This window comes from Vicugna pacos, chromosome X (genome assembly GCF_048564905.1).
Source record: "Vicugna pacos chromosome X, VicPac4, whole genome shotgun sequence".
Classification (NCBI taxonomy): Eukaryota; Metazoa; Chordata; class Mammalia; order Artiodactyla; family Camelidae; genus Vicugna; species Vicugna pacos.
Window position 1 is genome coordinate 48834326 of NC_133023.1, and position 72089 is coordinate 48906414.

At 42.6% G+C, this 72089-nt stretch overlaps 2 protein-coding genes across 8 annotated transcripts; both read right to left on the reverse strand.

Moving 5' to 3' along the window:
• Positions 1–20389: 20389 nt before the first annotated feature.
• On the reverse strand, positions 20390–40602 carry AMER1 (APC membrane recruitment protein 1). 3 transcript variants are annotated; one of them, XM_031675268.2, is made up of 3 exons: positions 40465–40602; positions 33545–33641; positions 20390–28586 (listed from the first exon to the last, which is right to left on the reverse strand). In XM_031675268.2, exon 3 carries the CDS (start codon positions 28477–28479, stop codon positions 25075–25077), a length of 3405 nt encoding a protein of 1134 aa, XP_031531128.1. In that variant the 5' UTR covers positions 28480–28586; positions 33545–33641; positions 40465–40602; the 3' UTR covers positions 20390–25074. The 3 variants fall into 3 exon arrangements, with proteins under 3 accessions (XP_031531128.1, XP_031531129.1, XP_006217977.1); XM_031675269.2 differs by lacking the exon at positions 40465–40602 and adding an exon at positions 40246–40397; XM_006217915.4 differs by lacking the exon at positions 33545–33641.
• Positions 40603–49802: 9200 nt separating this feature from the next.
• On the reverse strand, positions 49803–52461 carry ASB12 (ankyrin repeat and SOCS box containing 12). 5 transcript variants are annotated; one of them, XM_072956534.1, is made up of 3 exons: positions 52381–52461; positions 50501–51350; positions 49803–50078 (listed from the first exon to the last, which is right to left on the reverse strand). In XM_072956534.1, the coding sequence occupies exons 2-3, from the start codon at positions 51324–51326 to the stop codon at positions 49945–49947; spliced, it is 960 nt and encodes a 319-aa protein (XP_072812635.1). In that variant the 5' UTR covers positions 51327–51350; positions 52381–52461; the 3' UTR covers positions 49803–49944. The 5 variants fall into 5 exon arrangements, with proteins under 5 accessions (XP_072812635.1, XP_072812632.1, XP_072812634.1 ...); XM_072956531.1 differs by having other exon boundaries at positions 52373–52460; XM_072956533.1 differs by lacking the exon at positions 52381–52461 and adding an exon at positions 52076–52123.
• Positions 52462–72089: the final 19628 nt, after the last annotated feature.

Consider the following 72089-nt stretch of genomic DNA (forward strand, 5'->3'; position numbering starts at 1 on the left):
GGAAGAGAAGGAAACATTTCCCTACTCATTTCATGAGACCAGGATTACTCTGATATAAAAATTATATGAAGACATCACAAGAATATAAAACTGCAGACCAATTCCCTTATGAATATAGATATAAAAATCTTGAGCAAAATACCAGCAAATAAAATCTATCAGCTTATAAAAAAGATCACACATCATGACAAAAGTGGGATTTATTCCAGAAATGATAGGTTGGTTCAACATATCAGAATCAGTCAATGCAAATTACCATATAATATAGGACAAAAACTATCAAATGATAATCTCAATAGATAGAGATAAAGCACTTGACAAAATCCAAGACTCTTTCATAATAAAAACATTCAACAAATTAGGAATAGAAAGGAACTTCCTTAATCTGATAAAAGGTGTCTACAAAAATTCCACAGATAATACCATACTCAATGGTGAAATACTGAAATCATTCCCCCTAAGATCAGGAATAAGGCAATGATGTTCATTCTTGCCACCTCTATTCAGCATTGTAGTTGAGATTCTAGTGACAGTAGATAGATAAGAAAAACAAATTGACATTATCCATAACAGAAAGGGAAAAAAGGTATTTCTATTGGCAGATGACATCATCTTGCATATATAAAATCCTAAGAAATATACCTCCATTAAAGTAAATATTAGAGCTGGTAAATTAGTTCAGCAATATTTGAGGATACAAGATTTATATACACAAATCAACTGACTACATTAGCAATGAATGATCTGAAAATTTAAAAATTAATTCCATTTATTTAGATCTAAACAAACAAAAACAAACGAACAAACAAAAACAAACCATAAATACAGGACAGAAATAGACTCATAGACAGAGAATACAGACTTGCCAGGGGGGCGGAGGGTGGGAAGGGATTGACTGGGATTTCAAAATTGTAGAATAGATAAACAAGATTATACTGTATAGCACAGGGAAATATACACAAAATGTTATGGCAGCTCACAGAGAAAAAAATGTAACAATGAGTGTGTATATACCCACGTATGACTGAAAAATTGTGCTGAACACTGGAATTTGACACAACATTGTAAAATGATTATAAACCAATAAAAATGTTTAAAAATTAATTCTATTTATAATGGAATCAAAAATAATAAATACATGGGTATAGATTTAATAAAAGAAGTTCAAGACTTGTACACTGAAACTACAAAACATTGTTGAAAGAAGTTAAATAATACCTAAATAAATGGAAATTAATCCCATGTTTATGGGCAGGAAGACAATATTAAGATTAAAAAAATGAACATAAATACAAAACAGAAACAGACTCACAGACATAGAATACAAATTTGTGGTTACCAAGAGGGAGAGGGGTGGGAAGGGACAGACTGTGAGTTCAAAATTTGTAGATACTGACAGGCATATGTAGAATAGATAAACAAGATTATACTGTATAGCACAGGGAAATATATACAAGATCTTGTGATAGCTCACAGCGAAAAAAAGTGTGACAATGAATATATGTATGTTCATGTATAACTGAAAAATTGTGCTCTACTCTGAAATTTGACACAACATTGTAAAATGACTGTAACTCAATAAAAAATGTTTTAAAAAAAGATTCAGTACTCCCCAATTTGATCTATGGATTGAATGCAGTATCTATGAAAATTCCAACTGTTTTTTTTTAAGAAATTAACAAGTAGGTCCCAAAATTGATATCGAAATTCAAGGGATCCAGAAAAGTCAAGGCAAGCTTTAAATAGAAGAACAAATTTGCAAGACTCATATTCCCAATTTCAAATCTTACTACAAACTTATAATAATCAGAAATTGACACAACGTTATAAACTGACTATACTTCAATAAAGTGTGTGTGTGTATATATATATACACATATATATGTGTGTGTGTGTATGTATTATATATATAATAGATTATGTGGTAGCAGCAAAAAGATAGACACCTAGATCAATAACAGAATTGAAAGTCCAGAAATAAGCCCTGACGTTATTTGCCAACTGATTTTTTTGACAAGGATGTCAAGATATTTCAACGGAAGATAAATTAATCTTTTCAACAAATGGTGCTGAAACAACTGGATATCCACACATAAAAAAGTGAATTTGGATGCTTACCTCATGCCATATACAAAAATTAACTCAAAATGGAACAGAGACCTTTATGTAAGAGCTAAAATTAATTTAAAATTATAGAAATTTTAAAGAAAAACTGTTGAGGGTTGAATTGTGTTTCCCCGAAAAGATATTCTGCATTTCTAAATCCCAGTAGCTCAGCATGTTATCATATTTGAAGATAGGGTCTTTACAGAGGTATTAAATTAAAATGAGGGCATTAGTTTGAGCCCTAATCCAACATGACTGGCTTCCTTATTGAATGGGAAGATTTGAACATGGAGACACACACACACAGATAATGCCATATGAAGATGAAGACTAAGATTGAAGGATGCTTCTACAAGCCAAAGATCACAATTGACTCTTCTTTTCTTTCAGCAGAATATTCTGCCTCTCTCCTTGTCCTCTATGGCTTTTGATGAGAAATCTGCTGTCATTCAAATTCTTGTTCCCCTGGGTATTGATAAAGATGGCAGTGTAGGAGAACATGGAACTTATTTCCCTCCCTGTACACATCAAAGATACACTCACATGTGGAGTAATTCTCACTGGAAACTAACTGGAAAGTGGCAGAAAACTCCTGTACAACCAAGGTTGCAAGAAAGATCCACATGTAATTTCGTAGGAAAGAGGAAAAATTGATCAGGTCAGGATGTGTGCACCTGGAAGGGGACTCAGAGGAAAAGGGACAATACATGGGTGGAAACCCACCTGGGAGAATGAGCAGTTTGAGTCACAGATTGGGCACCCCAGTCCTTGGGTCCTACACAAGGGAGATGAGCCCCCTTGGCTGGTTGGAGGAGGGCTGGGACTAACATGAGGGCTGAGGGAAGCCTGGACTTTCCTTGTGAGAATCACACAAACAATGGCTCAACCCCAAGGCAGGGTGAATCTTCCCTTGATTGAAACTACATGGCTGGCTGACTCCTTTCTCATGACCATGTTGGCCCGTAACCCAGACCAAGCCAAGTGAATTCTCCAGCCTCACTTCTTCCATGACACAGTGTGTCACTGGATCTAAGGCTTCTATGAGTGGGGAGAAAACTCAACTATGGGACAGTGAGGTGACCTGGTCCCAGGGCAGAGCCTGGGTGGGGCAGCATGGGCCGTTGTTGGTGCTTACTCATGCAAGGCATCAGAAACATCCCAGAACTGTGACTGTGGCCACTCCACCATGGTTCACAAGCCAAGATGCACCAAGAGTCCACAGAGGACCTGCCTGACCTGCTATGTGTTTCCACAACAGGGTGGGAGTCAAAGAGGCTGTAAGGAATGATCAACTATGAGGGACAAAGGGGACTTGGAAATGAGGCTGTGTCTCAGCAGAGCAAAGGAAACAATTGCTTGCCCCTGCACAGGCAGCACATCAAAGATAGCTCAGAACTCTGTGACTATAATGAGCTGAGAGCCCAGATGGGCTCCACTTGCTAAAGCATTCTCCCTCTCTGTGGCAAGGGTCTAGTGCTGGGAGAGGAGAAAGCACACTCTGAAGGAAACTGAGCTGGCTCAGGCCCAACCCTCAGGACTTCTGCTCCAACAACTTGGGATCAAACCTCAGTCTCAATAGGGTGGTGATGGCCATTGAGCAGAGGAGAAATCCTATATCACACCTGGCTCCAGCTTTGGCTCATCCATCTCAGCTCCACCATCTACTAAGGTGATAGCTGTGAGCACGCCATGAGGAAAGATGTGACTTGCATTCATGTCAAATTCAGCTGTCTTATCAAAGACAATGGGCACACACAGTCTGTTTAGAGACACTATCACAGAAAAACACACCTTCAAGACCACAAAAGTTAACTGTTTCACCTAAATTACTTGAGGCAGAGGAAATTAAGGAAAAGGAAAAAGTATACCTGGTCTCAATTGACAGAACAAGAGAAAATTCCTGAACAAAATAAATAATAAAACAGAAATAAAAATATATAACCAAATAAAGAATTCAAAACATTGGTAATAAGAATTTAAACTAAATTAGAAAAAAAGAATATATGGACACAGTGAGAATTTTAACAATGAAGTGGAAAAAAATGATCAGAAATGAAGAATTCAATAATTGAAATGGAAAACACACTAAAAGGAATAAGTAACAGACTAAGTGATACTTAAGAACACATAGTGAATAATAAAGAACATATAAGTGATCTGGAGGATATAATAATGGAAATCGCCCATCAGAACGGGAAAAGGAAAACAAATTTTAAACATTAGAACAGTTTAAGAGATCTCTGTGATAAGAATAAGCATACCAACATTCACATCATAGGGGCTCCAGGAGAAGAAGAGAGAGAGAAGGGAATTAAAAATGTATTTGATGAAATTATGGCTGAAAACTTCCCAAACATTATGAAGGAAAGATATTCAGCTACAAGAAGCAAAGAGGGTCCAAAGAAAATGAACTCAAACAGACCCACACCAAGACATAATTAAAATAGCCAAAAGTTAACGATAAAGAGAATTCTATAGGCAGAGAGAAAAATACAAATTGTTCTATACAAAAGAACCCCCATAAGGTTATCATATGATTCCAATGCAGAAACTTTGCAGGACAGAAGGCAGTGGTATGATATATTCAAAGTTCTGAAACAGAAAAATTGCAACCTAGGATATTCTACTCGGCAAGATTATCATTTAGCATTGAAGGAGAGATAAAGAACTTCTCAGACAAGCAAAATTAAGAGTTCATCAATACTAAACCTACCTTAAAAGAAATGTTGAACAGTCTTCTCTAAGTGGGAAAGAAGTAAGAATCTATAAGAAAGGGAAAAACCCACTAGGAAATGCATATATAGTAAGGGCTGAGGATCAACCATTTAAATAAGCCAGTATGAAGAATAAAAGACAAAAAAGTAAAAGCAATTACAATTACAAAAAATAGTTAAGGGATAAACATGAAGATGTAATATATGACATTAACAAAATACAAAATGTGAGGAAGGGGAGAAAAAATGCAGATCTTTTAGAATGTGTTTGAACCTAAATGACTACCAGTTTAAAACAAGTAGATATAGTTCCAGGTCAACACATAACAAACCTATAGTAAACAAAAATCAAAACTACACAAATGATACACAAAAACTAAAAATAAAGGAACACAAGCATACTACCAAAAAAACCCCCCATAAAACCATAAGGGAAGAAACAAAAAGAAGAAGCAATGAACAGAGAAAAACAACTAGAAAACTCATAATAAAATGGCAATAAGTACATACTTGTCAATAATTATTTTAGGGAGAGGGTATAGCTCAATGGTACAGTGCATGCCTAGGATGCACAAGGTCCTGGGTTCATGCCCCAGTACCTCCACTAAATAAATAAACCTAATTACCTCCCCTACCCCCCAAATTACTTTAAATGCCAATGGGATAAGTGCTCCAATGAAAAGACATAGGGTGGCTAATTGGATAAAAAAGATCCATCTATATGTTGCCTACAACAGATTCACTTCAGAGATAAACAAACACACAGTCTAAAAGTGAGGGGATGAAAAAAGACAGTTTATGTAAACAGAAATGATAAGAAAGCAGAGGTAGCAATACTCATATCAGACAAAATAGATTTAAGAACAATAGCTATAACAAAAGACAAATGAGGGCATTATATAATGATGAAGGGATCCATAAAAGAAGAGGATATTACACTTGTTAAGATATATACACTCAATACAGGAGCAGCTAAATATATACAGCTAAGGCTAACAACTACTACTAGCAGACATAAAGTGAGAATTGACAAAAATCCAATAGTATTAGAGGAATTTAACACTTCACTTACATCAATTAACAGATCATCCAGACAGAAAATCAATAATGCAAGTCTCAACACATTTAAGAGGATAGAAATTATATCAAGCATTTTCTCTGATCACATTATGGAACTAGAAATCAATTACTGAAAGAAAAAAATGGGAAAAGAACAAACACGTGGGGACTAAACAACATGCTACTAAAAAACAAAAGGATAAATGAGGAAATCAAAGAGTAAATCATAAAATACCTCAAGACAAATGAAAATGGGACCACAGCTCTTCAAAATCTATGGGATCCAACAATGGAAGTTCTAAGAGGTAAGTTTACAGTGAAATAGGCCTTCTTCAAAAAAAAAAAAACAAGAAAAATCTCAAATAAACAACCTAACCTACCACCTAAATGAATCAGAAAAAGAAAAGAAAATGTCCAAAATCAGAAAAAGGAAGGAAATAATAAAGATAAGAGAGGAAATAAATAAAATAGAGACAAAACAATAAAAAAAGATCAATAAAATCAAGAGTTGTTTTTCAAAAGATAAACAAAATTGATAAAACTTTTGCCAGACTTATCCATAAGAAAAAAGAGGGACATAAATAAATACAATTAGAAATGAAAGAGGAAAATATAACAACCAATACCATAGAGATACAAAAAATCATAAGAGAATACTACAAACTGTGACAACAAATTGGGCAACCTAGAAGAAATGGACAAATTTCAACAAACATACAACCTGCTAAGAATTAATAAAGAAGAAATAGGTAATTTAAACAGATAACTAGAAGTGAAATTGAATCTGTGATTTAAAAGACTTCCAGCAAACAAAAGCCCAGGACTGGATGGCTTCACTTGGGAATTTTAGCAACATACCCATCCTTCTCAAACTATTTCAAAAAATTGAAGAAAATTGAAGAATCTCAAATTCATTCTATGGGATCACCATTACACTTATACCAAAACCAGAGAAAGACACTACAAAAAAGAAAATTACAGGCCAATATATTTGATGAATATAGATGCAAAAATCCTCGACAAAATGTTAACAAACTGTATCCAACAATACATAAAATGATCATACACCATGATCAAGTGGGATTTATTCCAAGGACTCAAGGATGGTTCAATATTCACAAATCAATCAATGTGATACTCAAAGGAAGGATATAACAAAGGATATATATAGGAAGGATGTAACAAAGGAAGGATAAAAAACACACGGTCATCTTAATAGGTGCAGAAAGAGTTTGACACAATTCAACACACATTCATGATAAAACTCTCATCAAAGGTCATATAGAGGGACCATATCTCAACATTAGCAAAACCATTTATGACAAATCCACAGTTCTCATCATACTCAATGGTGAAAATCTTAAAGTCTTTCCTCTAAATTGAGGAACAAGACAAGAATGCCCACTCTCACCAATTTTATTTAACATAGTATTGGAAGTCCTAGCCATAGCATTCAGACAAGAAAAAAAGAAATAAATATCATCCAGATTGGAAAGGAAGTCGTAAACCTGTCACTACTTGCAGATGACATTGTACTGTATAGAAAGCCCTAAAGTCTTCGCCAAATAACTATTATAACTATTAAATGAATTCAGTAAAGTTGCAGGAAAAAAGATTAATATAGAAACTCTGTTTATTTTCTAAACACTAATAGTGGACAATCAGAATGAGAAAGCAAAAAAAATCCTATTTAAAATAACATCAAATAAAATAAAATACCTAAGAATAAACTTAACCAAGGAGGTGAAAGATTTATACTCTGAAAACTATAAAACATTGATGAAAAAATTGAAGATGATACAAAGAAATGGAAAGATATCCAGTGCTCTTGGATTGGAAGAATTAATATTGTTAACATGGCCAAACTTTTCAAAACAATCTACAGATGTAATGCAATTACAATCAAAATGCCCATGTAATTTTTCACAGAACTAGGACAAATAATCCTAAAGTTTATATAGAATGATAAAAGACCACAAATTGCCAAAGCAATCTTGAGAATAAAATACAAACCTGGAAGTATCACTCTCCCCGAATTACAAGGCTACAGTAATCAAAACAGCATGGTATCTGCACAAAAACAGACAAATAGAACAATGCAACAGAATAGAGAGCCCAGAAATAAACCCATACCACTATGGTCAATTAATCTATGACAAAGGAGGGATGAATATAAAATGGGGAAAACCAGTCTCTTCAATAAGTGGTGCTGGGAAAACTGGAAAACTACATGAAGAAGAATGAAATTAGAACATTTCTTCAGACCATCTACAAATGCAAACTCAAAATGGATTAAAGACCTAAATATTAAGACCCAAAACCTTAAAACACCTAGAAGAGAACATAGGCAGAACATTCTTTGACATAAGTAATAGCAATATATTTTTGCATCTGTCTCCTAAGGCAAAAGAAATAAAAGGGCAAAAATAAATGAATGAGGCTTAATTAAGCTTAAAATCTTTTGCATAACAAAGGAAACCATGAACAAAATGAAAAGACAACCTACTGAATGGGAGCAAATATTTGCAAATGATATGCCTGACAAGGGGTTAATATTCAAAAAATATGTACAGTGCATACACCTCAATATAAAAAAACAACCAAAATAATGGGAAGAAGACCTGAATAGGCATTTTTCCAAGGAAGACATACAGGTGACTAAAATGCACAGGAAAAGATGCTCAACATCACTAATTATTGTAGAAATTCAAATCAAAACAACGAGATATCACCTCACACCTGTCAGAATCGCTATCTTCAAAAAGTCTACAAATAACAAATTTTGGCAAGGATGTGTAGAAAATGAAACCCTTATACACTATTGGTGGGAATAAAAATTAGTGCAGCCACTGTGGAAAATAGTATGGAGGTTCCTCAATAAACTAAAATTAGAACTACCACATTATTCAACAATTCTACTCTTGGGTATATACCCTGAAAGAAATGGAAACCATACTTCAAAGTGATACATCAATCCAATGTTCATAGCAGCACTATTTTCAATAACCAAGATATGGAAACAACCCAAGTGCCCATTAACAGATGAATAGATTAAGAAGATGTGATATATATTACTCAGCCATAAAAAAGAATAAAATTCTGCCATTTGCAGCAATGTGGATAGACCTAGAGAATATTATGCTTAGTGATTTAAGTCAGAGAAAGAAAAACACTGATGATATCGTTTATATGTGGAATATAATTTTTTAATAAATGAATGTATATGGTGAAACAGAAACAGACTTATGGATACAGAAAATAATCAAATGGTTCCTAGTAGGGAGGAGGAAGGACAGAGGGATAAGACAGGGGTATAGGATTAAGAAGTACAAACTACTACATATAAAATAGATGAGCAACAAGGATATATTATACAGAATGGAGACTTATCACCATTATTTTATAATCTCTTTTAATGGAGTATAATTTTTAAAATGCTGAATCATTATGCTGTACACTTGAAGCTAATATAATGTAATAATTCAACTATACTTCAGTAAGAAAACTACATGAAGAAGAGTGAAATTAGAACATTTCCTCAGACCATCTACAAAAGTAAACTCAAAATGGATTAAAGGCCTTTTCTGGTTTCACTAGAGAAATACAAGCATATTTCAATGGTTCAGAAATAACCTATTTGGATAATTTCTTGAATACATTTCTTAAATATGTAGGTTTATGTCTTTCACCAAATTTTGGAAGTTTTCAGGTGTCATTACCTCATGTACTCTTTCACCTCCACTCTCTTTTTTATCCTTCTATGACTTCAATTATACGAATGTTACATCTTTGGTTTTGTCCTACTGGTACGTGGCTTTGTTCATTGTTTTCAACCTATTTTCTCACTGTTGTTCAGATTGCATAAAGTCTACTAATTATCCTCTTTACCAATTCTACCCTCTGCCATCTCCATTCTACTATTGAGCCTATCCAGCATTTTTAAAACCCTCAGTTACTGCATTTTTCTTTAGTTTTATAATTTTCATTTGGTTCTTTTTTGTAACTTCAAATTCTGTCTTAAGATTTTCTAATTTTTCATTTGCTTCAGGAGAATTTGTAATTGGTTGTTGAAGCATTTTATTATGGCTACTTTAAAATACTTGTCAGATAATTCCCAACACTGATTTATCTCAGTGTTGACATCTGTTGATTGCCTTTTCTTGTTAAGGTTTGATTTTCCTGGTTCTTGTTTGATGGGTAATTTTTACATTTTAACCTGGATATTTTGCGTAGTATGTTAGGATACTCTGGGTCCTATACAAATGTTCTATTTTAGTAGGTAGCCACCCTATTTAGGTTTAAATGGAGGTCTTGGACTACTTTTGTGGGCTGTAGTTTCAATAGCAATTTAATTTAATTTAATTTAATTTAATTTAATTTAATTTAATTTAAGGCCTTTATGGTAACATTTTAGTCTTATTGGTCTATTTGGTGCTGATGGAACTCCTGTTTTTTTTCTGATGATGCTGCCTAAGGGGTGGCAAGAATCCCCCAGGCAAGGCCACCTGCTGAACATACGTTGGGGAAAAATAGTCATTGTCCTGCAGAGAGGACAAGCACATTTCAGGTAGGGACACTTGTTTTTCTAGGATACCCTTTCCTGGTACCACATAGTTACCTAATATCTCTTAATGGAAGAGAGGAGTCTGAGGCCTATCAGAGAAAGGGAATGATTCCTCTTACTGCTTATTTTCAGCCATGCTCCCAATCAGTTCTCTTTGCTGGTGCTGTTGGGATTACATGATTTTGTCAAAGGGACATCTGTTCTTTCTGGGGAAGGTTGAACCTTCCTTGGCTGCTTTCTGTTTTTAGGTTTGGGAAAATGTCAGGTCTGACTCACCTTTTGTTCATGGGTTGTGAATGCATTATATGCTATATTCCTTCAATTCTATGGTCCTTAACCAGCTCACCTTCTTACCACTTTTCGAGTTTTCCTTTGGTTGTGCCTTATGTTATTTCCAGAATTTGTAGTTGTACTTTAGGGGAAGCACATATGGACCAGAAGACCCTGTAAAACATTTTTAAAATCATTACTAACTGTTCTAAAGATGAGTAATATATTGTTTCTGCCCTCAAGGAACAATTGACTAGTCAGAGAGATGAAACAAGAATATAAATACAATGGCAGTATTTATTATTTGCTGTGTTTGTTTATAGTTAACAAGCATTCAATTTAAATTAATAAATGTTTAACTTTTATAACAACCTCTGAGGGAGGTAATAATATGTTGCCCATTTTAAATATGCATGAGAGAACTTAAGCAACTTCCTCAATGCCACACAGCTAGTAGGTAATAAAGTGAGGACTGGGACCTAAGCAGTTTGGCTTAAAAGCTGCTAGTCTTACCTTTATGTTAAATTGGTTGCCAAAAGAGAGAAGAAATGAATGGTTGTATGGTTCAGAACTACCATAATGTGGAAATAAGGAGGAGGTAACCTTTAAGAGGATGAGGGATAAGTGGGATTTCAATGGGTGAAGGTGGTAGAAGTCTCGTCAGAGGGAAGAACATGTATAAAGGCCCTGTGGTGGTAACAGTGGGGGCCCACTGAGGAAAAAGCTAAAGCATCTAGTATATAGAGTGGTGAAAGTTAGGACTACAAAAACATTTGAAGCTATAAGATAGAAGGCTTTGAATGCCAGAATGAGAAAGTCAGCTTTAATTTCATAGACAATAGTAACATCACAAGAGGCATGGCCTGAGCAGTTGGATGATTTCTAAATAACATTCTGGTGTCAGTAGCTGAGAGTAGACGCATGGAGTTCAGTGGAGGCTAATGATGAAGGTCTGACCTAGGGCCATGGTACCTGAGATGGAGAGGAAGTGATGATCCAAGAGATATTTAAGAGGTAGAATCAACAGAATTCAACAACTAATTAGATATGGAGACTAAGCAAAAGAAAAGAGTCAGTGATGATTCCATTTAGGAACCCGGCTGGCTGGTAATGCCATTAGGTTAAATGTTGAACTCTTCTGGCTTCAGGAAATGGAAAAAGGCAGTATAACACCCTCTGTGTATCAACTTTTTGAGATGTGAAGACTATTCATCTATTGACAGGAAAGTTTCTTTTATCAAGGCAGAATTCCTTTCACCTTTCCTCATGATCCTATTTCCAACTGTTGTAATAATTTTCCTTTGCTCTCCCCTGAACATATTCTAATTTCTAGCACTCTTAGGATGGAAAACACAGGCAGGGTGGTGAGGGTGAGGTGGAGAAAGAGAGAGGAAAAATGAGGGAGAAAGTCTGTGTTAGGGCAATGGGGCTATGGCAAAAGGATATGACCTGAAGGCTGACCTTTAACTTAGAGGGGACAATGAGGCAAAAGACCTGTAGTTATCTTACCCCATCAGTACTGTGGTTCTCATGTCAGAGCTTTGTCTATTTTGACAAGGAATCAGAGGACAATAAAGCAGTAATGGAGTCTTCAGGGTTGAGACAAGGAATTAGGAGTTCTGGGGTTAACTCCAGCTCAGCTTCAGATCATCTGAGTGGCCTTGGGAAATCCTCTTCCATTCCAGGTATTCTACTCCACTAAAGATGACATTCTGTTTGACTGAACTATATAAAATTGCTAGTACTCAGTTAGTTTTGACTTGCACAAAGAGCAACATCACATGGTTCAACCTAGTACTTTCACCGACTATAATCATGTGCCTGCTTACCTTTCCACTTTCCCACAGCATGCATGCATGTGCATAGGTACACACACACACACACACCACTCCTCAATTGGCAGCTCTTTTATGATTGAAACAGTTATAGATCTCTGGGAAAAAAAGTTCCAAATTTGCAGTATTTGCTAATTTCCATAGTGGAAATTACTCTCACCATTGCCAACTCCATCTACCAATGTGACATCATTGAACGTGGAGTTAGGAAGAGATGTGCATGATTGGTTCTTGAAAGCTGGTATAAGCTGGCTGTAGCACACCACTGCTTATCTCTACATTCCTTTATAACACTTACCACAGGATCTCAGACTTGGTATGAGAACAGTAATTGTTTGTCAGCTTGAAGATGTAGCCTCCTCTTGAAGAATCCAAGCTGCACAAATAATGCCAGTGATAAAGACAACCATTTTGACATCTTGCTTTACAGTTTTCCAAATAATTTGTATACCCATTTCAGGAGGAAGACAGGACAAGAATTCCATATTCTTACCTGATGGATGAGGAAGCTGGGGCCCAGAGAAGTGAGGAGGAGGGTTCAATGTCACATAGTCATAGGTGGGGCAGGACCAGAAAGGCAGGTCTCTGATACAACTCCCAGGAGGGCAGGCAGACACTCCTACTACTGCTAAACTCTACCCACTGGAACTCAGCTCCATCTTGTGCTATGGAGAAGATACTCCCTGATTCTTGAGGCAGGAGCTGGAAGACTGAAGACTATTTCCACTAGCTGTCCACAATTATCGCAAATCTCTGAATACTGACTGCCATGAACACAACCAGCTAAAGAGGAAGCCACATGAGGCCATCTGTACTCTGTATGCCCAGGAACATGCTCAGCCCTGGTATTGAGAATGAGAAAGACAGAGAGAGGGAAAGACATAGAAACAGGGAGACATTAAAAGATAGAGAGAAGGACAGATAGATAGAAACTGAGCATCAAGAAAGTGAATTATTTTAGCCATGGTAATTAAAAAAAAAAGACTTACTATATGATCCAGCAATCCCACTCCTGGGCATATATCCAGAAGGAACTTTAATTTGAAAAGATACATGCACCCCGATGTTCACAGCAACACTATTTACAGTAGCCAAGACATGGAAACAACCTAAATGTCCATCAACAGATGACTGGATGAAGTTGTGGTATATTTATACAAAGAAATACTACTCAGTCATAAAAAATAATAAAATAATGCCATTTGCAGCAACATGGATGGACCTGGAGATTGTCATTCTAAGTGAAGCAAGCCAGAAAGAGAAAGAAAAATACCATATGATATCACTTATATGTGGAATCTAAAAGAAAAAAAAACAAATGAACTTATTTACAAAACAGAAACAGACTCAGACACAGAAAAGAAACCTATGGTTATGGAGAGGGTAGGGGTGGGAAGGGATAAACTGGGAGTTCGAGATTTTCAGATACTAACTACTACATATAAAATAGAACAAGTTTATACTGTATAGCACAGGGAACTACATTCAATATCTTATAGTAACCTATAACAAAAAAGAATATGAAAACGAATATGCACGTGTGTATGTATGACTGAACTATTTTGCTATACACCAGAAATTGACACAACATTGTAAACTGATTATACTTCAATTTTAAAAAAGCTTAAAAAAATACACACACATCCATCAAAAATAAAACACTAAAGTTACTGTATCCGATGACTGGGCTGTCAGAGTATAGGATCTGGCTACTGGCAGGTGCAAATAGCTTTTTGCAGTGCCCTGGCTTTGTGAGAGATATGAGCTCACAGAGGGCAGGCAACCAGTGCCAAAGTATTTGAATAATACTACCACCTTACCATCTACTGCATTTTCCAATAGGAAAAATGAAGATATTCTCTGCTGGAGCACAGGATTGGTGGGAGGGAGACACAGTAGGAATTACTGGCCCCATTTAGCAAATGAGAAAACATGCTCAGGGCTGGTGACAGACCTATTCAGAATATCAAAGACTAGCCTCTTACACACTCTGGCTGCTCCCAGCACAGGCTTTCCCCAAGCCATGTTTTCAGCTTCCAGGTGAAGAGTCCTTTTTCAAACTGGCCTACCACTAAGCCCAGTCCCAGAAGTGGCATTATACATATCCTATGAATGCTTGGCTCTAAGGCCTGAAAGCAACCCTCAAAGTGGAGACCCTGAAGAAAGCACTCTGTTAAGTCCTTGGTTTGCACCTTGTATGTGAAATCAGCTCACTCACCTACAAAAAAATTGTTGGAAACTCATAAAAGCCAAGCCATGACACCAAGCATCAGCCCCTGTTGCCTCCTTCCCGCTCACCTGTTTGGTCCCACTGTTCCTCACTTTCATCCTCCCTTTGCACCTGGGCTTCTCATGCCCTCTTTATGGTCCTTGCTTGGATGATGGCTTTAATCCTGATTATACAGCTCAGATCTTAGAATGCTCTTCTAGGTACAGCCTCCTGCAGGTCTTCTTGCTCCAGGGACTTCCAATTTCTGGTAAAAGAAACACTTGACAGCCATTCTTCTTGGAGTCTCCAGTCCTGCCTTCCCTTGATGTGGGACATCAGACCTTGATTCTGGATGCTGACAGGTCCAGCCATCAACAGGCACTCACAGAACTCAATGGAAGAAACATGAGGGGCCAATACTTTTACTTCCCCAGCAGCTTAGGCCTTCACAGAGGGTGACCATATTGGCTAGATTATCTCCCACTACAGGGTTCACGCCTACCAAGGATCCAAAGTGAGGCTGCCTATGTGCCAAGGATACAAGCCACAGTGACAGCTAAGATTGACAATCATCTGAGTAGGGCCTGCATGGGCCAGTCACTGAGCAGGGAAGCTTTATACATATCATTGCTAATCTCCACAAGGCACAGACTACTTCTCCCATTTTACAGTTGTAGATGCTGAGGCTTGGAGAAGGTCTCAGTTATTCAAGATCATATAGCTGGTCGTGGAGTCAAGAATAGGATACAGGTTTGTTTGACTCCAAAGCTCATACCACTTAGCCTCTTGCAGGTTTCTAGGCATAATGACAAAGGACCTAGGTGAATTTGTCTAAAGTGTCTTGTTCTGGGACCCATACTTGAAGAGAGCCACAAACATTGGAGTGGAGTATGTCCAGGAGGGATTGAGAAGGCTGGGGATTGGGGCTTAGACCAAGGACACATGAGGAAGGGTTGGAAGATGCTGTAACTGTTTAGCCTGGAAAAGAGACAACTCCAAGTAACATGAATCAGGTGATGCCATTTTCTGCTCCATCAAACTCAGGACAAGAATTAAAATCTTTGCAATGGTCTACCTGCTTCCCTCACTTTAACATTTTATCTCCATGATCTCATCTTCTATTACTATCCCCTTCACTCACTCCAATTTAGCTATACTGGACTCCTGGTTGTTTCTGGTATATATTATCTGCTCTCACTTCAGGGCTTTAGTTCTTCTCTCAAATGTGACCTGTTCAGACTCCTCTCTTGACCACTATTTTAAATTGTAGCCTCCTGTCTCTCTTCTACTTTATTTTTCTCCATTGTACTGATAATGATCTGACATACTCTATCTTTTGTTTATTTATTTTATTATCTGCCCACCTGTGGAAAAAAGTAAATCCCACAAAGGTAAAGCTTTTTAAAATCTAATTTATTCACTGCTGCACCTTCAGCACCTAGAAAAGAACCTGGCATAAAATAGGTACTCAATATTTGTTGAACCAAAGAACACCATCTCTCCCTGCAGATCTGGAAGAACTGTTATAGGGCAAAGGGAGTAGATAGCAAACAGAGCCTGTGTGTCTCCCAGGGACTAAGCTAGGCTGATTCCAGCTCAATATGAGAAGGGACATCTTAAGCATTAAAACTGTCCCAGGAACTTATGCCAGTGGAGGTGAGCAGGGACAAGACAGATGGTGTAGGAGGAAGTGAAGGATCAAAAGGGAAAGGGTAACAAAAGGACTGCAGCCTGAGACTCTGTGTTTCCCAACCCCACCATTTACAGATGAAGAAACTGAGGCTCTAAGAAATCACCAAGTTTCCATCAGTTGCAAGCAGAGCAGGGACTAAAATCTTTGTGTTCTAAATTCTATGACAGTGAAATATTTATTTTCAATAAGGCAGTACTTTTTGGCAGGGTAATTTCTGGAAATACTCATGTTTGTTTGTGTCTGTTGTCCCTCTATGTCCCTACTCCCCATTCCTCTGCTCCATGGAGGTAACTAGGCCTTTGAAAGATCTCTTCCAAGAGGGATTTCACAGTGTAGAAAACAGAAGCAGGCTGAAGTCACTCAATCTATCATTCTTTTATAAAAATCTGAAAACTCTATTGAGGATATATAGTCATAAAAAAAGAAGCAGAGAGTACAAAAGAAGAAGAGAGATCCCTACCACTCCCAGCCCCACTTGGAAAGGGAGAGCTCCTAAGTCTGGGGCAGTAGAAACACAAGCACTGTTTAGGACAGTGCCTCAAAGATGGGGAGGAGATGGCTCTAAGGCACCCAAAAAGAGGCAGAACCTAAACCCCCAGGGTTTCAACTTCCCCTCCTTCACTGCTGGCATGGAAAATGAGGATGTTGGTGGTAAATAGAATAGATGTAGAGATTAGGTGCCCTTGCCCTATTTTTGTGTAATACAAGTACTCCTTGGATTTCAGGGCCACCCTTGAGGGGGCCCCCAGTCATAACTGGCATGGGATTTTCTGCTTCACTGTTAGGATGGGAGACATGGATTCAGAATTCAGTTGTTGTTGTTGTTGTTGTTGTTATTATTATTATTATTATATTATTTTATTATTATTATTTTTTAGAATTCAGTTACTTTAAAGAAAACAAACAAAAACTATTTCTTGCCCACCCACATCTGATTTTGTGGACAGAGATGGATGCCCAATTCATTTTTGGCCTCTTGAAGGACATAACATTACTTTTAATCACTGCATTTGTGGATAGGCAGAGCATCCACTTCCTGTTGGCACTGCATTGTGCTGCATAGGAGCCCTCAGGGATATTTCATGAGTTTCTCTATGGGCTGGGACAACCACACAGAAAATGTGCTCAGGCATCCAGAGGGAGGAAGTGGAAAAGCAGGAGAGAAACTGAAGAAGTAGAGGAAAGCAGCCTTCAAGAGCCCATCAGACAGAAATTATTCTTCCAGAGAATGAGACTGTTTCCCATTGTGGCTATTAAGTGATTTGCAATTAAGGCAATGCTCCAATTGATGGTGAAGTTCTGAGTGGCCGCAGGCCAGTTCTCCAGGCATCTAAGTGCTCACGTCTATTGACTCACTCTGCTATTCATCATTTCTCCCAGGCTGCTTATTAGCAGGTTAAGTGGGAGGACAGTTGGGCCCACCTTGCTGGGAACAATTCTCAAAGATCCAGGGCTGGAGTTCGGAGAGGGAAAAACGAGTTTCTCCTTGGGCCCACAAGGGCCTCTGACTTGGTCTTGGAGCTGAGAGGCTAGGCTGGGCCCAGGGGGATAAGGAGTCAGCTATAAGTCCCTTTTAGCTTTAAGAAGCTCTGGCTTTGGGCCTGCTGCTGGGGGCATTACTAAGATTCACCCCTATCACCCCTAAAGTACATCAAACCAAGCAGCTTCACTATAAGTGCAAGAGAAAAAGCAGGAGATTTGAAGCCCAGCGATCTGGGTGTGTGGAGTTTGGCAAGGGTCTAAAACATTCTGAGGCTCTGTCTTCTTATCTGAAAACACAGATAACAACAACGTTAATCTCACACAGTTTAGGTAAGGATTACACAAGATAAGGTAGTTAAAGTGTCTAGTGCCTGACACATATCAATAGTATTATTCATTCTGTGCATGGAAAATTATTAATAATCTTTCTCTTCTACCACATCTTCCACCCCAGCCTACCCATCCTCTTTCCCACCCTGACTTGCAGTCAATATTCTATATTGCCATGAGCAAGTCATTTCACTTCTATATGCCTCCATTTCCTCATCTATAAAGTGGGTATGGAATTACCTGTTCTGCCCACCTGCTTCAGGGTCCTTTTAGAAGATAATGGAGATGGAAGCTTTTGAGACTAGAAAGTGCTACCCTCAGGTCAGTTGCTCCTAATGGGTAGGTCTGGCTCCCAAAAGCCATGCAGCCATGCAAAGTCTAGGAATTATCTAGAGAGAAGAGGAACACTATCAGTAGGGCACAGAATCAGGGTGGGGGCAGTGGGGAGCTAGCAGCTTGCCCACAGCATCCTTCAAAAAGCTTCCTTACACAAAGGTCTCTTATCTATTGGGTTTCAATTTGTTCTAAACAGTAACTCGAAACAAAGCCCATTCACTAGGCACAACCCAAGTCCTCAAGCACATAAGAGAAAAGCACTAGAGCTGACCAAGGTGGTTTTCTTGATGGTCTAAGGAAGGTCTTAGGAGGTTCTCTCCACCAATGGCCCTCTCCAGTATTGCAAAAGACTCCCCAGGGAGCCACAGGAAGGTAGCCATCAGTCACTGCAGAACAGGAGGTGGTCCAATACATCAGTCATGTAGGGTACTACAAAAAAGAACTCCCCACCAGGCCAACTGAGTCAGAATCAGGATGGGGAGTGCTGGACTTAGGTCATTGACAAAGTTCCATGGGTCACTCAGAGGCAGCCCAATCTTCCGTCTTACACGTGGAAACTAGTCTAGTCAAATCTATGCCATGCCACCCACGTTATCATTAGGAAAACTGAAACTCAGAAGGAGAAAGGATTTGCCTAGTCTAGTTGATTAATGAGGGGCAAAAATTAAGGCAGAAACCCAGGCTTCCCTGGCCCCTATGAACTTCCAATGGATGTAATAAGGCCTTCTCAGAATGTCTTGCTCCTAAAGCTCCCTGAGAAACCACAACATTCGTCTTCCTTTCATGACCAGCCCAGGGCAGAGAATTCCATTTCTATGAATTATCAGATTCCCTCCCAGTACATTCCCTCTCTTTTCTCTCTTGCTAATTTGCTTTTATTTTAACTTTGCTTTATTCATGAAGTCCTGGTGGCCAACAAGCTTCTTTGCTCATCTGAGAAGGGGCCCCAGGGAACCTAGAAGCACTATCCACAGCACTTTCAAGCAGCTGCAATTTTAGGCCTTCTGAGTTGGATGCAGCAATTGGGCAGAACTCAAGGAAGCCCACCATCAGGTGTCAGATGCCCTTCCTTGCTGGTGGCCAAGGGTAAGAGTTTGGATTAGAGAAACCTAAGCCATTAGCACAATCACCTTCTCCTGGTTGATGGTGGGTAATAGAAAAGGGCAGGTGATTCCCGCCTAGGCTAGGACAAGCCTGGAAATCAGATATGACCCAGGTGACCGGGTTGTTGATGTGGTATATCTCTCATGCCTACTGGATGAGATGCTCTGAAAAAATGGGAGTAAGCCATATGCTCCTCACTCAGCCCCACAGCTGAATAGGTGAAGCAGGCAGCTCTCCAGCCAGCAGCTCTGCCCATAGGCCTAGGTAAAGGATACCATTCCTTTCAGGTTGGCCTGAGAGTCCCACCATTAGATGACACATCCTTTTGATGGAGCCATTGGTAGGAGGTCCACACCTCCGCCTCCTGGTTGGTGGGGAAGCCAGCACACTTACATGAACTGAGGTTAATCTCAGAAGTGCTAGTCAGCCCCATGGTAGGTCTCAGGGCATGGAAGGTGTGATGGAGAGTTTACCAACACATCATCAGACTGAGATGCAGGGCATGGCTTGGATGAAGAAATGACATTTCTTCTACTTTCAGGCTTCTGTTACCCCTGCTGGGTGACACCTCCCCACACATACACATATCTCCTTGCTTTCTCCATTTCCCTTCAAAGGAAAAACAAATAACCATGGATCACAGGTATGCTGCTGTGGAACAAACCACAAGAATATACTTTAGTGACTGAGGGGGGGTCCCTCTTGAACCCAGTTTATTAGCATTCAGCAAAAGAAATATTTGTTGTTACAAACAGGCAGTGCATCAAGATATCCAGATGTCAGTGAGAACTAAGATTGGGCAGGTCACAATCCAGGCAATTCCATGATGTCTCAAGGATAGGTAAGGGGAAGATAGGGCACATCCAGGGGCCATGCTTCCCCTTCTGCAATGGGAGAGAAAGTACTCTTACACCTGGGGTGCAGATGTACTGCAGCTTCCAATTTCTTCTTTCTGTCCCCCAGCCATTTTATTTAACATGACCTAAATATACATTCCTGGTTTCTTCCCCCCACCCACCCCATATACATCAGGGAAAATAAGCACCAATAGTAACAGGAATAATAATTAAAGCCCCGCCTCTCAGTAGGCCCAACCCTCACACATATACATGCTATGTGGATTTTCTTCTTTGGAGTGCCTATAGGATGGAAAAGTGGGGATCAGGCCATCAAGCCATCACCCTAATAGTCACTGTCCCCCAAAGTTCCATCCATGTGTGAGCTGGAGCAGGGCAGGGAAGTGGGTATGATGGTAGGGGAAGACATTCCCCCAAAGCAGCAAGAGGGGTCAAGGAATTCCCCAATGTGTCTTCTGGGTGAATGTCACAATCAATTGAGCTCCTGGAAAGTCCCACGCAAGGGTTTCTTCAATGAGATGGCCATTTCCTGATGGTTCAAGCATCACTTCCATCTGTTTTCTCCAGCTTCTTGGGGAGAGGGGGAATGGTCGAAACCCCCACACTCCCCACTGGTTAGAGAATGTCCCCAAAATGCTCCTTTGGAGAAACTCATCATGACAAATAGCAAAATATGGACACTCTGGTTTCAAAACTAGAGCACAAAACATAAAGAGGAGAGAGAGAGAGAAAGAAACAAAGAGAAAGAGACAGAGACAGACATATGAGTATTTCCAGAAGGTCTACACATGGGAAAGGGCAAAGTCCAAAAGAAAAAATAAAACCACAAAACGACACACTGTTTGCCAGGTTCCACATGCCTGAGTCACCTGGCATTTGTCTTAGTACTTGGGCACCTTCTGCTATCCCTATCATGGAGGGAGGGAAATGGACAGTGTGATACATCAGGGATGGGGAGGGGGAAAGAGCGAGGGCCCTGGGCAGTTGAGACGCCAGCCCTCTGCACAAGCAGCAGCAATTTTTGTGTCATCTTCGTTTTGTTTAAAACTGTAAACAGCACCGCTTAAAAATAAAATATATCAGAAAAGAACAATTGATAAACATTGTTTTCCATGAATATAAAATGCAAACAATACAAAAATAGATAATTGACTTTTGATATATATATATATATATATATATATTAAAAACAACTTGGATGTAACATACACATGGGTAAACTTGAAGTCTCCCTGCTGAACCCCCATGCCTCCCTCCAGCAATTGGGCCCAGAGGCCGAGGGCAGGTGGGGTGGTAGCAGTGGCAAGGGTGGGTAAGTTGTTGGCAGCATGATGAGGGGAATGCACCCTGGGTGTGGGAAGCTACTTCCCTCCCTGGTACAGTAGTTAAGGAGAAAGCCTGGTGTTGACTGAAGCCTTTGGCCTAAGGAGGCTTATGGACCGGTGCCCAAGCTGAGCCAAGGTGGTCTCGACAAGCCCTAACTGAGCCCCAAGGCAGGGCTTCCTTGAAGGTGCTAAAGCACTGAGAAACTGATAGCCCTCGGAGAGGCCTTCTAGGTGGCCTTCTCTATCCAGTCATTGATCCCCCAAGGACCAGTCTCATCTGGGAATTCTCGGGATCAGACCTATCTGACACTATATAAACCTGCTGGTCAGCAAGATAAGAGCAGCTACCTTCTCGCAAGTCATATCGTCCCTTGAAGTCACATCCAAAAGCATTATCCCATGACCTTGCAATGCAGATAGGGTGTTCATCTGTGGACTTGACATCTACACCCTTAGTAGTCCTGGACATATTTGGTGTTAGCCAGGCAAGCACTGGCATATGTTTGGGGAAAGGCCTGGAGTTTGGCTGGCTCTCCGGTGTCACTCTGTGCTGCCATCATGTGTCCCCAGCTGGTCTTCCTTCGTCTTCTAGGCTGAAGCTGAGACTCAGCCATCAACTGCTTGGATCTGGAGTGAGACTTAAAGGAGACTGTTTCTACAGCGAGGTACCCTGACTGCCTCACTTGTGGTGAGTATCCCATCCCTGGCTGGCCAGGACAGTGAAAGGACTTGCAGGCAGAAGTGTCCAAACCAGGAGTTGTCACTCAGTCCCAGGCCTTACTCTGTGATACTTGACCTTCCAAAGCCCAGCAAAGTGTGTCAGGGGTATGACTGCTCTCCTCTTGCTGCCCTCTTGTTCTGGAGGGCAGCTCTCAGCCCTTGGCCAAAGGCTGACCACCTATGTTTTCTCTTCTCAAATAGGCTGGTGGCCCAGCAGGCTCTGGAGTTTGGTGCTGGCTCTACTACCTCCTGTGGCTGGTACAGTCCACATACAAACAGGAGCTTGAACTGCCCTGAAGGACAAGCAGAGGCAGAAGAGGCAAGAGGCAAGTGGTGGGTTTTCCCCTGTTGTAAAGGCATTTGGTGAGTGTTTACTTCCTGCCAAACAGCCAGGCCAATTTCAGCCCCACCCCCCAGGGCAGCTTTGGTGAAAGGCCAGAATTTGGACACTTCTCTCCTGGAATGCTGTGCTTCAGGTGAGGAGGGCCTTCCTCACCCTCTTTGATTCTCCAGCTCCATGACTGATGCATTTCTTCACAATGCAGATAAAAGTCAGCCTGAAGAGCTGGTCTGGGTCCCTTGAGTGTTGGTGTTGGTGCCATGAAAATTCATGTGGTGCTTCCAGGAGTGTAGCTTCTACCAACTAAGTTTGCTTTTTGTGGGGAGGGGCACTGGGCCAACCTCAATCTAAGAAACAGTGACAAAGACCAGCAGACACATCGCTTGGTCAAGTGACATTTTGCCCACAAGGCACCTTAACTTGAGGGGCCAACAGCATTTGTTCCTAAACTAAGTTGCCAGACCTTGGGGATGCCAAGAGCCCTGTTTACCTCTTCTTTTAAGAGGCATAGAAATGGGTGGGAGATGGAGACAGGGATGAGCAAGGATCATAATCTGAGTCAATATCCAGGCAAAAAATGTTCCATATACTATTTCCAATAAAGACATTTAAAAGGAACCATCTCATATTGGTGATTAATGAGAGGTAGAGCCTGGTTAGATTAGCCTGTTGCAATGTCTTCCTGACAGCAACTCTTCCCTACCGGTATTTCCAAGCTAGTTCAGCATGAGAACTGTGTGGATGCAGGAGAAGGGAGGGTGCCATTCATTCTATAAAGGAGTGCAACTACCATGCAAATCAGAATCCTTCAGCTTGGCAGAGTGAGGGCAGGTCACAGTCTTTCCTCTCAAGAAGCCCAGTCCTTTGATGATGCTAAGAACTTGGCTAATTGGAAAATGAAAGCTCTTTAGAGAGCCTGGAACAGCAGCCTAGATGTCTTTGGTGAACTGTGTCTTGGGAGTGCTAGCATGAGGTCTCTTTACAGCATCCAATGAAGGGGTGGGCAATGCTTAAGGAACTTCATGTCTTTGGGGATGGGGAAAAGCAATTTTCCCTTTTAAGAAGCTGGGTTGCCTCGGGGTCTACAATGTTTGAAATCCTCTCTCCTGATGCCTGGGACAAATGAACCTCCTTTTCCTATCCTTCCCCTGTAACCTGCAAAAAACCCCAGCCTCTATAGACAAGCCTAATTAGGCTGCTTCTCTTCTTGTATCTCAATTAAAAGAATATTTTCCTTGTGATGAGACTATAAAAATTTTCCTTTGGAGGAAGAAAGAACCAAAATTCAAAAGCATCTGCAATTCAAGCAGTCACAAGCTTAAGAAACGAAGAAGGAAAAAACCCTATCATTCTGGAGCTCAAGACTTATGGCATTGTCTACAATACAACTCTATTTTGTCTTCTGTTTGCAACAGGATGAATTTGATCACTCCATTAAGGGAATTAGCATTTTTGTCTTCAACCCAAGCTTTGGCAGGCCAGGTTAAAAGACCCTGATCTAGTTATGATGCCAAAGTCCTCAGCAATAAGCAGTGAGACATACGCTACTTGATCCTCTCTAAAGGCAGCTAGCTGGGGCTCATAGATTATCTCATCTGATGTAATGGTGGCACCTATGCCAAGACCAAAGGAAGTGGGGGCAGGGAGGATCTGTACCATAATTTCACATTGCTAACAGCAAACAAGTTCCCTGTCCCCAAGTGGGAGGCAGTGCAGACCTGGCTGCTCATCAGTGGTTCATCATTCACTGGGTAGAGAAGTGGCAGGGGGTGCTAAGGGTTCAGTCTGTGTCAAGGATGCATGCTATATATATAATCACTAACTCAGCAACTGGAATAGGCACAAAATTACAGCATCCCAAACCCTACGTGGGTCACAAGAAAAAACCCTGAAAGCAAAAACTGGAGCACAGCAGCAGCAGTCTCCCAGGGCAGATGTACTAGAGCTGAATGTGGCCACAGATGTCAGACATGGGAAGTGGGAAAACAAAGATGAAAGCTCATAGGAGCTTTCCTTGGCCAAAAGGATTTTCAAGTTAAACAGCAACCCCCACCCCCCACCCCTCTGCCCAACCCTGATCCCCATTCACATGCTCAGGCCCCATGCCCCCAATTCCAGAACTGATGATGGCTACTCAGCTAGGTTCCCATTCATGACAGTGGAGGAATAGCTGGTAGGGAGAGAGGCACCTTGCTCGGCCCTCTCCTTTGACAGATCAACGCTAGAAGCCCCATAGTGAATGGGATGAGACTCTGGGGGCTCAGGCCGGAACCTGGGCAGCTGAGGAATGCCATGGGTAATGCCCACAGGCTTGGCCTGGGGCAGAGGGCTGGGGCTGAAGCCTCCAGGACTGGAGGAGCAACTGGGCTCGTCAACAGGCAGTGGCACATCTCTAGGCCTGGCCCTCACACCCTGGGAGGCCTTTGGCTGAAGGTTATAACAAGGGCCCATGGGCAGGGGTAGGTGTGAAGGTCGAGCTAGCTGAGGCCTGGATTCTCCAGGTGCCCTTGACTCTGGCCCTGATACCGACAGCAACATTGACACGGCAATGGGAGATATGCAACAGGCTGTCTGCCCATATGGTGACTGGCTGGAAGGCCCATCCAACTGGCTGGGACTTATCCAGGCAGGGCCTGGCCCCACTGGGAGAGGACAGGGAGCCCAGGCAGGCCAGTCGTAGGTCCCTGGAGGTTCAGTATAGAGGGACAGGGGACTGTCTCGGCCCCATTCCTCCTCCTCCTCTTCTTCATCTGAGTCTTCTTGCTGAGCAGGAAGCTCATCAGACTCCATATAGCCCTGGGCCAGGTGAGAACTGGAGAGCTCCAGCTCCAGGGTCTCTGCAGTGTCAAGGGAGCGGCTCCGCCTGTTGAGGGCCATGGCAGCAGGTGGAGGTCGAGGGTGCATGCCAGGCAGTCCCAAATATCGAGGGAGACTGCTCACACCCCAGGGTAGGCCCTGGTAGAATCGGCTGCGGTAGTTGTTGAAGGCATGTTTCTGGTAGTAGCCTAGCTCAAAAGCTTCCAAGGAGGCTGCAAGGTCTTCATCATTGTGGAACTCAGGATTTTCTTCACACTTGCCTTCCCCATCCCGTTCCACATCAGCGATGTCAAAGGTCACCATGGGGGGCAGCTCAGGGAGGTTTTGAGTGAAGGATGAGTCGGAATCAGAGCTGCAGGACATGCTAGAGAATAAGTTACCATTGCTGGTGAACTCCACAAGGGCCTGAGAAAAACTCACAGTGGCATTCCCTTCATTTTCAAGTTCCTCCTCCTCTGGCTCCTCAGGGGGTGAATAAGTAGGGTAGGCCCTCCTGGGGGATCCTCCAAAATTTGCTTCTTGCATGTCTGGCTCAAACATTGCATCACTCTGGAAGAGCTGCATTAGGCAGGTGCTTTGATCTTTCTTGGAGCAGGTTCCCTCAAAACGCTTCTCCAAAGGACGGAAGTCCCTCCAGTCTGGTTCGCTGCTTGCAGTAGCAGGAAAAGCTGAGGTGGTTCCTCTGTGGGAAGTCTGAGAGGCTCCTGATGCCCCTTCCACCAGGCCCATCACTGATGGGCCTAAAGGCCTCATCTGATACTCCATGATGGGCTTTTCCTGCCGGGCCTGTACCCCTCGGATTTGAGCCTCTTGAGCACGAACCTCTTGGGCCTGAGCCTCCCTGGCATAAGCCTCTCGAGTTCGGGCCTCTCTGACGTGGGCTTCCCGGGTGTTGGCCTCTCGAGCATTGGCCTCCCTGGCGTGAGTTTCTTGGGTACGGGCTTCTCTGGTATGAGCCTCCCAAGTACGTGCCTCCTGGGCTTCTCGGGCCTCAAGCTGCTCCCGCCGAAGCTCCCAATACAGCAACTGTTTCTGGATGGTCACTAGCCTTTCTTCCTCAGTCTCCATTGCCCCAGGTGGCCGAGAGGAAGAAAAGTGCTCAAAGTTCAAGAATGGGTCAAATATCTCAGAGTTGTGACCATGGAGGTCATAAAGGCAGTCATCTCCAGGTGGGGAGTTCTCAAGACTATCATCTGGCTCAAAGAACTCATACAGGGCATCTCCACTATAGCTGTCCCGGGGCAAGCAATCCCTGTGTATAAGCCCCAGGGCCTCACCTGAATCATCCTCAAGTCCAGGCGTGGTGGAGTCATAATAACCCTCATCACTATTGGGGGCAGACTCTTGCTGGTCACTCTGAGGAGTCAAAAGGTCCCCAGGGGCTAGGCCAGGATAAGACCTAACTGGGTCAAGAAGCATATAGCTGTGGTGGCCTGGGGATGTGGTGGGATGGTAGCTTGGATTCATATTGGACCTTGGGTACATCTGGGTACTGGCCCACAAATATTCTAAGTCATCATCTTCTTCCTTGACTTCCTCTTCTTCCTCCTCTAATTCCACCTCCTCTTCCTCCTCTTCTTCCTCATCATCATCATCAGGCAAGGCCATCTCCTCGCCCCCTCCTTGGTAGGTCACCAGGCAGGAACTTCGCTTGGTCCCATCTCGGTTGGCCCTCTGGCCTCCAGAGGCCATGCTGTCTGTCATACTATCCATGTCCTGCTCTGCTATGATATCACCACAACCTGTCAGTGAGTCAAAACTTTTCAAGGATGTGACATCCCCAAAGAGGAGGCTCAGCTGGTCACCCACAGGGGCATTTGGTGGATTTACCTCTCCTGTCTCCACTTTCTCCCCTGTTTCTGGGCTATGGGGCTCCTCTGGGCCACTGGCTTCAGGGGCAGATTTGGGCTGCAGGAGTGCTGAGGCACAGGCTTCTATAGTATTTTCTGGATCTTTACAGGCTGTCTTCTCAGGGGCTAGTGTAGAAGGCTCTGATACTGAAGAAACTTTTGGTCCAGGGGCATCTTGGGGCTTGGCATTTTCCTTTCTTAGGGCTTGGAGGGTCTCCTCAGTGTGGGGCAGAAGGGCTGAGTCCACATGCTCATGAGGCCTGGCTCTGGCCTCCTCAGGCTCTTTGGCCGCCGGATCACTTTGCTCAGCTATAGAGACCTTGCTCTTCCGGTGACGGCGGATACTGCTGAAAAAACCTTTCAGGCCTTTTTTTGGCTTGGGCACAAAGGGAGCCTTCTCAGCCCCAGCTTTCTCTGTGGCTCCAGTCACAGACATCTTGTGTCTAGAGCCTGTCTCCAAAGCCCCGTGGGCACTCTGGGAGCTAGGAAGTCGGCAGGATGACTCAGGCAAAGGTAAGGGGATGCCAGTTCCTTCACTGACAATGTCCTCAGGGCCATCAACTGCTTCACTCAGGCCATCGTAGGTCTTGCTCTTGCTAATACCCTTCTTAGAGCTGCCTTTCCCAGAACTTTTGCTTCGTCCCCCTCCAAATAAACTAGGCAGGGTACAAATGCCTTTCTTGCCACCAAAGAGCTTCAGAGCAGTTTTTTTCAGCCTACCTGGGCCAGATGAGGGTGTCTCTGATGCTAGCCCTTCTGTCGCCTCAGCTGCCTTGTTCTTGGCTCCTTTCTCTGCCCCTTGGTCCTGAGTGTCCACAGAGACTGCTGCTCCCTTGGCCTGAGCAGCTTTATCCTTTCGGGTCTCCATGATGATGGGGACAACTCAGGTATATTCAGGTGAAAAATGCAGCCTTTTGGCTTCTGGGCACTGTTATAACATCATCAGTCAGGAAACAGGAAACATTACAGTTGGATCTGAAGATGAGAGAGTCAAAAACAGAGAGACAGTACTGGTGAGCAAGCATCCAGGCTGGGTTTGTTTTCACAGGTGTCTGTGCTTTCAGGCTTGAATGGAACCAGAAAGAAAGAGAAAATGTAGGGAAAATCTTAATGCACTCCATATGCTTGGCTTGCCAGGTCAACCTCCTCTGGGCCCCAAGGCAGCGAAACCCTACACTGAGCAGCAGGCAGCCAATACCCCTAACCCCCTTACCAGGTCCAGTCACTTCGGGCCACCCTAAGCTCGAGGGAGCATAGGGCAGGGGGATCTGCAGATGTGAGAAAGGCCCACAGTACTACTGGCCACAGGAGGGATTCTCAAAGTGGGTGAGGTAGAGAGGCAGGAAAGGCAGAAGGGAGGTCAGCTCTGACAACACAGAATTTTTGAAAAGCATCTGGCAAAACAGCCCACTGGACTCTGCAAGTCCAGGCCTCAATTTCACATTAGCTTGGGCTCTCACTGACATTTTGCCTCTGGCTGGGTAGAAAAGTAGACCTGAAATTTTACCTCCTTCCCCTAGGTTCCCTAAATTGCCTGCAGGACCATGCTCAGACTTTCAGAAGCCCAGAGTAGGAGCCTTGCAGACCCACATTCCAGAGCTGCAATCCAGGATCAGCTAAGATGGCATGGTGGCCTTGAGGCAAGGCATTCTCTGGAATTCCATAACCTCAGTCCAAGAGGCCTAGAAATACCTCCCCCTTATAGTGGTTATGTGAGGGGTAGGTCTAGGTCAGACTCCCTGTTGACTGTCCTCCTGGGAACAGAGTTTAACCTGAGACCTATAAGTTTCACTTTAGAACCATGAGGCAGACTGTTTTTTTCCCACTCCTTTCATTATGCTGGCCCCCATTTAGCTCCCTATCTAGAAAGGGAGCTCCCTGAAGGCACAAATCTGTATGATTTGTGTTCCTGGCCTGGAAGGTAGGCTCTCAGCAGTTATTTAAATAAATAAACCTTATACAAGGCACATCCTTTTGATCTAGGCTCCCAATCCTCTAAATATCCAAATAACACAGAGATGGAATAAAAAGAAGGGCTAGCCACTATCCACCCCAACATATCTCCCCTCACCCCATGGTCTGATGTATTCATTCCAGTGACTACAGCTGACTGACACCTGGTTCAGTGACCAGTCTGCTAAAACCCAATGACCCCTCCCTGGAAAGCCCCTCACCACTGTCCCCTTTGTAAGGTAGGCACCAGCAGATGAGGAGCTTGGGTAGGGGAGAGAGGCAGAACAGCTGCTGGGAGCCAGAGAGAGAGAAAGAGAAGAAAGCACCACTGTTGTCCTAGGAGCAGCTGGTTAGCACATCAGCCCTGTGATTGGTTGTCATGGTAACAAGACTCACATTCACCTGCAGTGGGAGACATGGACCAGCCTGGAGGGTGGAGAGAGCCTGGCAGCTACACTCTAGCCTCTGACCTCATTAGAGGAATCCTCCTGGAGTCCCTGATCTTGTCTTGCAAACATTAATTTTGTGCCTTATGCCTTGCTTGGCCTGACATTTGAATCATCAGTGTGACTCCAGGCTTCAATCAAGAGCACTCTGCAGAACTTAATATTAAATCTGGAGCTAGATAATGGCTGGTTATCCAGAAAATAAAAGAGAAAAAAAATCATTTGATCTCTCTGTAGAAATCTGTACTGCCATTTGCTCAAGTTAGGTTTTTTTTTTTTAAATTCCATGTGACATATTTTTACATGGTATTGTTCCAGTTCAGCCCTGCAACTGATAGGCCCACAATAGATAGGGTCACCTCCCACCAAGTACACAATCTCACACACACACACACAAACACACTCACAATCTATTCAGAGTCCTCTGTCCCGGAGTCTAATGGGAATAGGGGCCCTATCATCTATCTGAATCCCCTACTTCTCAAAGATCAGATGTTTTTACCTCAGCCCTGAAATTATTGACAGTGTTGTCCTTATGGTGCTGAGCACTGGGGAGATGGGGTGGCAATAGTGGAGTTATTTGTGAAACTGTATTCTCTTCTGTGGAATTCATGAAACATACCTCACCAGAACATTTGGTAAAAGATAGATGTTGAGCTCAGTGCTGCCAGAAGGGGAAACCCTAGTCCTTGCTTTTGGGGAGCTCCTAGGCTAACAGGGAGAGAGTCCTATATGTAACAGTCTGAAGGCACAATATAATGCAGGCCTTAAAGAATAACCCCCATTATTGCTTAAACTGAGTGGTATAGTATTATTTTTCATACCTTGTTAATCATATCCCAGGATAAACTTGAAAGGCAGAAAGATAGCCTCTGGGCTCAGAAAAGCTGCCTTGAGAAGGAAGCATTCAATCTGGTCCTTGTTAGATAGGAGTGAGCAAAAACGGCAGTTATTTAGGGGAAAGGATGGGTAAGACTAGTAAGTATGGCTGGGCATCAAGGAAGACCAAGGTCTAAATGAAAAACCACATGGGCCTTCCCATCCTTATGAATCAAAAGCTTAATTATCCTACGGGTTTGGGGCTAGAATTCCTGGGAACAGAGGGATTAGGCAAACTGAATCTCCAAGAGAGCTGCTTTCCACAACCTTGGTGCCCTGCCTGGAGGGCAGTCCCTTTGAGCCTTCTCTTGCCCTTGCTTCTGTGCTCTGTTGGAGCAGAGGCCAGCCCACTGCTCTCTACATTGCCCTCTTCTGTGTCACAGGGATCTGTAATATGTTGTAGAAGAAGCCATGGGCCACAGTGCGGGGTTCCAGACCATGCCAAGGGACCCCAAACAGGCCAACGCATTACTCTGAGCCTTGGGTACTTGTGAAATAGAGATCAAAATAGCTCCTCTATCTCTCCCCTCCATCTCCCCAGTCCACTGCAGTGGTGTGAGGATTAGATGGGACAATGGATACCAAAAGCACTTTGTAAACTTTAAAGTGAAAAGCAAATGAGAAAGGTTGGCATTACTGTTATTATTACCACCTTCCAGGTCAGATGCCAGTTTCTTAAGAAGTAGCAGACCATGTGTAAAAGGTCACTCATTTGAGAAAGCTACTCACTGCAGGAAGTGTGAGGGACCAGATGCCTTGGCCCATGTGAGGAGGAGCCAGGTATGAGGGAATTTTAAAGGCATGTGTGTGGATTTATACAAAGTCCTCCGCTGAGGGCAGTTTAAAAATCCCTCTGTGTATGTGGTGGGAGTGGGTGAACTAGGCAGGGTTGTGTTCCTGGGAATGAGATTCTCTTCTCCCAGCTTCAGGCCCTCCTCCTAGCTAGGCCCAGGGTCATCTCTGCTGGCAAGGACCAGCCTTGAAACTGTTGTCTCCTACCTCCCTGTCTTTCCCCTCCCAGAGTCATGTACCCCATTCACAGTGTCTCTGTGTCTCCCCAAGACAGTACGGGAGGAGGTGGCAGGAACTGCCCATAGATAGTAGCCCTCTAGCCCAGCCTCACCTTGCCACCTCTGGCCTAAGCCCCTTGTCCATACTCCTTGCTACCTCACCAGGTCCTAATGTTGTCCTTCTCCAGTGAGCTATGCTGCCTTTACTCAGGACCACAAAGTACACTGGTCAGGAGAATGAGGTGGGGCAGAAAGTAAAGGGGACAGAAAGGGACAGATTCTGCAGCTCCCCTAGGCTGAAGCAGGCTCCCTTCATGGTTCCTGCCAAGAAAGTGGTCCTGCAAAATCAAAGCCCCTCCACCCTTAGGTTTCTTAGCCTGTGTGGTTAAGTTTCAGGTGGACTGGCAGGTAAGGGAACTTCTAAGGCTATTCTGTGGTCCCTGGCAGGGACCATTTGCTGCAGCCATTGCTAGCAAGGCAGGAAGTGGGATATGTCCATTCCTGCTCCAGAGGCCAGCCTCAGGCCATTCTGGGACCAGTGGAAGGCTAGGGCAGAGCTTCTTCCTTCTTCCCTCCTCTCAAAATACAGGCAGGAGACCAGCCACAAACCTGCCCCAGAGATCCTTCTCAGTAAGGAGGAAACAGCTGCAGCCTGAGCCTTGCACATTCTGCTCTGGGCCCAATTTCCTGGGCCAGCTCAACCAACTTAGAGAGGGCTGAGTTCAGGGAAGAAGTGTGTGGATTAGGTAGTTGCTCCAGAGGCATGCCCTCAACCAGTCATAGTTTCCTAGACCTCCTCCCAAGAAGTCTTCCTGGGGGCAGGTCCACTTTGGGCTCACCCTGCCCTTGCATATGAGTGGGGAGTGTGGGCTAAGGAAGAAGCAGTAAGGATGAGGAGCCCAGCCCCTCAACTCCTGAGATTCATCCAGTTCTGTTCTGTAATCAGCTCTGCCTACCTGGAGGAAATCCAACAATTTCTTTCAGTCTCCTCAACTAGAAAATAAGGCTATTGAGAATGCCTAACTCTTAAAGCTATTGTAAGAAACAAAACCGATGTACATAAAGTAGCAAATAAAATTCATTATATAGCAAAAGCTCAAAAACATAGCAACTAGTTACATATATATATGTGTATATATAGATAGATAGGTATACCTGTATATATGTTAAACTATAGTTGGATAATTTCTCAGTTGAGGTTGTGTAAGGTGCTCCCCACGGCTTTATGGTTATGTCACCAAACCTCCTTGGGCCTGTTTTCCCAAATAAGGGTGACTATGTAGTTATCTCACAGGGGGCTTGAATTGCTCTTTTAGCCAAACTTTGATATTCACGGATGCAAAATGCTGCCTCAAGTCAGCTACTGGCTAACAGCTCTGGATTATTTGGGAATTTCAGTTAGCCAGGTTCTCTAGCCCAAGCCAGATAGGTTAACAATTCAAACTCAGCTAAAGTACCAGCACCAAAGGAAGTGCAAATCAACAGACTTCCTTCACGCACTCATGGTACTCACCAGTTTACAAAGTACTGCCCACTCCCTCACCCTCCATTTCTCCTTCCCAGCAACCCATTAATCAGGCCTGGCAGGGGATGGTAACTCCTTGTCACAGAAAAGGAAACTGTCTAAGCTTGGGAAAAGACTTGCCTAATAAGGTCACACAGTCGGATGATGATAGAGCCACACCAGCTTCCAGGTCTCTTGAGTCCCAGTTCTATACCATTCTGCTGCACTGTGCCAGCCCCTAATCAAAGGAAGAAGACTGAGAGTGAGAACTGTGGAGGTTCCCTTCACACCTCTGAGAGCTATCATCTCCCACTCCCATCACACTCCTGTCCTGGCCCAAATGAGCCTTCTCTGAAGCATTTCCAGTCCTCACTGGCTGCCACTGTTTTGGCCCTACCTAGCACATTCCAGAAAGCCTTATGACTTCAGCATCCAAGAGCTGCCAACCCAGCCTGTGGCTGCTCTCCTCATCAGTAAACCCACCACGACCACTCCCAAACTGTAGAACATGTTCCTCTACTCTCTCTTTTCTTGGAAGATAAGTTTGAGGGGCCAAAAAAAAAAGGTCCAAATAGGAACCTGTCAATGAGGACAAAGATAAAGATAAAACGGGAACAAAGAACTTTAAGGAAAATGATCTATGAAATGATCTGGAACTTGAATCAATCATTTCTAAAGCCCACAGCCAAGGTCTACTCTCAAAATCATTTTTTCAGGTCCTGAAGCAGGGATCTGGCTTGGTACCCTCTGGTGGAGCTGTAGAGGCTATTGGCAGAGCCCCAGCTAAGCTATCCCTGCAATCACCACTTTCCTAATGTTCAGCCTGTCAGAGGGGCACCTCTTCTCAGAGGGGCATCCCACCAACTCTAGATGCAGCACAGACCCCAAACTGGATCCTCTAGTTCCTGCTCTGATTCCCCAGCAACCAGCCCCTCAACTGAGTTGTTAACATACTCAGCCTTTGGTAATTCATTCTGGGAGGCCTCTGTCTGTCTGGTCATCTCTCTCGAATGGACCCCTCTTCATCTTACAGTCAATACATCTAGCACAGAGCAGGAGCTCAAACAACATTGGTTTAACAGAATTCTAATTCAGCTGGAGTTTATCAGCCCAGAATTAAAATGCCAGCTTTACCCTTTTCAGGCTGTGGGGCTTGAGAAAGTAGCCTAACCTTTCTGAGACTCAAATGCTTTATCTAAAATGAAGAAAATGCTACCTACCATGTGGGATATCAGTAAGGATTAGCAATAATGAATGTAAAGACAGATTACTCATTAGGTACCAAGCAGATATTCAATAAAGTGCCCTTGTGATGGGGCCTCTTGCAGCCACCTTTTCCACTCCAGCTCCTCAGCTGCCCCACTCCCTCCCTGTGTCCTCTGAGGATGACACAAGCCTCTTAGCAGAGCTTCCTCTGGTCCCTCCCTGCCATAATACTGAAATCCCGCCCTCTGCCTCTCCACTTCCATCTCATCCATCCTGCACACTCTTGCCAGATTCATTTTCTTACAACCCAGATTTCAGGGCATCTCTCCTCTACTTACCAAATTATTCTGCATTGCTTACAGGATCGAGGCCAAACCCCTTTGCCTGACCTTCAAGATTTGCTCTCTGCATGCCCTTTGCAGGTTTCCTAGGCTCACTTCTCTGCCCCTTAGCCCCAGCCCCAAATACACAAGGGCTTCTCTAGTCTGAGAGATTGGTCACCCAGACACTGCTTCTCCCTGCAAATGGGCTTTCCTGGTGAATTGTCTTCATGCTCCAGCTTTCTCCTCAGGCAGCTGAGGCTGCCTACCCAGCTTGCCTGAAACAATGGTGGCTCTGGGAGTCATCTATCTGCCTCTACCCTCTCAGGCTCCAAAACCTCCTTAGAGAGGAATGTATCCAAGGCAGATGCCATGCCAGCATAATAAGGCTTCCATTGTGTTAGTACTAACCCAGCAAGGGTGAGATGAGAGATGGCCACCACCTACCCCCACCCCAGTTCAGATGAAGAACAAGAGAGGAGCTAATCCTAGGGAAACAGATGTGACAAGGCAGCTGAGGAAAGCCTGCAGGGGAGTAGCTGGACCAAGTGAATAATGGAGACTTTTGACTTTCCTAGGTATCCACTCCCCTATATGTACCATATCCTATATGAGAGACCAGGTAAAAAAACTGAGGTTTGGGAGGGGATCAGGATCAATGTGCTTGGAGGAAGAAGCCTTGAATTGGGGGCCAAGAGTTCTGTGCTCTTGTATAACCCTGGGCAAATCTCTTCCCTGTTCTGGACCTCAGTTTCCCCATCTAGAAATGGGTGATTGGACCAGAGGACTGGGTTTTCCTCATGTTGCATGAGAAGCTAGGGGAAGGGTGATCCTGTGCCCAGTATTCTAGTGGCTGCTGAGTCAGGAGGTATGTTGAGGGAATGTGATTTTGAAGGGCTTAGATTTCACTGGGAGGCCTGGAGGCCTAGATGCTTGGGCCCACTGCAGAACAGAGGTTCAGTGTGGTCTTGCCTCACTCCTCATTTCACTCACTCATCCTTACCCCCTGTAAACCTGCCCATCATTTCACTCTTTCTGAATGTACTAGGCCCAGCCTATTAATATTTCCTTATGTCCAGAGAGGAGAGGCCCAGAACTGGCCAGACCTAGCCCTCTCAAGAAGAGCTGCAGACCCCAGCAGGGAGGGTTGGGAGTACTGGCTAGAGAAGAGGGGTTAGCATCTGCTTGGAAGCCCAGCGGTGGGGAAAAAAAAACCTGTAGGAGATGAAAGCATTGAAGGCTCTGCAACAAGAAATGCAGATCAAAGGGTCACAAAGCTCTGTCTTCCAACCCCCTGCAGCACCAGTATGCCTGCAGTATCCACCAAGCCCCTTCAAGCCATCTTCTCCATTGTTCATAGTATCCCCTAATCCCCAAAGGGGAGGTGCAGGAGAGCAATGCACCCTCACTCAGCTGGCACCTGCACCTCTGCAGTGGTTCTGGTTTCTCTGCCTGCCTTGCCAGAGATATACTTACACATGCATAAGTTTGAAAAATAAGACCAAGGCAAGGAGATGAAAGGCTCTGTGATTATTTAATTCAGAGAACAGAAGTTGGGGGTGGAAGAGATGGTTTTATGACTGTGAAATCTCCAATGAATTGTTAAGCAGAAGAGCAATGGTGGCCAGCTACTCTCAACCCCACCACCTCCCCAAACACAGACAGACACACACACACACACATACACACACTGTTGGTTTGTTAAGTATAGCATGAGAGGCTCAGATTAGATCTGAGAAAGAACTTCCTGGCAGTGAGATGGATAACCCAGGAATGAGTGACACAGGAAGTTTATGAAATGCCTCCTTCAGGGGCTTTATTTTTATCATCTAGTGTATCTGACTAGACAGGATTTGACGCAGGGGAACTGACAAAATAACACTGGGCATGCCCTCTTCTAGCCTCAAGTAGCTTATCTTTAAGTAAAGGGGTCCGGAAGCCCCTTCTCCCTCTTTGGTTCCACAGGCAAGCCAGTAACCTGCCAGACTTGCTATTTTTCTCATTCCCTTCTTCCCCTGGACCAGCAGAGCAAGGCTGTTCATCCCCACCCACCCCCTCCCCAACTCCTCGCCACCTACACTTTCAGAAAGTGTAAATGTAACAGTTCTTGAGGAATTTTTAACACCTCCACTATATTAGGAGAGAAGCTGGACTGCCAACTTCTTTCAACTACCTCCTTTCCTGAAACGTTCAGCCCCTGACAGACTGTAGACCAAGAGCAAAAAGCAAAAGAGACATGAAATGGGAGGAGTCCCTAGCAAGCTAACCTAGCATCCCTTCACTCTTGATGAATGCGTGAGTGAGATGAGGGGTTGTTTAATGTGATTTCTGTTGAATGGAGGCCACTGGAGACAGTGGGAGACAGTGGAAAGAGCCAGTGCTCATGAGGCAGTAGCCTATCCCTAAATGCTATGTGATCTTAAGCAAGTACCTGTTGCTTTCCAAGGCTCACGGCTAGGAGTCCAAACTGGTACTCCCTGAAGGCCTGTCCAGCTGGGAGGAAGGAGACCAGCAGAGGCCTGGGGAACACTCAGCCTCCATCACATTGGGCTGTAGGCTCCAGGCTCCCTCCTTTCCCCTCCACTCCCCTCTAGGCTGAAGGGAGGCTGACACAATACAACTTTCCTCTAGAGATAGCCTGTCCCTCAGTTCTTCCAGATCTAAAAAAATCTTCCAGCTCCAGATCCCCTTTGCATCTAGTTCTTGGGCCTCTTACCCGCCCAACTTATGGCATGCTTCTAATTCCTTTCTAAGACCCCATTCTAAAATGTTTTCTAAAATCCTGTTTTATTGTGGCATATCTGTAAATAAAAAATATCAAAACCTCTCAATTCCTCATTCTTTGATGTGCCCTTCCTCCATTTCCCAAAGCTCAGATCCCCATTCTACAACCTGGCATTTGGGAACCCCACCACCACTGGGCCCCAACCTCCTTTCTATCTTAGAGTCACACAATCTCAACCAGACAAGACTCAGTCACCTCACTTGATCTGCTTTCCAGCCACCGCCTCCCATTCCTCCTTTTGCTTATATCACTAACTTTTGCCTAGCCAAACCCCTCTAATTTCTGGAGGCTTCCCAGGATGATCCCCCTGTATATACAAATCTCTCATCTCTCTCCATGGTAGTTTGCCTCTAGACTCATGAATAAGCAACAACAGGTATATGTAGTCTGGGGACTGGGTAGTCCAGATTCTGAGCTTATTTTTGAAGGGAGACACCATGAGTTATATTTTTTATTGTAGATGCAACGTCTCCATCTTCATTAAGTATACTCAATAAATATCCAAACCTTGAGTATAATTTTTCTAGTCACTTTCATATGAATCAGGACAAATGCCCCTTGGAGAGGTAAGGGTCTTCTCAACATCTCTACAAACACAGCAAGTCCTTCTGGAGCATTCATTAACTGCTATGCATTGCTAGGTTTTGAGGGGATTGTGGCTGAGATCCAGGTTTCATTTACCCCTCTGAGAGGTTCTGAGAGAACCCAGACATCCATGATATCAGGGAGACAAAGTAGAGGCAAAGAAACTTAATTATAGTTTGTCTCCTATTATAATTTAAGCCCCCAAATGCCCAAGGGATGCAGGCAGCCTGGAAGAATTCTGAGTTCTGAGAAATAAGAGGTCATCATGCATTGCAAGAGACAGGCAGGAAAGGCACTGACAAGAAGGTGGGCCCAGAGCTGGTGCCTGAGAGGGAAGTGAATTTGGACAGTGTAGGGTGAATGGGTTTGGGTGTGGGGAGGGGAGTTATATAGGGCAGATATGTTAGGTGGTTGTTGGTTTGAGGCAGGGCAGAGGACAAATCCAGCTCTTGGCTGGATATGTACAGCTGCAAGTAGAGGGACTGCACTGGTGCCTGGTTATAGTGAGAGGGAGTGACTTTATTGTAGTATCTGCAGTCCAGGCTGGTGTCACAAAGGTCCCCAGCTAGCCTTCCCCCAAGTGAGGAATTTACTCGGTCTTACCGCCTCCTCTAAAAAGTGGCAAGCTTTGCCTGGGCCCTGCAGCCCTCAGAGGTTGGTCAAAGGTCCAAGAGGAGCCTGCCAAGCCCCTTGGTAGCTCCCTCCCTCTTGTTCCTCAGAAAGGCCTAGAGTCCATTGCCAGAGGCACACAGCAGTGCAGACTGAGCGGTGGGTGGGACCAAATGAGGGGAGCTACACTGGGAGAGGGGGCTCAGCCAGAATCCCCAGGGGTGGGGCAGGGAGTACAAAAGCACAGTACCCTACACCCAGCCCAGACCCACGCCAATACAGCAGGCAGATAGAGCTGCAGAGGGAGGTGTCTGTGCGAGGGACAAGGCTCACCTCGACCCCGTGGCCCACGCCAAGACAAGCCTGGCCAAACCAGGGCAGGCTCTGCAGGGCCAGTGCAGCTGCTGCCTGGGCTGTGGCACGCCTGCCTGCTGGGCACAGCCCCTCACCACCCGAGAGCCTAGGCAAAGTCCGGTGGTCGAGTGGTCACCAGTGTCAGAGGTGTCTGCAGCAGACAATGACAGACTAGGTATTTTAAGTAACTGCGAAGTTGAAGGGTTTGGCTGCCTCTCTCGCTCTCTCATACACACCCAAACGGTTCGTTCCCTACTACAATAATTGCTTCCTCAGCCTCTGGCACAGAACACCCCGCCCCCCACACACACACACTCACACACACACACCACCGTGCTATCGCTATTTTTAAACGGGAGACTGAAGAGAAAAACGCGGCCAATGCCCTCAGAGGCTAGAGGAGGCGAGGCGACGTGGGGAGACAAAGCGGCCTTGCAGCTCTAACCCAAGGACTAGCTTGAGCTGCTGCCCTAACCCAAGATCCAGGGAGAGCAGGGTTGCCAGCCCGCCTGTCCGCGGGGGCGGGCGCCAGATGCGCCTGGAGGCCCAGGAGCAGGGGGCGCGGCTGTTTGGGGCCTCAAGGCCGAGGTTCTGAAGGGAAGTGAGCAGCCCATAGGCCCAACTGAGTTCCCCTAGGGAGGAGGCAAACAATGTAGATATCCCAATCCATGCCAAACCTAGTATCTGTCGGGCCCAGGCCAACGTGTTGGCTTCGTCCCCAGAGGAGAGGGAGAAGCAGGAGATGCGCAGGGGAGGGGAGGGGCGGCTGCCGGGCCGCTGGGGTGAGCGATACCCGCGTAACACAGCTGTTCCAGCTAATGTGCTACAACAAAGCTGCGGAGCTCCTGGCCTAGAAATGCACCGCTGGGGGTGCTGGTTGGCTGCTCCCCTCCCGGGACCTCACGTTAACACGTGCGGGCCCCATCTCCGCCTCCCCCGAGAGCCCAGAGGCATAGCCCAAGCTAGCCCGCCGGCCTGCCCACCTCTTCGCCGCTTCTAGCCGCGGTCGCTCGCGTCCAGGGGGACACATCTCTGGCCCTCACCGGACAGTCCCCAAAGCGGGTTCCAAAGGGGAGGGCAGAGCGGTCCGGACGCCGACCGGCCCAGCCCTTAGAACTCCTTTCCAGGCGGCCAGAGCGGAACACGCGGGACTCCACTGGACGGCGGGCAGGCGGAGGCTCCTGGTTGCGCGTAACGCTTACCCGGCCGGGTCCCGTTTCCAGCCTGGTTATTGTCTGCTGCGCCGCTCCAGTCCAGGCTGGAGCCTTGGCTGACAGTGCTGAGAGCACCGCAAGCGCCGCCGCCGCCGCGGCCCCAGTCACCTCCTGCACTGGCTCCCCTTCCCCAGGCTCTGGGCAGCTCCCCCATACCCCTCCCCCCGGACTCCACAGGCACAGGGTGGGGCATCGGCGCCCTGACTGGCAGGCGTGTGGCCCAATCGCCACGCTGAGAAGGCGTTCCACGACTCACACACTGTTATCCTTGGTGCATTTCTCTTTAAATGCAAATAAGCGCGGGTGTGGTGTTGGTAAGGGGCGGAGAGCTGCAGAACCCTTCGCTGAGGCTCCCCACTCCCCCAACCCCCTACACCGGGGCGGGTCGCTGCATGGCGACACTGCAAGCTCGCGGGGCCGGTCCCGCCCGGTTGGGGCTCGCCGGAGCCCTGGAGCTCGGTTTCGATTTTGTGTGCGCTCCCATTTCCGTGGCCGCCGTGCAATCACGGTGCAGCGCCCTGGCCGCCACCCGGCAGTTTATTCCAGAACGAGAGGCGGGCAGGGAGGGGCGAGGATGGAGAGGTTGGGGAGCCTGGGGGACTACAAAGCCCCTTAGCACCTCGCCGGGCCCAACCTTAGGCATAGAGACAGGGCCCTGCGGCCCGCGTCCCCGGGCCCCGCAGAGGGACTCACCTGCCAGGAAAGCCAATTGCAGCGCCCGGGCCCCAGCTTCCTTCACTTCTTCGGCACACCGGACGGAGCCTTTAGGGAACGTTGAATCCAAGAATCCAACTTCCACCAGTTACCCAAGGGCTTCCTGCTGCCCAGAGAAGAATACTTCCCCAAGGTCACTCACCCTGCCAGCGACAGAGGCAAATTTAGAATTCAGAACCCCAGGCTCCTGGCCTGGGGCTGTTTTCACTTTTCTTCTCTATAGGGACCGGTTTCTGTGATTGACCCTCACCCAAATGTCCCACCATTTACGAAACTTGAGGGTCTCTCTAAGGTCTCTGGAGGCCCCCTCAACCTTCTAATGGTGAGCTAGGCTTTGTGCAGTTTCCTGTCTTTGGAAAGTCTAGATATTGAGAGAAAAATCTTGTCTGGGCCCAGACTGGAGGTCAAGGCTGAGGGTGGAGTGAGGTCTTGCGGCTTCTGTGTCTGGGTTGTGGCAGGGGGCCAGCCTGAACTTGGGTCTCTAACTAGCCTGAGGGCATTAAGTGGCATTAGTGGCTGCCAGGGTCAGGTGAGCTGAGGCAACAAAGAATCCAGTTTTACCACTAACTCAAGAATATCCAGAAGTCCCAGCCCTAAAACTGTGAGTGTCTGAAACGGGGTGGGGGAGGGGATGGTAAAGTTGAGGAGAGGGGAGGGATTAGAGAACAATGCCTGCAATTTTTGCATTGCAGGAGGAGTATTCCCTGTTGCACTATTGAGTTCTGTCTGCCTTGAAAAGATCCAGCTGCTAAACTGGTAGAGGAGGACTGCTGCCCCTGCATGTGTGGATACAGGAAGTGACATGGCTGTAGGACTGGGATCTGGCTCCAGCTCTGCCTCAGACTTGCTGTATGACCTTGGCCAGTCCATTTTGCTCTCTGAGCTAGTCCATTACCCCACCTCCACAAAAAGGGGGAAGACCAGTCAATCTCATTGACCTCTTCCAGCTCTGACAGTTCAACTCAATTATTTCTGTATTACATAACCATGACATTCTATACATCGTCAACAAAAATCAGCAATTGAACATCAGACCTCCTATCCTAGTCCTGGGTCCAAACAGATGTCAGGGAAGACAGGCCTGCCGCTGGCTCATTGTGAGACATTCTTGGGCAAGTACCTTCTCCCTAGTCTCAGTTTCTCCATCTGGACAGCGGAACTATAATATTTCCCTGGAGCTGTGCTTTTCTGCTTTGAAAAGTCCTGATTCTCATTTTTTGGACCTGATTTGGAGGTGTCTTTTTTCCAGCGCTTCCTTCATAGGCTTTCTCACTGCATTGTGCCTCTGGTTGTCTGCCACCTGTTCCCATTTCGCCCAGAATCATGATTCTCTGGAGTAGACCAAAGATTACAATTTGGAGATGATGGTTTTAAACCTGGAGCCCAGGGCAACACAGGACCAGGACAGTCTCAGCTATGGGAATAGAGAGAGGAGATGTACAAAGCAGTCAAGTGGTGGGCTCTAAATAACTCTGAGGTGAGGGGGCACTGTTGCATTGCTCCTGTCAACAGGAGCTAGTCCTCCATATCCCCTACCCAGCTACCAGACATTCTGCCACACTTGTCAGATTTGGGACTGATAGATATTTGACATTGAGTTGGGCTCAAAAGAAACAGAGATTGAGAATAATGAAAGTAGTCTTTGACATGCTAAAGAGGTCTCAACTGGGTGCCCTTCCTCTTAATCCTGATGTTTCTATGTCTCAGGAGGAGATTGTGTATGTGTGCATTAAGCGAGAAGGAATGTGTGTGAAGAGGGGAGTGGTACAGTTCCTTGTTTGTATGGCCCACTCCTCTCTGGAGACATTGTTTGGCAAGACCAAGTATGGACATAAACTTGTACCTCAAAATGCCTCCTTGAAGAGGGTGCCCTCCAGGCCCCCATTCTACATGCTGACTGACTCATGGTTAACTTGTTTGGTCACTACAGGGGCTAGTGGTGGACAGCAAGAATACTTTGTTGTCTTAAGTTTCTTCACCTACAAAATGGAGATGATACCTCTGCTGTCCAGTATTTTGTGGCTGGAGTGAAAAGCCCATGAGAACAGATGTCCAGGCTGTGTGGAGGCAACTTTATAATCTCAAGTAGACAGACTGATTCACGTGAGTGCAATACTCATTTCTTTCTTCACCAAATGTTCCATGGATACCTCCTCTATGCCAGGCCTGGTGATAAGCATTGGGAGGAGGGGGTACAGTGGTAAAACTCTGGGAAAATGGAGCCTCTTAGGATGGAATTCTGAGAGGAGATGAAAGCTAAACTTAGAGGTCTGGCAGAGGTGATCTGGGTCATTGCAGGTGAAGAGATTCCTTCTCTTCAAGGTGGGGAGTGGCATCAGAGAAAAGTTCCACAGAGGATGGCCTTGATATGCCAAGTTAGAAAAGTAGAGAAAGGATTTTTACCCAATCCAAAGCCCATCAGTGTGAGAGGATATGATGGGTTAAACAAAAGTTAGGATTTTGGATCTGAGTAGTCACTGGTGATGTGGTCAAGGCCAGTTTGGAGCAGAGGTGAGAGTGTACACCAGACTGCAGTGAAGTGTCAAGAGAATGGTCTGCAAGAAAAGAGACTATGTATGCAGCCTCCTTGCTCTAGAAGTTTGACTGCAAAGAAATGGTGGTGAGAGGAGGCCCTGGAGTTCAGGTTTGTTTTTACAAGATGGAAAGATGTGAGCTTGTTTATATGCTGAAGGGGAAAAATCAATCCAGTTGAGGATACAGAAGTCAGGATAATTGGTGGGTGGGAAGCCCTGGATGGGGTTGGGAATGGGATCCACAACCCCTTAGAGATGAGTTGGCCTTAGCTGGGATGAAAGACCAAGACAAGAGGGAAGGATGTGCATATGCAGTAGAATCTGTTGTTACGGAAGGTTGACGATATGATACCTAATGACCTCTACGTGTTCTGGGAAGTGGGAGGAAAAGTCCCCACAGTGAAAGGAAAAGTAGTAGTTTAGGAGGTTCAAGAAAGCTTGCTAATATTGGACAAGGTTTGAAATAGTTACTGCAGAGATTGTGCAGGTTGATAAAGGCCTGGCTGATTTGTTACCCAAGAATGTACAGCTATCCCACTCAATTTTGTGATATCCTGCTTCTTAGCTGTGAGACCGTGAGCAAGTTACTTAACTTCTCTGCACCTCAGTTTCCTCATCTGAAAAATGGGCATGATTAAAACCAGGCCATTGAATTAAATGAGTTAATTCATGCTCAGAGATTACTGAGCACATTTCCTGGCATATAATAAGTGTTCAATGTATATTAAGTCTTTAGATTTCTATGATGATTAGTTTTTTTATTTCTTCTGTAGTGTTCATAAGTCCAGGTTTAGGAGAGGACAGTGGCTTGTTCCAACGTTAATGTGTTACTCGGTGAGAGATTAAAGTTATTGAATGAACACAAGGTCAAAGATGGACAGGAAAGGAAGTGAAGACAAGGTAAGGGGGCAAATGGAGAGAAGGCAGGGAATCACATGGTGCCTGAAACACAGAGCCTGGCACAGAGTAGATCTCAATAAATATTTGTTGAGTGAAAGAATGGGAAATTCTCTGAGGTCAAACCATAGGTTTCCAGGAATGTCATTTCTGGAAGCAGGCAACTGGCCAGAAAGGGTGGCCTGCATTTCCAGGTGAAGCCAAGGGAGCAAGTGGTAGAATGGAAGGTAGATGTTGTGAGAGCCAAAAAGGTGAAGGAACTGCAGGTGAAGGCATTGGAGGACTCACTGGAGCAGACCCAGGCATCAGCCCAGCCTCCACTTTTCTACTGGGAGGAGATAGCCTGCATTGGGAGAAGACTGGCAAAGTAGGAGCTAGCAAGTATACTAGTGTCTAGAAGCTAATGTCTTCTATGCCTGTAGGTGGACAGAGCTCAAAAGGTACCAAGATGAAGCAGATGGTTTTTCATCTTGCATCTTAGTCAAGGAGATGGCTTGACTGTGTAGGAGCAGGGTTTCCCTGGGGCTGGGGGAACAACGAAGGCCCTTTAGAGTTTGGAAATTACCAGCAAAAGTAGAGCAGAGAGAGTGAGAGCTCTGCCTCTCCCATATGCCCAGCCCCTCACTTTGGACTTGACCCAAACCCTTTAGTCTATCCTCAGTGCCAAGGGCTGCCACCTTTCCTTGCCTTGCTGCGTCACTCCTTAGTGCCAGCTCTATCATGGGGGCCAGGGCTGGGCCCTCTGAAAACTAAGGGGCTGCAACCCTTCTCAGTGAGAGAGAGCCCTGTGCACATACTGCCCAGGCCCATGAAATGAAGTCAGGGCTTGCCCTCACTCTTCCTCAGTGCTCGCACTCACACATAAGGCAGAACATGGCATCCTGGGAGGAGCCCTGGCCTATGCAACAAGGAACCTCATGGATTCTAGTTCTGGTTCTACCTTGCCTCACTGTGTGGCCTTAGGCAAGTTTCTTCCTTTCTCTGGGCCTTAGTTTCCACATCTGTACAAAAACTTTTCTGACTACCTCAGAGTTGTTCTAGAAGTAAGCGAAATGATGGGTGTGCAAATGTTTTGTAAGAGGTCAAATGCTCTGGGCCTGCAAGAGAGAGATTAAATTAATGCTGCCAGAATAAACCCAAGCATACATGGTCAATTAATTTATGACAAAGGATCTAAGATATACAATGAGGAAAGGACAGTCTCTTCAATAAATGGTGCTGGGCAGGGAAATATATACAAGATCTTGTGGTAGCTCACAGCAAAAAAAAATGTGACAATGAATATATGTATGTTCATGTATAATTGAAAAATCATGCTCTACACTGGAATTTGACACAACATTGTAAAATGACTATAACTCAATAAAATTGTTATAAAAAATAAATAAATGATTCTGGGAAAACTGGACAGCCACATGCAAAAAAAAAAAGAAAACCCATGAAACTGAACCACTATCATATACCATACAAAAAATTAACAGAAAGTAGATTAAAGACTTTAATATAAAATCTGAAACCATGAAACTCCTAGAAGAAAATATTAGCAGTAAGCTCCTTGACATCAGTTTTGGCAGTGATTTTTTTTGTCTTTGACACCAAGAGCAAAGGCAATAAAAGCAAAAATAAACAAGTGGGACTGCACAGCAAGAGAGACTATCCACAAAATGAAAAAGTAACCTATTAAATGGGAGGAGGTACTTGTGAATTATATATCCTACAAGGGGTCAATATCCGAAACATAGAGAGAACTCATACAATTCAACATCAAAAACAACAACAACAATAACAATAACAACAACAAAAACAACAACAACAACCACCACCTGATTTAACAAAGGACAGAAGACCTGAATAGACATTTTTTTCAAAGAAGATACACAGATGACCAACAGATACATGAAAAGGTGTTCAGTATCACTAACCATCAGGGAAATGAAAATCAAAATCACAATAAGATCTCACCTCACCCCTGTTAAAATGGCTGTTATCAAAAAGATAAGACATAACAAGTGCTGGCAAGGATTTAGAGAGAAGGGAATCCTTGTGAACTGTTGGTGGGAATGTAAATTGGTACGTCCACTATGGAAAACATTATGGAGGTGTCTCAAAAATTGAAATAAAACTACCATATTATCCAGCAACCCCACTTCTGGGTATTTATCCAAGGAAAACAAAAACACTATATATATGCACCCCCATGTTTACTGTAGCATTATTTACAATAGCCAAGACATGGAAGCAACCCACGTGTTCATCAATGGATAAAGAAAATGGAATATTATTCAGCCATAAAAAGAATGAAATCTTGCCATTTGCAACAACATGGATGGACCTGGAAGGCATTATGCTAAGTGAAAAAAGTCAGACAGAGAAAGACAAATACAATATCATCTCACTTATATGTGGAATCTAAAATTAAGAGAAAAAAATGAGCTTATAGGTACAGAGAACAGATTGGTAATTGCCAGAGGCAGGGGTTGGGGGTGGACAAAATGGGTGAAGGGCATCAAAAAGTACAAACTTCCAGTTACAAAATAAGTAAGTCATGGGGATGTAATGTACAGCATGGTGGATATGGTTAACAATACTGTATTGCCTATTTGAAAGTTGCTAAGAGAGTAGATCTTAAATGTTCTCACAAGGAAAAAAATGTAACTATGCATGGTGATGAATGTTAACTAGACTTGTTGTGATTATTTCACAATATACACAAATACTGAATCATTATGTTCTACACCTGGAACAAATACAATTTTATATGTCAATTACATCTCACTAGTCCAGTTTATAGTCAAGATCTAACAGGGAAAACAAATTACCTGGAAGCTGGTGGTTGTAGTAGTGGGGAATAGGAAGACTAGGTTATCATCTGCATCCAATGCCAACAAGAGACTAAAGGCAAGGGGTGAGATTTCATTCCAGGAACCTCCTCCTCACAACTCCTAGGGAAAGTTACCTCAGAAAGTTCATCGTAAGAATTTGAGATGATCCATTTTAACTCCTGGCCTGTTGTCTGGTTAGGGAAGAGACTAAGGCACCAGGCCTTAAAGTCGTTTCTGTCCACAGCAGCACAGGCAACTGGGAAAACAGCTGAGAGATGTTTGGAAAGCTGGGCTGCCAATAACATGGGAACTTAATTTAGAAAGGTTCCCAGTCTGCTCATCTGTGAAATAGGGCAAAGAGTTGCAGCCATTTCTCTCTGCCTAGAATTTGGTATGCTCCTACATCCTCATAAAATGCAAGTCACTTGAAATGTGCAGAGTATCCATGTGCTTTCAGGGGTCAACCAAAGAATCTGTGTTCCAGATGACACAGGGGAGGCCACCCTGGCCAGGCCCCATTTGAATGGTGTACTTTCCCGGGGTCCTATAGCAGATGGGGCTGCTGAAGTTGACTCCTAATTCCCAAGGGCCCTGACTAAGGGTATAGGGGGCAGAGCCCAGGGTGGGGTCCTGGACAATTCACCTTTCAGGAACCTAGAATGAAAAAAAGGTGGAAGAGACCTACAGCCTACCCTGAAGCCCTTTGTCTGCACTTACAGCCCAGTCTTTCAGTTATCTTTGCTCCTTGGAGATAAACAGCTGCACTACTCTCCAAGATGGAAAAGAATGAAAGTCTGGAAGCTGAGTTGGGCAGGACCATGAGGATAGATGTCCTGTTTTCTTGCCTCCTTTCCTAGTCTCTCAGGCACTAGGAGCTAGGGAGAGGGGGAGAGGTAAGAAGAGGGAGAAGCAAGTCAGATCAAGACCACATTTCCTGCCTTCCTTTCCATATGAGGGAGATCATTATGTAGGGGCAGGAGTCTGTACAGGCAGCTCCCAGGAAAAGCTCTAAACACCTAAAGTACTTCCCACATACAGGTAATCTGGGCTCTCTTCCTCTATCGCTTCATCTTGTGTCTCTTTCACTGCTCATCCACATCCCCACCCACAGTTGTACATACAAGAAGGTACTGTGAAAGGATAAAGATTTAACAAAATTGAAGGTGACTGGATCTGGATTTGGGTGGTTATCTGTGCTTGTCCAGGCCCCATTTGCCTCCTTCCCCTGCTCTTCTCCACATCAGAGGGGGACAGACCACTGCAGGCTGCATTTCCCAGGCTTTTTCATCAATAATCTTCTGGCTGATTCAAGCAATGGGGGGCATTGATGGGAGGGTAAGAAAAACAGGGAAGCCAGGGTACTTAGCCTCCCCTTTTTGTGCCTCTGGTGGTATCTGTGCTGTGTCTCTTCAATGGCTCCCACTGTCAATACACTTCCAATTCTGCTCTGTGATCCCAGTTGCTGGCTCAGGTCATACCACCTTTTCCCACTGTCCTTCCGTTTTTCATCTTCCCCTGTTCTGCCCTATATTGCAAGGGGGTGAGGGCTGACCCATGTAGTCTGTGTTTTTCAGGCTCTCATATTAGTTGACTTCTAGTTTCCCCCAGTGAGAGAGACATTGGAATCAGATTGAAGGGCAAGAATGAGGGAAAGGAGAGGGTATTTCTTCCTTTCCTCTGGTTTGGGCACCCACGTTAGATAGATCTGTGATTCCACTTTCCATCAGCAGACCCCTGTACCTGGACTCTGGACATACCTTCTTCCTCACCCCTCCAGCCTAAGGGTGGTATTGGCCTCCTGCTGTCACTGATCTCTGGGTTAGTTTCCCATCCTTATAGCTTCTCAGCCTATTACCTATGTAATCAATATTTTTTCTATATTAAATTCACTGTCATAAATATTTGGTAACTTGTTTTCCTAGTTAGGTCTTGACTATAAACTGGACTCGTGGGCATGCAGCCTATGATTCAAGGTGAGTGAATGGGAGGCTCCTTGGTCACTTGAGGGAGTTGGGTAACAGCCCCTGAAAAGGTGACCTATACCAGCCAGAGAGGTAAATGGAGATACAGAGCTGAGCAAGCTGATGCTACCTTTCTACTTGAATTCTCTAAGACCTTGCTTCTAGGTCATTATAGCTCCACATCCTCTCAAGGATCTTGGTGGGGAGGTATGGGCCATAGGATTAGTTTTCTCTTTTTTACTCTTTCAATGGCCAGGCTCTTATGCCTATCAAATTCCCGACCACTATAATACTTCCCCATGGCCAACCAGATCCCTTCCCCCAGTGAACCAACCCCCACCCCCCAACATACACACATATATACACAGATACACCCCCAGACACAACAGCCCACAGGATTTATTTTGTTGAGGATTTTATTGTGGAGGATAGTACAGGAGAGCAGCTTCAGGTGGGTGGGTAGAGCTGTAATGCCCTTCAGCTACCTGGATCCCCAGGTGGTTTCTGGAGGCATTGTGTGTTTCTGGACAGGCTGTGAGATTACAGTTGGTGTTTGAGGTAGCTAATAAGCATGGGGGGAATATCCAGCTGGTCGATGGCTTGTGGCTGGCTGGCCTGGCGCAGTGCTCTGTGGATAACTAAACGGGCCTGTGATAGTAGTGACCGTGGAGTGGCTACAGCAAGGAGAAATAGGTCATGAGCAGCAATTCTCAGTGTAATTCTCCCACCCAAGCCTACATCCATTCTGCCCTGGCTACTGTAAGCCTAATTGCTCTCTCCCTTCTAACAAATATCCCCCTCCCTGCACTCAGTGCATGGTACCAATGGGGCACACTGAAGCCTAGAGAGGGCATGTTCAAGGCTACAAAATAGTCATTGGCAAAGCAAGAACCAGAAATTGGGCTAGTGCTACCCCCTCCTCATCTTAGTGATCCCTTCCCTAAAAAGGAATCTGTAACTTCTTCTCCACTGGGGCCCCTGAAGAGGGAAGATGGTGTTTTCTCCAGTTCATCCCCAAATTGGCTTGGGGGGTGATTTGGGGCCCTGAGACCTCCAAACTAGGAGATGTATTAGAACTGGTCTGCTTGACACTCACCTCGGGCCTGTAGCAGCAATGCAGTGCCTTTATCACATCGAGAGTTCAGGTCCAGGGAGAGAGTTGGAAGGTAGATATTAGCACCAAAATCAATTAACAGCCGAATGTACTCGGGCTCACAATTATGGTGGAGACATATTTCAAGGAGGGTGCGGGGCCGTGGGACTCGAGCCAACAGGTGCTGGTCAGTGCAGTTGTAGTCGGGGTCAGCTCCATGGAGCAAAAGAAGGCGGAAACAGTCAAGGTGACCATAGACTGCAGCCATATAGAGGGGACCAGAACATGAAGCTATGTTCGACGCCCAGACTGGTAGTTTCGCCTTCACATTGGCCTCTGCACCATGACCCAGGAGCTCCTGCAGTATGGCAACAGCACCATCACGGGCAGCTGTGAGCACAGGAGAGCAGTTGTTGTAGATGCTACCACCAGGACAGGCACCAGCTTCCAGAAGCACACGCACACAGTCTAGATGGCCATGACTGACAGCAGTAAAAAGTGGTGTCTGTGCCTTGACGTCCAAGCTGTCAACATCAGCACCATGTGCCAGGAGGACCTGCAAGCAGCTAAGGTGACCATAAGAAGCAGCCAAGCGCAAGGGTGTCCCAGGGACTCCCCAGCCACTCCTACTGTTGATGAATCGTTTGTAACGCTCCTGGCACAAAAGCTGGTCCAAGGTATAGGAGTCATTGTTGTACACTGCTTGATTGAGAGCCTGTTTCTCCCCTGTGTCAGTGTCCTCCTCCTCCTTGTCGGGCTGCAGGAGGGAGAAGATCTTGGTGATGTCCATGAGATTGACTTTGACTGATTTCAGCAGAACTATTCTCATTATGAGCAGGAGGATATGCCAGATCTGTGGGTGACAAAAACATGAGAGAGAGTGAGGGCACCCATCAAAAGCCTGGATGCCAGCCCTTGGCCCCTATCCTTCACTTCACCATCAGGCTCTCCACTCATGGGTCCCCTGCTTCTAACTCCTAATCCATCTTATTTCAGGCCCGAGAGATGGTTGTCCAAACAGATCAGGCCATTTCATAGCTTAGTGCCTTTGCATATGCTGTTCTGTCAGCCCTTCAAACTCCTACTTCTGGGATGTCTTCCCTAATCTCCTCCTCCACCTGCTCAGGGCTTCCAAAGGATCACAACTAGACTTTAACTATGAGCTTTCACACCACATTTCCACTTATCTATGCTTCGTTAGTGTGTAAACTCCAAGATGAGGACTCCTGTATCCATCTTATTATTCCTCCACTCCCAGTAGGGCCTACATCATGGCTGGGGATTTGGTAGATGCATCTCCCTTAGTTCAGAATGTATGGACTAATAAAGTGGTTCTGGTCTGGCAGTTGCTAGGCCAACAGAATGGTGCTCTGTGGTGTCAAGCTGTCTTCCCTGAGCATTCTGACATTAATCTCATGGGGCAGGCCTTTTAGATGAGATTCGACCTCTTCACTGTCCCTCATAGCTGACCTCCTCTCAGACTCAGGCCCCATGTTTCAGGCAACAAAGTTGCTGAGGAAATGAATGGTGAATGTTATTTACTGATTAAATAAAGAAGTGACATTACACAGAACACACTTCAAGTAAAATGAAGTCAAAGAGATGGTAGGAAATACTCGAGGTTTCCAGAGCAAGTCCTCCTCTCTGGTGACAACTGGTTTTTCCATCACGACCACTTCAGTCCAGGAGTCCCTTGGATTTACAGCCCCTTTTTGAAATCCATGGCTTCCCCTTCTCTCTGGGTCAAGCCTTTTCCCATCCTCTCTGCTCCACCCAATTTGGAACCTTGCCTCAATCCTCACTTATCTCCCCATCATCCCCAGGCCCTATGAAAACACCCATGGCCCAATATCCCAGTGACTGACTCAAACTAACCCCTTGACCTTTCCAGTCCTGTTCCTAATGCTCCAACATCAGTTTGTAATGTCATCAGGGTAAGTTGGTAGGTTTTTCAGAGATTTAGTTCCCTCCTCCCATATACCCTGCAGCCATGGGCTCAGGGCCACACACCTCTTTTTATTCACTGTCCACCTCCACCCCTCTTTGTTAGTTTGGGACCTCAGGTACACACCTCATAGAAAAAATTGTGACGTGAGTAGGTGGGGTCTCCCTCAACTTTAGGTCCCTCCTCACCAGTCAACATCAACTCCATATTCAGTCTTATTATTTATTCATTTTGGGGTGCAATTACAAGAAGAGGATTTCAGAAATCAGGCAGACCTGTTTGCAACTCAACACCCTCATTTCCTATCTGAGTAACCTTGGGCATACCTCTTCCCTTCTTTGGGAATCATTTTCCTCATTGTTAAGACAGAAATGATAGTCCCTGCCTCATGGGGTTGTTAAAAGAAAGAGCCCTATCCCCATATATCAGATCTTCAAAGGTGAGCTTCCTCTGCACCTTCAACCTCTTCACTGGCTCCTTCCCCTCAATCATCTTAAAAAACAAAACAAAATATTTCTATTGTCCTTTGTCCCACACTAGTTACCTTTCTCTACGTCTCTCTTCTTCACCAAACGTATCCAAAGAGTTGTCTACCATCTACTTCTACACCTCCCATTCACTTTTCCACCCTCTGCAGTCTGGCTCCACCTGCCCTCAATCACACACTGAGATAGATCTTTAAAACTCTTCCTTGTGGTTAAATCTACTGGCCGCTTCTCAGATCTTTCCTTCTCTGACTTTTCTGGGACATATGTCTCTACTGATAACTTCCTCCTATGTAGTCCTACCATGGCTTCCTGGCCAGCCCACACTTCTAATTTTTCTCCCCTCTGTTCTACCCTGAAATAGTTATCTTCCCCTTGTTCTCTCTTTCATCTTCTTCTTTCCAGTTCCAGATCTGTAGCTCTCACTTTTATATTGATGATTTCAAGCCTATCACTTTAAGCCACCAGCAGCCTCTTCAGCAAAAGGTATGTATTCAGTGAGTTTCTTCAGGTACTTCAAAGTCAGCAGTATCACACCATCACTACCACCATCACTATCACCAAAATTGATCCATAACTCAGTTCCTCATCATCCACCTGGTCAACCAAACACTGAAGGCTCTAGTCAGTCCTCCTATCTCTTTGTCTCATTCTCATTTAATTGATCAAGTCCTGTGAATTTTACTTCCTACAGACCTCTATAGGCTACCCCTCAGGCCCATCCCCATTGCCAGTGTTTTAATCTGGGACCTCATCAATTTTTGCCTCAACTGTTGTATTAGTCTCCTAGCTAGTTTTCCTTTTCAATAATTCCTCCCCATTGTGGCTAAAGTGATCGTTTAAATACACAAATCTTGTTTGTGCCATTCCCCTACTTTAAATCTCTTCATGGCTCCCCTTTCTTTCAGAATATAGCCCAGATGCCTTGCCTGGCTCACAGGTCACTCAGGAGCAAATCTTGGCCAATATCTTCAGCCTCACTTCCTACTACTCTACCTTTACCCCAAGATTCAGCAATAAGGGAAGAGAAATAGTGGCTCTCGATATACATCATGCTTCCTTCTGTCACATGCAACTCCTGATGGGTTAGTTCCTTGAATCTTTGTTCTTATAGCACTATAGCAATCATCGCATTGCATTGTAACTCCTATATGGGTATGTTTTGCCCCCACTGCAGATTAAGAGGCCATATATAGTAGTGATAAAATATGGTCTTGAATTTTGCTTCAATCCAAGCTCTGCCACTTAGTAGCTGTGTGACCTAGGGTGGATCATTTAATCTCTCTGTGTCTATTTCTTCATCTGTAAAGATAGGATGATATTAGTATCTGCCTCAGAGGGCTATTGTTAGGATTAAATGAGTTAGTGCATCTTAAACGTTTTGACTAGCACCTGAATGTACTACTCAGTAACTATTTTTACTATAAAGATTGTTATTACTTAGGTCTCCGATTTATATGACTGTTTCTCCCTCCTGAGGCTAAAGCTCTATAATGTCAGAGCTGGAATGCACAGAATAAGCCATTTAACTTAATTTTCTCAATTTAGAGATGGGAAAACCAAGGCTCGAGGGAGAGCAGGGACTTTTTCCTAAGGTCACATGGCTGTTATTGACAGCTATCTACTTAGCGAGAATTCAGAGCATGTCTATAATCTTGTGCATTTCAAAGCTATTTCACATAATGGAATAGATAATATTATCCCTGTTTTGTGGATGGAGGAAACTGAGGTCCAGATGGGTAAGGGATTTGCAGGTACGTTACATTAGGGCAAAGCAGAGCCAGAAATAGAACCCAGGTTTCCCTATTCTCCATCCTGTTCTTTTTGTTACCACCTGAAAAACAAACACATACTCCTTCCCCTCGTCTCAAGCAGAGTCATACTGCAGCTCCCAGAATCCTCAGCTTTGAGGATCATGCTGAATTCCAGAACTTAAATCATAGATTTCTTTAAAAATCATTTCTTCTAACAGCCAGTTAGGGATTCCCTTCTTACTATTTTACTTTGGGAAGTGATATTCAGGGAGATGAAGGGAGTATGAAGAAAAATGCTGACGCTTTTACCAAGTGATACCATGAACACACAGCAAGGCCCATATAATGAGCCTCCAGAGGGAGAACAAGCCATGGGCCCCAGCTAACTTGGGCACTTGAGTGAATTGCGCCTTATTAGATAGGATAAGAAAATCTAACTCATTTATTGTCTAACCTAACCTTACTGTGGTTTATTAATCAAAGAGTTATTATGTTACCATTCTGTGCAAGGATCCTCCTCCTGATCCCCAAAGTACAAGGGTTTTAAACCTTTTTTTGTGTGACATTGGCTCTTGTGGCAATATAGTTAAGTCTCTGGTCTCCTCTCAGAATGGTTTTTAATACATAAAATAACATAGAATTAAAAGAAACTGATTATATTGAAATACAGCTATCAACATATTTTTAAAACTGCATGATATAGTAATAGAAGTTCTTTTAGCACATTACATAACAAAGTCTACTAATAATTTCTAAGCGATGATGAGCATAAAAAATGACATTTCTAGATCCCTGCCAAAACTGTAGTATGACATGAAATCTCTGTGATTTCTTCTGGTGACCGAGTTACAGGAACTAGTAATACTACTGCCATTTGCTGCTTACATTCATTCTTTAGGAAATGGTAAATTTCAGTATAGAGATTAGGGGGAAATAAAGGTGTTTGTTTGCCTCATCCATATTTTTGGACCCTTTGGATTCTAAGGCTTTCCTGGGGAGTCTGTGAATTTAGGTTAAGAACTCCTATGGGAGAGTGGCTGGTTTCAGCGGGCCCTTAAATAGTCTTCTAGACATTACTAGACTATTTTTAATACTCACCTTCCTCCCCCCACCCTAAGGAGCTTTGCCCTTCTGTCCTTGAGCCCACCCCACTGCACTGACACACACAGACTCACAAATATCACACAGGGACACAAAGACAAACCTTCATCCTCCCTGTATTGCACAACCACAATTTCCCTTAGGAAGCAGGCCCATTTGGACCCCAGAACCTAGGCATACACACCTTCCTGGGACAGAAGTGGCAGGAAGCCATCATAGAATCTCCTCTTTCCTCTGTGGGCAGGTTTCCTCACTTACCTCCCAAGTGTCCCCCTTCTGAAACCAGACCCAGTGGAAACAGCCTATGAAGGGTGGTGGTCACAGGTCCATGGGCCCTCAGCTCTAAGGATTCACTCCTCTCTGGCGGCATCATTAGTCCTAGGCTCCAGGTACTCACCAGGCTTTGGCCTGAAGCCACATGACCCAGGGTCGCTGCCCCTACCTCTCTGTGAAGCACTGGACCCTGGTGGCCCCTCCGAGAGGAACCCCCTACTGCCCCAGGCTCGGAGCAAGCAGAGGCCTCAGTTCCCACTGTTAACAACACTGCCTAAAGGCTGGCTGAATAGGTCCAGGGGGTTAATTTTAGACTATCTTCCACCCGCCCTCCCAGGGCCGTGTTATCTTACTAATGCCATTCTGGGAGAGATCCCAGTGAGAGGAGGGCCATCCACGGGGAAGTCCTGGAAGGACTGACTGATGGACAGGTGCCTGGCTGGGCCAAGGCTCAGGCTCCTAATATGCCCCAGGGTTCCACTTCCCATTATTCAAATGGGCTGCGAGTCTAGGCTTCTGCACTGTAAGTCTTCCATCCTTTTACTAAAGGACCTGAGAAGGCCCAGCCTCCCCTAGCATACCTTACTCTGGGCCCAGGACTCCTCTTTTTTTCCTCTCTCTAACTTAGCTTCTCTGGATTTCATTTTTCCTATTTTGAAGGTCCAGCAGCATATTGCCCTCTCCTTTTTCTATTCTACTTGCAACTCCCAAGAGTGAGAAGGACGGTGGGAAGCAGACCTCCATACTGGAACATACATAAGTAAGTCTTCTAGAGTTTGAGAAGGCCCTGTTCATTTAAAAAGGCTTCCCCAGCCCACCAACCCATCAGGTTCAGTCTGAAGAAAATGCCAATAGCCTCCCCACTCTTCTCACGTCTAAGGAACGAAGCCAGCCAGACTTGTCCAGCACTGGGAACTTTGTCAAAAGCTCAGCTCTTAAAAGTATAATTTTAGCTACCTGGTTGCCACTAAATTAAGGGAGTTACCTTTAAAAATAATCACATCATCTACTTTAGGTGTCACCCCCCAAAAAAGTGGAAGCCATCTCTCTCTTCTCTCTGAGAGGAAATGCCAGCCTAGCATTGGTATATAAACTACACCACAAACAATCTATCATGTCTGAGAAATGCTTTTTGGAGAAACTATCAAGCAGCCACTATGTGAAAATGTTCTAGTTGCAGGAAGAACACAAAGAAATGTAAGACATGGTAAAAGAAAAAAGAGTTCACAGTTTCTTAGGAAAAACAGACACGGAAACAATTCTATTTTACATAAGGGAAAAATGCCTGAACTAAAAGCTGCCTACAGTTATCCCATGTCCATATCAATCTCCCAAATTAGTTCAGGGGGTTACTGCAGGGTTCTATGTCCCTATATGCTGCCCAAAACAATAAAAACCTGAATTTTCCTGGAGAGAGTTTCGTCTATACAAAATACTGATCCCAAGACCTCAGAGTCCTTCTCCTTCCCTTCCAATCATCAAGAGAAGTTTCCAGTCAGGAGAAAAGAAAAGCCAGTGAGGGAACAAGAGATGTGTTCAGATAAAGTACTAGTGGCCCTGTTTCACATAATTACTTTGGTGTTAGAATCTGCACATTGAAAGGAAATTTATACATTTCTGAGAGATGTTTAATGACTTCTTAAATGCTTCCAGTAATTGGATGCTCTCTACATCAGAAGTAGCACATCTCATTATTGAGCAGCTCAGTTAGTCCTTCTTTCTACTAAGCCTATATCTGCATCTATTAAGCACCCCTGAGGTACTGATCTTCACTTACCCTTAGGACTTCAGAGAACATTGTCATTTTCTTTGCCACAAATCAGCCCTCTAGGGGTCTGAACCCAGGTATCTTATCCTTCATGTCACCTTATCTTAAGTGAAAGCAGCCCAGCTCCTTCAGTTATTTTTTACAAGCTGATATCTATCCCGTACCTTCCCAAGTCTACTACACTCATGAAGTGGTCATGCAGCCTGTTTACACATTAACACCAGAGAGTTCACAGGAGGTCATATGACACCTTAGGAAAGTGTCAGGTGTGTCCCAGTGTGATCGATAACTCTGAAGATCAGAAACATCATGAAGCATATCAGCTTCAGCTTAGTTTGAGCCAGTGGTCTATAGCTGTTTATTATCCGAGGCATCATGCAAGCCTGATTAGCCAGGACTGGAGAACTATCCCAAGTTGCCAGCCCAGCCCAGAGCATGGACAGGCATAAGAGAGAGATGTTGGAAACAGTCAGAAGCCCAAACTCCCTGTTTAAGAGAGTGCCCATGTCCAGGTTCTCGTGGGGAAAGAGCCCCAGCTGAGGCAGCCTCCCTCAAGCGCCCTGAGAATGGGGATGTAGAGGGGGTGGAATTTAATTGGAGCAACAATAAAACTGTCTCACAGACAAGAACAAAACAAAACAAAACAATAAACAAGCTATTATGATGCTAAAGATGACAGAGCAGGATATTATTTCTTGAAAAAAAGATTAGTAGGATTTTTAATACAAATTTTTTAGATAATTGTGTATTAATATGCAGTTGTAAAAATAATACGGAGATCCCCCTGAAGACTTTACTATTTCCTCCAATGGTAGCATTTTGCAAGTACAGTACAGTACCACAAGTAGGATATTGACACTAATACAATCCACCTATCTTATTCAGATTTCCCAGGGTTTATCTGTAGTCATTTGTGTGTCTGTTTGTGTATGTATTTACTTCTGTACAATTTTATCACATAAGTAGGTTGTGTATACCACCACAGACAGTATACAAAATAGTTCTATCACAATAAAGATACCTCATGTTTCCTTTTTATAGCCATATCCACTCTCTTCTCACTCCTCCCTCCTTGGTCCCTAACCCCTGGCAAGCTCTAATCCTTTTTCCATTTCTATAATTTTGTCATTTCAAAATTATATAAATGACACCATAATTTTTGAGATTCATCCAGGTTGTTGCATATATCAAGTTTTTTGTTTTTGTTTCTGTACCATATTTATTTAACCATTGACCTAGTGAAGGACATCTGAGTTGTATATAGTATTTGGCTATTAAGAAGGAAGCTTTTAGTTATGGTATATATATACAATGCAATACTACTCAGCCATAAAAAAATTAATGCCATTTGCCGTAACATGGATGGACTGGAGATTATCATACTATGTGAAGTAAGTCAGAGAAAGACAAATATCATTTATCATTTGTACATGGAATCTTAAAAAATGACACAAATGAACTTATTTATAAAAAACAGATTTACAGACATAGATAACAAACTTATGGTTACCAGTGGGGGAACGGGGTGGGAAGGGATAAATTGGGAGTTCGAGATTTGCAGATACTAACTACTATATATAAAATAGATAAACAACAAAGTCCTACTGTATAGCACAGGGATCTATATTTAATATCTTGTAGTAACTTATAATGAAAAAGAATATGAAAAGGAATACATGTATGTGTATTTATGACTGAAACATTATGCTGTACACCAAAATTTGGCACAACATTATAAACTGACTATACTTCATTAAAAACAGGAATAAATCTATGAACATCTGTGCACAGGTCTTTAGCACTCTAGTTACATTAGATAGAGTGATTACTCCCATTTTACTCTACCATGCCAATATTGTTTTAGCTCTACAAGGGCCTGTGCCTATTTATATACATTTTAGAATAAGCTTGCCCATGTGTACAAAAAAAAAACTTACTGAGAATTTGGTAGAAACTGTGTTAAATCTTTATAACAATTTGGGGGAGAACTGACTGCTTTACTATGTTGAATCTTCCAACCCATGGTCATGGTATGTTTTTACATTTATTTAAGTTCTTAATTTCTTTCATCACATTTTGTGGTTTTCAGCATATGGATCATGTTCATATTTTGTTAAGTGTATGCCTAACTGTTTCAATTTCTTTGGATAAATTGTAAATAGAATTGGGTTTTGATTTTGGCCTCTATGTGTTCATGTAGAACTGTGATTTTTTTTTTTAGGGGGGAGTACATTGATTTTGCATCCTGCCATATTGCTGAATTCACTAGTTCCAGAAGTGTTTTTGTTTTTTTGTAATTTCCTTGGGATTTTCTATGTAGTCAATCACGTCATCTGCAAATAGGGACAACTTTATTTCTTCCTTTCCAATCTATATACCTAATTTCCTTTCCTTGCCTTGTTGCATTCCAGAAATATGTTGAATAAGGGTGGTTAGAGTGGACATCTTTGCTTTTCCCCAGTCTTGGGGGAAATAATTTAGTCTTTCATCATTAGATATGATGTTAAATATAGGTTTTTCATAATTGCCCTTTGTGTAAGTTCAAGAAATCCATTTCTATTCATAGTTCACTAAGAGGTATTTTTTAAATTGAAGTATGGTCAGTTACAATGTATCAATTTCTGGTGTACAGCATAATGTCCCAGTCATGCAAATACATACATATACTCATTTTTATTAAAGGTTATTACAAGATATTGAATATAGTTCCCTGTGTTATACAGAATAATTTGCCTTTTATCTATTTTTATATATAGTGGTTAACATTTGGAAATCTTATCAGGAATGGATGTTGGATTTTGTTAAATGCTTTTTCTGCATCAATTGATGGGATCATAGAAATTTTCTGCTTTAACTTGTTCATATGGTGGTTTATGTTAATTTATTTTCAAATGTTGAATCAGCCTTTCATCCTAGAAATAAATTCCACTTAGTAATGGTGTATAATTTTATGCATTGTGGGGTTAGGTTTGCTAATATTTTGGCAAGGAATTTTGTGTTGAATTTGATGAGAAATATTGGTTTGTAGATTTATTTTTTTTCTGTCTTTGATTTTAGTATTAGGGTAATAATGACCTCATAAAATAAGTTGGGAAGTGCTCTCTTCTATTTCTAGAAGATATCACATGAATTCCTAAGATTGGTGTTAATTCTGTAAGTGTTTGGCAGAATTCTCCAGTGAAACTATCTGGGCCTGGAGATTTTTTTGGGGGGGCTTTTACATAAAGTTTAGTAGTTTGTGGTTTTGAAGGTCAGCTTCCTCTAAATTGACATATTTGTAAGTGTGAAGTTGTTCATAGCATTCCCTTTTATAATTAATTAATTAATTAATGATTTTATTATGGATATATATATATACATATATATATATATATGTATGTATTTGCCATTTTACTCATTTAAAAAAACAATGTTTTGAGAAGTTTTATGTTCATGGCAAAATTGAAAGGAAGGTACATAGATTTCCCATGTACTCCCTGCCCCTAAGCAGAAATAGCCTTTCCCATTATCAACATCTTCCACTAGAATGGGACATTTATAACAACTGATGAATCTACATTGACACATTGTAATCACCCTAAGCCCATAGTTTGCATTAGGATTCACTCATGGTGTTGTACATTCTGTGGGTTTGGACAAATGTATAATGATATGTATCCATCATTATAGTATCTTACAGAGTATTCTCATGGCCTCAAAAATACTCTGTTCTCTGCCTATTCATCCTACTCAACCCCAAGCCAAGACAACACTGATCTTTTTATTGTCTCCATAGTTTTGTCTTTTCCAGAATGTCATATTGAGTTATACAATATGTTGCCTATTCAGATTGGCTTCTTTCACTTAGTAATATGCGTTTAAGGTTCTGTTGACCTAAAACAGACTACCAGATATTTCTCCAGCAGGATAAGCAGAGAATTGCAATGTGGGATATGTATTATAGTGAGCCACATGCAAGTTCCCCCACAACAAGGAAAGGAGAAAACTTTTATAGAGGGGAAAATGAAGTTGGGAGGGCTACTGTAAACAGAGATCATAGCTTTTCACTGGCCAGTCCTTGCCAGGAAAGAAGTCTTTCTTATTTCTGTTGATCTCTGCTATCTTCGCAGGGCATGAGCACTCCCCCTTCTAGTGTTCCAACTCTATTTAATTGACATTTCTGTGGTTTTGTTTTTGTTTCTACAATTCCTTCATGTTTTTTTTTCACCATTTGACATATCATTCCTTTTCAGTGCTGAAGAATATTTCATTATCTGGATGTACCACGGTTTATTTATAAATTCACCTACTAAGGGACATCTTGGTGGCATTCAAGTTTTGGCAGTTATAAATAAGGCTGTTAGAAACATGTGTGCAGGGTTTTGTTTGGATATAAGTGTTCAGTTCTTTTGGGTAAATAGCAAGGAGTATAATTGCTGAAATGTATGGTAAAATTATGTTTAGTTTTATAAGAAACTGCCAAACTGTTTTGCAAAGTCACTGTATCACTTTGCATTCCCACTAGCAGTGAATGAGAGTTTCTATTGTTCCATATTCTTTTCAGCATTTGGTGCTGTCAGAGTTCAGGAATTTAGCCATTCTAACAGGTGTGTAGTAGTATCTCACTGTTTTATTTTTGCCTTTCCCTGACAAATATGATGTAAGTATCTTTTCATATTCTTATTTGTCATCTGTGTACCTTCTTTGGTGAGGTGTCTGTTTTGATATTTGGTCCATTTTTTAATTGGGTTGCTTGTTTTCTTACTGTTGAGTTTTAAGAGTTCTTTGTGTAATTTGGATAACAGTCCTTCATCAGATGTGTCTTTTGTAAATATTTTCTCCAGTCTTTGGCTTCTTATTCTCTTAACATTGTTTTTTGCAATGCAGACGTTTAAAAAAATTAATGAAGTCCAGGAAATCAGTAATTTTTTAAAACATTTTTTATTGATTTATAATAAATTTACAATGTTGTGTCAAATTCCAGTGTAGAGCACAATTTTTCAATTATACATGAACATATATATATTCATTGTCACATTCCTTTCTCTGTGAGCAACCATAAGAGCTTCTATATATTTCCCTGTGCTATACAGTATAATCTTGTTTATCTATTTTACGATTTTGAAATCCCAGTCTATCTCTTCCCACCCCCCTACCCCCTTGGCAACCACAAATTTGTATTCTATGTCTATGAGTCTATTTCTGTTCTGTATTTATGCTTTGTTTTTTTGTTTGTTTGTTTGTTTGTTTGTTTTTTAGATTCCACATATGAGCGATCTCATATGGTATTTTTCTTTCTCTTTCTGGCTTACTTCACTTAGAATGACATTCTCCAAGAGCATCCATGTTGCTGCAAATGGTGTTATGTTGTCAGCTTTTATGGCTGAGTAGTATTCCATTGTATAAATATATCACTTCATCTTTATCCAGTCACCTGTTGATGGACATTTAGGCTCTTTCCATGTTTTGGCTATTGTAAATAGTGCTGCTATGAACATTGGGTGCAGGTGTCATCCTGAAGTAGGGTTCCTTCTGGGTACAAGCCCAGGAGTAGGAATCCTGGGTCATATGGTAAGTCTATTCCTAGTCTTTTGAGGCATCTCCACACTGTTTTCCATAGTGGCTGCACCAAACTGCATTCCCACCAGCAGTGTAGGAGGGTTCCCCTTTCTCCACAGCCTCTCCAGCATTTGTCATTTGTGGATTTTTGAATGACGGCCATTCTGACTGGTGTGAGGTGATACCTCATTGTAGTTTTGATTTGCATTTCTCTGATAATTAGTGATATTGAGCATTTTTTCATGTGCCTATTGATCATTTGTATGTCTTCCTTAGAGAATTGCTTGTTTAGGTCTTCTGCCCATTTTTGGGATGTGTTGTTTTTTTTTCTTCTTATTGAGTTGTATGAGCTGCTTATATATTCTGGAGATCAAGCCTTTGTCGGTTTCATTTGCAAAAATTTTTTCCCATTCCGTAGTTTGTCTTTTTGTTTTACTTATGGTTTCCTTCATGGATGATGTTTTTAGTGTTGTACATAAAAAGTCATTGCCATACCCAAGGTCATCTAGGCTTTCTTCTAGGTTATCTTCTAGGAGTTTTGTAGTTTTCCATTTTACACATAGATCTGTGGTCCATTTTTAGTTCATTTTTGTGAAGGGTGTAATGTCTGTGTTTAGACTTTTTTTTTTTTTTGCATGTGGATGCCCAGTTGTTCCAGCACATTTCTTGAAAAGACAATCTCCTTCATTGTACTGCCTTTGCTACCCTGTCAAAGATCAGTTGACTATGTGGGTCTATTTCTGAGCTCTCCATTCTGTTCCACTGAATCTACTTGTCTACTCTTTGCCAATAACACACTGTCTTGATTACTATAATTTTATAATAGACTCATAGACATAGAATACAGACATGGTTGCCAGGGGGGGCAGAGGGTGGGAAGGGATAGACTGGGATTTCAAAATTGTAGAATAGATAAACAAGATTATACTGTATAGCACAGGGAAATATACACAAAATGTTATGGTAGCTCACAGAGAAAAAATGTGGCAATGAGTGTGTATATGTCCATGTATGACTGAAAAATTGTGCTGAACACTGTAATTTGACACAACATTGTAAAATGATTATAAATCAATAAAAAATGTTAAAAAAAACTTTATAATAAGTCTTGAAGTCGATTAGTGTCAGCCTTCCAACATTGCATCAATATTGTGATGGTTATTATGGGGCTTTTGCCTCTGTATGAATTTTATAATCAGTTTGTTGATATCTGCAAAATAACTTGCTAGAATTTTGATTGAGATTCCATTGAAGCTATAGATCAAGTTGGAAAGAACTGATATCTTAAGATTGTGTCTTCTATCCATGAACAAGGACTGTCTCCATTTATTTTGTTCTTTGATTTCACTCATCAGAGTTTTGTGGCTTTCCTCATATAGGTCTCATACATATTTTATTAAATCTATCACAATGTATTTCATTTTGGGGGTGCTAATGTAAATAATATTGTGTTTTTAATTTCAACTTCTCATTCATTGCTGATATACAGGGAAATCATTGGCTTTTGTTTTTTAACCTGTGTCCTGCAACCTCGCTATAACTGCTTATTAGTTCCAGGATTTTTTCTGTCCATTCTTTTGGATTTTCTACAAGCAATCATGTCATCTGAGATCAAAGGCAGTTTTATGCCTTCTTTCCAAATCTTTATACCTTTTATTTCCCTTTCTTATTAAATTATCTAGGACTTCCAGTATGATGTAGAAAAGAATGGTGAGAAATGATATCCTTGCCTTCTTCCTCATCTTAGTGGGAAAGCTTTTAAGTTCTTACAATTAGGTATGATGTTAGCTGCAGGTTTTTCATAAATATTATTTATCAATCTGAGGAAGTTCCCCTCTACTCCTACTTTGTTGAAAGTTTTTACCATAAGTGACTGTTGGATATTGCAAATGGTCTATTGATATGATGATGTGATTTCTCTTTTTCATTGTGTTGCTATGATGGATTACATTAATTGATTTTCAAATGTTGAACCAGCCTTGTGGTCATCCCACTTATTCATGGTGTATAATTCTTTCCATACATTGATTTTATTTGCTAATACTTTGTTGAGGGTTTTTGCATCTATGTTAATGATAGACGTTGGTCTGTAGTTTTCTTGTAATGTCGTTGTATGGTTTTGGCATTAGGGTAATGCTGACCTCAGAATGAAATAAGTAGTTCCTTTGCTTCAATTCCTGGTAGATGTTGTAGAGAATTGGTATCATTTTTTCCTTAAGTGTTTGGTAGAATCTACCAATGTACCCATCTTAAACTGATGATTTTTAAGTTTCAGGTGTACAAAACAGTGATTCAGTATTTTTATGCATTATGAAATGATCACCATGATAGGTCTAGTTACCATCTGTAACCAGATAGAGTAATTGCAATATTATTAACTATATTCCTTATACTATACATTAAATATTTGTGACTTATTTATTTATAGCTGAAAGTTTGTACATCTTAATCCCCTTCACCTATTTTCTCATCTCCCAACATTCCTGTGCTCTGGCAACCACCAGCTTCTATGTACCTATGAGTCTGTTTCTGTTTTGTTTTATCTATTAATTTGTATTGTCTTATAGATTCCACATATAAATGAAATCATGCATTTGTCTTTCTCTGACATATTTGACTCCATTCATATTGTCACAAATGGCAAGATTGCATTCCTTTTTATTGATGAGTCATAGTCCATTGTTTATATATACTACATCTTTTTACCTATTTGTATATCAATGGACACTTAGAAGGCTTCCATAATGTGGCTATTGTAAATAGTAATGCAATGAATATAGGGATATATATATATATATATATCCCATTTGTTTATTCTTGCTTTTATTTCTATTGCTTGGGTAGACTACCCTAGGAGAACATTTTTCAGATGTATGTGAGATAATGTTTTGCCTATATTTTCTTCTAGGAGGTTTATTGTATCTTGTCTTATGTTTAAGTCTTTGATCCATTTTGAGTATTTTTGTGCATGGTGTAAGGGAATGTTCTAGCTTCATTGATTTACATGCAGCTGTTTAGATTTCCCAACACCGTTTGCTAAAGAGACTGTCTTTATTCCATTGTATGTTCTTGTGTTCCTGCCTCCTTTGTCAAAGATTAATTGAGCAAAACTTTGTGGCTTCATTTCTAGGCTCTCTATTCTGTTCCATTGATCCATATGTCTGTTTTTGCACCAATACCATGCTGTTTTGATTACTGTAGCTCTGTAATGTTGTCCGAAGTCTGGGAGGGGGTTATTCCTCCCGCTTTGTTCTTTTACTTCAGTAATGCTTTGGCAATTCTGGATCTTTTGGGATTCCATATAAATTGAAATATGATTTGTTCTACCTCTCTGAAAAGTGTCCTGAGTAATTGGAGCTTTTAGGGTTTTCAATATATAGTGTCATGTTTTCTGCATATAGTGACAGTCTTACCTCTTCTTTTCCAATTTGGATCCCTTTTACTTCTTTTTCTTGCCTGATTGCTGTGACTAGGACTTCCAAAACTATGTTGAATAAAAGTGGTGAGAGTGAACAACCTTGTCTTGTGCCAGTGGGAAGGTTTTCAGATTTTCATCATTGACTACTATGCTGGCTGTAGGTTTGTCATAAATAGCTTTTATTATGTTGAGATATGTTCCCTCTATACCCGATTGGGTTAGGGTTTTTATTATAAGTGGATGTTGAATTTTATCAAATGCTTTTTATGCATCTATTGAGATGATCATATGGTTTTTGTCCTTTCTCTTGTTGATGAGGTGTATCACATTGATTTATTTGCATATGTTGAACCATCCTTGTGTTCCTGGGATGAATCCAATTTGATCATGGTGCTGTTGGATTCTGTTTGCTAATATTTTGTTGAGGATTTTTGCATCTACGTTCATCAGTGATATTGGTCTGTAATTTTCTTTTTTGGTAGTGTTTGTGTCTGGCTTTGGTATCAGGGTGATGGTGGCTTCATAGAATGAGTTTGGGAGTATTCCCTCCTTTTCAATCTTCTGGAAGAGTTGGAGAAAGACTGGTATGAGTTCTCTGTATGTTTGGTAGAATTCCCCAGTGAAGCAATCCGGTCCTGGACTTTTGTTTGCCAGAAGCTTTTTATTGCTAATTTGATATCATTTCTAATGATCAGTTTGTTCAAATGGTCAGTTTCTTCTTTTTTAAAAAAAATTTATTGGTTTATAATAATTTTACAATGTTGTGTCAAATTCCAGTGTAGAGCACAATTTTTCAATTATATATGAACATATATATATATATATATATATATATTCATTGTCACATTTTTTTCTCTGTGAGCTACCATAAGACCTTGTATATATGTCCCTGTGCTATACAGTATGATCTTGTTTATCTATTCTATGATTTTGAAATCCCAGTCTATCTCTTCCCACCCCCCCACCCCCTTGGCAACCACAAGTTTGTATTCTGTGTCTATGAGTCTATTTCTGTTTTGCATTTATGTTTTGTTTGTTTGTTTTATTTTATTTATTTTTTTAGATTCCTTATATAAGCAATCTCATATGGTATTTTTCTTTCTCTTTCTGGCTTACTTCACTTAGAATGACATTCTCCTGGAGCATCCATGTTGCTGTAAATGGCATTATGTTGTCGGTTTTTATGGCTGAATAGTATTCCATTGTATAAATATATTACATCTTCTTTATCCAGTCATCTGTTTATGGACATTTAGGCTGTTTCCATGTCTTGGTTATTGTAAATAGTCAGGTTCTTCTTTATTCAGTCTTGGTGGACTGTATGTTTCCAGAAACTTATCCATTTCTTCTTGGTTATCCAGTTTGTTTCCCTATACTTTTTCATAGTATTCTGATATGATATTTTGTATTTCTGTGATATTGGTTGTAATTTCTCCATTTTCCTTTCTTATTTTGTTTATTTGTGGTCTTTCATTTCTCTTCTTTGTGAGCCTGGTTAGAGGTTTGTCAATTTTGTTTACTCTTTCAGAAAACCAGCTTTTGTTTTGATTGATTTTTTCTATTGTTCCTTTAATCTCTATTTTATTTCCTCCCTGATCTTTATTATTCCCATCCTTCTGCTGACTTTTAGTTTTGTTTGCTCTTCTTTCTCTGATTCTTTTAGCTGGTAGGTTAGATTATTATTTGAGATTGTTCTTCTTTTTTGAGGAAGACCTTTATCACTATGAACTTCCTTTTTAGGACTACTTTTGCTGCATCCCACAGACTTTGTGTGGTTGTGTTTTCATTGTCATTTGTCTCAAAGTTTAAAAAAAAATTTCTTCTTTGATTTCATCATTGACTTACTGATTTTTTAGTACCATCCTGTTTAATCTCCATTCTGTCATTTTTCCTCCTTTGTTTTTCTGTAGTTGATTAGTAGCCTCATGGCATTTTAGTCAGAAAAGATACTTGAAATAATTTCTATTTTCTTAAAATTGTTGAGGCTTCTTTTGTGCCTGAATACATGATCTATCCTATAAAATGTTGCATGTGCATTTGAAAAGAATGTATATTATATTTTGGGGGTATGTAATGTTCTGAAAATATCAACCAGGCCAATTGTTGTATTGTATCATTTAGTTTCTCTATTGCCTCATTAATTTTCTGTCTGGAAGATCTTTTCAGTGATATTAATGCGGTGTTAAATTCTAATACTATAATTGTATTGCAATCAATTTCTTCCTTTTCATCTGTTAGTATTTGCTTTATGTATTTATGTACTCCTATATTGGGTGTATATATGTTAATGAGTATAATATCCTCATCTTGTATTGCTCCGTTGATCATTATATACTGTCCATTTTTATCTTTCTTTATAGCCTTTGTTTTAGTCTATTTTGTCTGAAATCAGTATGGCTACTCCTGCTTTCTTGTCATTTCCATTTGCTTGGAATAACTTTTTCCATCCTCTCACTTTCAGTCTATGATTGTGTTTCTCCCTAAAATGGGTCTCTTGTATGCAGCATATTGTAGGTTCTTGTTTTGTTATCCAATCTGCTAATCTATGTCTTTTGATTGGAGCATTTAGTCCATTGATATTTATGGTAATTATTGATGGATGTGTGTCTATTGCCATTTTGAACTTAATTTTGCAATTGATTTGGTATTCCTCTCTGTTCCTCTTTTTTCTTTTTGTGGTTTGATAATTTTCCTTTGTATTATCTTGGTTTCCTTTTAGTTTTTGTGACTCTATTGTAAGTTTTTTGCTTGGGTTTTGCTGTTTTGTATGCATATGAACACATTTCTGTATCTGTTCATTTAAAACTGATAGTGATATAAGTCTAACCCATCCTACAAAGAACAACAACAACAAAATCTCTATTTTCTTTCTCCCCTCTCCTACCCTTAATGATTTGGGTGTCCTCCTTTACAACTTCATGTTTATTCTGTTGTAACTCATTGTAGTTATTGCTTTTCCAAATATGGTTTTCTCCTTTCTGCAGCATCCTGCTACTTTCTATTTACAGTAGACCTGTCAATATTTCTTTTATCATAGTTTTAATGTTGAAAATTCTTTTAGCTTTTGCTTGTCTGTGGAGAACTTGATCTCTCCTTCTATTATAAAGGATCACCTTACTGGATAAAGTATCCAAGGTAGCATCTTTTTCTCATTCAGGGCCTTGAATATATCTTGCCACTCCCTTTTGGCCTCCACTGTTTGTGTAGAGAAATCAGCTGAAAGCCATATGGCAGTTCCCTTATAACTCACTCTTTGTTTTTCTCTTGCTGCCTTTAGGATCATTTCTTTATCCTTGACTCTGGCCATTTTGATTATGATATGTCTTAGTGTGGGTCTGTTTGAGTTCAGCTTGTTCGGGGCCTTCTGTGCTTCCTGTACTTGTATATCTGATTCCTTCTTTAAGTTTGGGTGGTTTTCAGTCTTGATTTCTTCAAATACCTTTTCAATCCCCTTTGCTCTTTCTTCTCCTTCTGGGAGCCCTATTTTGTATAGTTTTACACACTTTATATTATCCCATAAGTCCCTTATATTATTTTCATTGGTTTTTACTTGTTTTTCTCTCTGCTGTTCTGATTTGGTGACTTCTGTTATCCCGTTTTCTAAATCGCTTATTAGTTCCTTTCCATTATCTAGCCTGCTTTTTACAGCCTTTAGCTCAGTTTTTATCTCAGCAAATGAGTCTCCCATTTTTAATTGGCTCCTCTTTATATTTTCAATTTCCTTTTTGATGTATCTTGTCTCTATTCAGAATCTCTTTTAGTTCCTTCAGTACTTTGATCACTCCTTTTTTGAAATCATGATCTAGTTGACTATCAAGGTCTTTCATTGATCACTCTTTCAGGGGGTTTCTCTTATTCTTTTAATTAGGAGTGCTTCAGTGCTTATTCATTTGACTTATATCTCTCCAGCACTATGGATTATAGAGTATCAGTTATCTACTTTGGTCCTTAAGGTATTTATTTATTTATTTATTTAAAGCAGATTCAGAAATAAAATTAAAAACAAACAAAAAGTAGCCCAAAGCAGAGCAAAACACCACCATCAACAACAAATAATTAAAAAAAAGAAGAAAAGATTTAAAAATGGAATATAATCAATGACAGAAGAATAAAACAAAGAGAAATAAATTCAAATTGAAACAATTTTTTAATTAAAAAGTTTTGAAAGAAAAAAGATTTGAAAACAGATTATAATCCATAACAGAAGAAAACAAAGAGAAATAAATTCAAATTGAGACAAATTTTAAAAATTTAAGAGAAAAAATTGCAAACAATATAATAACAGAAGAAAAAACTAAGAGAAACAAATTCAAATTGAGACAAATTATTTTTAATTTAAAATTAAAGAAAAAAGATTGGAAGCAGAGTATAATCAATAACAGAAGAACAAAGCAAAGGGAAATATAGATCAAATTGAGACAAATATAAAAATTAATTTAAATATTTTAAAAGAAAAGAGAATTTTAAAAAAGATTAAAAACTAAAAATTAAAAAAATAAAAAGTAAAAAGTGAAAAAATAATTAAAAAGGAGCATGTGTTCCCATGTAGAACTCTGTGCTCCTAATAATTTGGTCCTGATGTCTTTTGTAAGTGTGGATGGTTGCCAAGTCTATCTTCTGTGAGTTTTTGATGGTATCCCTTTGTTTGGGGTGTGGTCAGAGTTCTGGTCGCCAGAGCCTGCCCTGGCTATTGAGCAGGGTCTTTTTGTTCTGTGGTTGTCACTGCTCCTGGCCTCGCCCTGCTGTGTGAACTCTGCTTGGTCATTTCAGAGGCCCTTGGGTTGTGCCCCCCAGTCTGTGCTGTTCCAGTGCCTTGTTCCAGTCCCACATCTCAGCACCAGTAAACGAGAGGGTCACGCCCCCTCTTAACGCCACATCCTGGCACCATGCTTGTGCAATGTAGGTGGGCGGGTGCCTCCCCCATTCAGTTCTGTTCCCCAACCATTCTGTGCTTGGTAGGCAGGCTTGCCAAAAACATCCATACCAGCCCTTACCCTAATGTGTGCCAGAACTCCACTCCTTGTTCATTTGTCTTAGAGGTGTGAGTCCACAGAGGCACCAGGGCCAAAGGGTCCTCTCTGCCTGGGGCTGTAAACAAACCTCAGTCCCACCTATGAGGTTGCAGAGCCCATAGGTACCGATTCTGGTTTCAATATCACTTCCATCTTGAGGCCATGAACCAGTCAATATGGTGGCTGTGGCTGAACTCCACCTCTTTTCTCCTAAGAACCAATCAGCAATGGTGCCCTGTGTCTGTGGAAAAAAAAGGCTACAGGGCCCCTTCCACCAGGGCCCACCAGCAGTGTTGGT

What these genes read in the sequence shown, in the direction of transcription:
- AMER1 (XM_006217915.4), bottom strand. Translation starts at nt 28,479, where the DNA reads ATGGAGACCCGAAAGGATAAAGCTGCTCAGGCCAAGGGAGCAGCAGTC.
- ASB12 (XM_072956534.1), bottom strand. Translation starts at nt 51,326, where the DNA reads ATGAGAATAGTTCTGCTGAAATCAGTCAAAGTCAATCTCATGGACATC. An exon ending in ATTGCTGCTACAGGCCCGAG is followed by an intron (nt 50,079 to 50,500) that starts GTGAGTGTCAAG and finishes TCCTTGCTGTAG; the next exon opens with CCACTCCACGGTCACTACTA.